The sequence below is a fragment of the Malus sylvestris genome, chromosome 16 (genome assembly GCF_916048215.2).
Source record: "Malus sylvestris chromosome 16, drMalSylv7.2, whole genome shotgun sequence".
NCBI classification, from domain to species: Eukaryota; Viridiplantae; Streptophyta; class Magnoliopsida; order Rosales; family Rosaceae; genus Malus; species Malus sylvestris.
This window is the reverse complement of record NC_062275.1, coordinates 11290723-11342602: the sequence shown is the minus strand read 5'-3', so window position 1 is coordinate 11342602 and position 51880 is coordinate 11290723. Positions and strand designations below refer to the sequence as shown.

The 51880-nt window shown below is 37.9% G+C and overlaps 2 protein-coding genes and 1 pseudogene across 2 annotated transcripts; 1 reads left to right on the top strand and 2 right to left on the bottom strand.

Moving 5' to 3' along the window:
• Positions 1-4125: 4125 nt before the first annotated feature.
• On the bottom strand, positions 4126-20820 carry LOC126609101 (GDSL esterase/lipase At4g16230-like; annotated as a pseudogene).
• A 429-nt stretch (positions 20821-21249) lies between these two features.
• LOC126606605 (GDSL esterase/lipase At4g16230-like) lies at positions 21250-25195 on the bottom strand. The gene is made up of 5 exons (XM_050273994.1): positions 24927-25195; positions 24508-24638; positions 23403-23627; positions 21903-22158; positions 21250-21607 (listed from the first exon to the last, which is right to left on the bottom strand). The coding sequence occupies exons 1-5, from the start codon at positions 25156-25158 to the stop codon at positions 21384-21386; spliced, it is 1068 nt and encodes a 355-aa protein (XP_050129951.1). The 5' UTR covers positions 25159-25195; the 3' UTR covers positions 21250-21383.
• Positions 25196-49894: 24699 nt separating this feature from the next.
• LOC126606430 (GDSL esterase/lipase At4g16220-like) lies at positions 49895-50785 on the top strand. The gene is made up of 3 exons (XM_050273826.1): positions 49895-50154; positions 50244-50374; positions 50525-50785. The coding sequence occupies exons 1-3, from the start codon at positions 49932-49934 to the stop codon at positions 50621-50623; spliced, it is 453 nt and encodes a 150-aa protein (XP_050129783.1). The 5' UTR covers positions 49895-49931; the 3' UTR covers positions 50624-50785.
• Positions 50786-51880: the final 1095 nt, after the last annotated feature.

Below are 51880 nucleotides of genomic sequence, written 5' to 3'. Positions count from 1 at the left end.
TCAAGGAGGGAAACATTTTTCATACCTGGGCCAAAGTCCAATCTGGCCGAGAAGATTCTTGAAATCGCTTCGATCCGTCGGAAACCCTTGAAATGGGTGTACTTCAATTCGTCTTCTTCGGTACTCCACCATCCCCAAACATTTTTGGGGTTTGTTCTTGGGCCCAAGAGGAATTGATTGATGGTGGTGTTCTACAGTGATTCGTGTAGGAAAGGTGGATCGCCGCCGTGCACCCACAAAGCCCGTCAGCGTGTTCTAGAAGAAACTAAGGCCAAATTCCTTCAATTTCCAGGTGCAAATGGAAGAGAAAAGATTGAGGATAAGTTCTCAAGTGTTGCCCTGTTGCAATTCATCGGATAAGGCGTCGAATTGCATATTGGCAGTTGGCAGTCGGGTCGCTGGTCGAATGAGGGGTTCAGGTTCCCTCATTCTTTCTTCCCTATTTTCCCTTATTTATTCTCCTCCTGATTGGTCTGCCTTTTCTCTCATTTCCCTTATTTCTCTTCTCTTCTTTCTATCATAGCCACACACGTGGCGCCCTAGATCATTTCTTCGGCAAATCTGAAGCCTTCCCAGTAATGGTCAAATGACCATTTCGCCCTTGTCTTTACTCCTTTATATCTCATTCGTTATAGCTCCGTTTGGTGAATGGTTTTCGCCTACGCACTCGTGAGGTTGAGCTATATCCAAATATATAAATAAAAGTGACAAAACATATAGGAATTAAATACATCCTCGAAAAGTCTGTTTAATTCATTAGGGGCATTTTCATCATTTTACTTATGAAAAAAACTATACGTCGTAATTATAAATGCATCGAAACTAAGAATACGAAATACATAATTTTAAATAGTGAAATTCAGGGACTGAATTTTACGTAGACGAAGTGGGATTGTTTGAATATCAAGATTAGTTTATGGAGTGGCCAAGTACTAAGTGAAGCATGATTGCTTAAGGATTACGATTGGCTTCTGGATGAAGTTTGAATTAATCGCTTAATAAGACTAGGTTCAAAATCCTAGTTCGAGACAAAGAAGGTGAGGCTCGACAATAATAAAGTTTAGGTGGGAGAAGGATTTATGAAGATTCCAAGTGTATTAACATAATATGCCAAAGAGTTGCAATACTATAAGAACTCTACAACTTGAACATCAAGTAATTTGTTCTTTTAAATACAAGAGTATTGATAATGAGAACATGACCTTCAACTCAACAACAAACCAACGCTCTACGGGAAAACCTTTCACTCCCTTTTGTAAAAACTAATTGATTTGATAGCCATTGGCACAAGTTCTGACTAGATAGACGGGCTTGGGTTGGCAATCGACGGACGACGACCAACTGGATAGACGAAGTTTTCCATAAGTAATCAGTGAAGGCGACTGAATGTATCAACATAGTCGAAGTTGTAGAGTCAATTTTCCTTAGGAGTCTCGACCGATTGGATACATGGAGATTCTCTCTAAGTCTGTGGCTGGCCATTTATCCTAAGTCTCAGCCGGCAAAGAGTCTTTGATTCTTCCGCCGAAAAAGGTCACCTCATCAACCTTCTCAGTGAAGTGAGATGATTTATGATTGGTTACTTAGAGTTCGGTGCACATATAGCAGAACCTTTTTCACAATTAATGCATTCATTTTCTTTAAGTATCTTTGTCTATATAGTTTGATACTGATTCGGTGGACCTATATTTTCACCAATATAAACGAGGATGTCGAACCTAGTGCACAAGATCTAGAACTTGGCAGTGATTTGCATAGCCTTGTCTTAAGGTGTAGAAATTGAACCAGATAGAAACAGAGCATTCAACATGTAGATAGATTGATGGAATCGATTGATTTTTATTCATTATTGTAGACAGATTTATAATACATTATCAACAAGAGTCATATGGCAAGTGGCCTTTTATAACGGCATGGGTTCAAACCTCATCGATGACTAATCTAACATCTAATCTAACAAAATCTACCATTTAACCAAAAAAAAAAAAAGTCCTATGTATAGTAAATTATATTAGAGAATATTCTATGAGTATAACATTCAAACATTAACAAAGAGGAGGAAGAAGGACCAGAGGTCAACATAGCAGAAGGTGAGGATCGGTTATGAAGCAGTGAAGCTAGAAAATGATGATACCATGTAGAAATTAAAGAACCCGATAGTGAATGAGAGTTCAACGGGTAGAGAGATTGGTGGAATCGATTGATTTTCACTCATTGTCGTATACAAATTTATAATATGTTACCAACAAGAGTCATACGTATAGTAAATTACATTGGAGAATATTCTATCAGTATAACATTCAAACATTAACAAACTGACATTTCATTTGATCAAGGACTCTTGCTTAACATCAAGTTTTAGAACTCAAGGCTAAAAGTGAACCTTTCTTGGCCAAAGTCGTTCGATTTAGAAGTTATCAACGCATTTCACTATATCACCATATCCCCATATTCAAGTTATCCCCCTGACCGAGCTCGGCGGCAAATTGGCATATGTCCACATTAGTATTTAAGCTACCAAAAAATCAATTGACAATGAGAAGTAGTAGAACTACTTATAAGCACATGTAAGGTCTAATTTTCAAGTCTTAACACATGAACAACAAAAAATGAGTGATGTGAAGCATGTGTAGTTGTTGGGCTTCACACATGAGACAATATGCTCTAACACTAAAAAAAAATAAAATAAAAAAATGAAGATCCACCATGAAATCAATTGGTAATATGAGGCAAAGTTCTTTTTCCCCTGAAGTAGGATTGATAGTCTAAAAATATTAGTTTGCTTTTTTTTTTTTTATGGAAGATATATTGTTTAATTTGCCTTCATAATCCATATACTAGCAGTTGCATGTTGTATTAATTACTTAATATATTGGTGCTTAATTAAAGTCACGTCCCCACAATGATGATGTGAAATTTTCTCATGTCTACAAGACAAATATGCGGAGGAGTTTTTGAGAGGCTAAAAAGGTACGTGAAAATCGCTTGTCATGAAGAAGAGCAAGTGATGTTTTTAAGATCAATTGTTCATCGGTCAATGCATAGGGGCTTCACGTACAAGACAAATATGCGAAAAAAGTTTTTGAGAGGATAAAGAGGTAAGTGAAATTCAATACCAAAAGCTAAATCCCAAATACGTACTCTTAAATATAACCATGTCAAATAATCATGTAACATGAGTGTCTACAAGATAGATATGCGAAGGATTTTTAAGAGGCTAAAAAGGTACGTGAAAATCGCTTCTCATGAAGAAGAGCAAGTGATGTTTTTAATATCAATTGTTCATCAGTCAATGCATTGGGGCTTCACGTACTCTAGCTAAGCTTTATTAGGAATTGGTTAGGTTGCCACTTAATTGCCGGCAATTGGGTTTGTAGCTGTGCGACCTGGAAACAACAATTCTAAGTAACAAATGTGGCCGGCCTAGAAGGGTTTAAGTGCTAGACCTCAACATTTTGATAGCATATGTGCATCAGATTCTATCTCAACTCTATCAAAGTTTCGAAACCAGCAGCCCCTTGACTGATTGATAGGACTCCTTAGCTTTCATTACTCAGTAAAGTACCGCTCCCTACAATGATGTGTCACTCATGGCGTTATCTATATCCCATCGCGGAAAGTATGATCTCACAAATTGATCAGCCACTACATATAATTATTCTAGGTGTACGTGATGTTTTTTTTTTCTTTTTTCAGGTATACACGTCGAAAAAATTAACAAAACATTATTTTGAACAGTGTAAATGAATAAGATGGTCGGTCGTGTAAAAAAGCGCACATGGAACCAGCTTCAGATAGTTTTTAAGGTTAAATTGTCCTCAATGGTAATTAACATGAATCGCAAGTTTTTGTTGCTTATACATCCGTTCACAATGTTCTTTTTGGAACTACCTAAACTTTTCTGCTCTATTGGTTCTGCTAGGCCTTCTTGTGTGTCCAAAAATATATACTCTGTTCGGATTAAAATATTAGCCATCATCAAGTCTACTAGCAAAGTAGCTATAGATGGATTGATTTCCATTATTTATTCATCAAAGATACAAAGTTGATTCGCATCTTCAGCAAACTACGTGGCTATTCAGTACATCAATATTTCACCTCTATAGGTTCAGCTGGGTCGCTAGCTCAAGACTGCACAAGTGATCTAACATTCATCGGGAACATATATGTCTAGTTTCCTTCCGTCATATACTTTGCTGTGACCAGGTTAGCAGCATCTGTTAAGTGGAATGAATCCCAGAATACATACTTTGATCTGTCCGGACAAACATTTTGGAAAATGGATTGCATCCGATAAGACCACCTTGGCGCCCGAAAAAAGAGCAGCATGCAGAAGTTGCGTCCTCATCAAAACCTAGGAATTAAACAAAGCAAATGAAGGCAATTAAATTAAGCCGTTAAATAAAGACAACGCGAACAATTATAAAAAAATACAACACATGCACGCGTGCACACACCATATGACACATATTTTTGGATGATATCTTCCGTTGTTTTGTACGTATCTACGTAAACAGATTTTGCTGCATCCAGATCTTTGTTAAGCTCCACGATCAGGCTCTTCAACTTATTGTTATACATCTGGGCCAATTGGTTGAATGGATCATAACACTTGCCTTTGGCAACAAAAAATATATCTAACAAATGGACAACGGCCAATGAGTCCAATACTGTTGACCATAATCTTTCTAGCAGTCAAGTTGTAGGATGTCTGTAAAAAAAAAATATTATGCAGATAAAGATTTGGTTAGTCCAACACAGCAAGTTAAACACTAAAGATTTTGTTGAGTACTAAGATTAACAGATTATCAATGTACGTAGTGTTGCAACTTTAGAGAAAGCACTACATATGTGTTAGTAATTGTAGTGTAAATAAGTTTTTACCTGAAGTTGTGACCTAAATCTTGAGATCACGTGATCCAAAAATTCGTCTTGCGTTAGATTGGATGTGTGTGAATCCTTAGACAGTATATCACCAGCGCCTAGTGCAACCGCATATAGTGATTTTCTCAACAATTTCTAAGTTGCAGCAACCACTACAAAAAATATAAGCACTGCACACAATAAATTATCTGTGTCCTTTGAGGTCAAAGAGCACCAACATATGTGCCCATAGACCAATAGCAACAATGCAGCTACTATCTTAGTGTTTGTCCCCTCTATGGGCGTCACCATTTCTAAAATGGCACAATAATGTATGCTGTGCTGAAAAGTGTAAGCACAAATAAAGGTCCCTTTGTGCCCAGTTCTGACAAAATTGTTAGATGGCTGATGCCACCCATGTTAGCACATTTATTGTTATTGTGCCCAATATGTCAACTATTTAAAAAAAAAATTAAAAACCGAAATCACCTACAAATTGAGATTGAGGCTAAACAAAAAATTATTTTTTCATAAAATTAAAACAGCCCACAACCACAAGCATCTATAATATTACAATTTACAAAGATATTCACAACCATTATATATAAAAACAACTAGAATTTTACATGTTCTATCCCCAACTAAAATTATAAAGGTTTTAAGTGAATATCGGTTCTCTCAGGAATAAGAACATCAAATATTAAGGTTTTAAGTGAACCTGCACAATTTTTTTCTCATGTTCGAGTCGGCAAGCTGGTCAGGGGTGGCTTTGGTGGTTGATGGGTTTTGATGTGGCCATCGCGTATAGAGAGGGAAAAAAATGATTGCCTGCTTCTGAACAACTAGGTCATTTTGAATGGCCCCGCCAAGTACCCCAAGCATCCATTTTTCTTGTACCTACATCACCATGATCAAGCTCTATTATAACCGCAGCAACTCCCCCATTCAAATCTGACCCTAAATCATAAAAAAAAAAAAAAATTCAACATAAAAAGAAAAGGTCAGTACGTATGATTCTAGTTCACGCTGCTCAGGGTCATCGACGCTGTTAAGTTTATTCATCATTGCTCGATCACTCTTGTTCATTTTCTTTCGACTTTTCTTTAGCAGCGTAGGCACACAAAACCAATCAAATTCATTCACCTACGTAAGCCACAAAAGTATGAATATTTTGTTTCAAATTTCAATCCCAAAAAACAGAACCAATCAAAGTCATTCACCAATTGATGCAGCACACAACTTTGTAACTCAATCCCTATTATTCCACACAAATTCTTGACTCTTAACACAAAGCCCACCTCCAATTCCACATAGCAAAAGCTAGGCAATTAATAATTTCAATCCTAACTAAAACTTTAACACAATTATAATCGAAACAACTCTAATCACTTTACCAAAAAAAAAAACAAGTGGATGTACCTGTAATACGAAATTGGTTGAAGTGAAGAACACAAAGATTTGTGCTTTGCTGCTCAAATTTGTAAGGTGAGAGAAAGTACCCAGAACCAAAATCATAATAGGGTTGAGAAATTGGAATTTATTAGAATTAGGGATTCATTAATACAACTATGCCTCAGCCCAATTCTATTTTTTTTCATTTGGCCTAAAATAGAAAAAACCAAAAACTTCAAGTTAAAAAATTAGAGAAATAAATGTGAAATTTTAGAGAGACAAAGTGAGGAGAGAGAAATAGGCGGAGGACCTTGGGCGAGGAGTCCATTGACAGCTTCGTTGGGGAGGACCTGAGCGCAGTTTTTCACAATCTCCTTTAAGCTTTGCACCAAAAATTAAAAGCAACATATCATGATTTAAGAACACAACAGCTGAAGAGGACTGCCACAATTCCATCAAGTAACACGACTAGTACAACAAAGCAAGAGGGAAATATGGAGTCCTTACCTTAGGCTCGTGTGAAGAAGCAGAGTTGGAGGACGCCATCGCAGTTCGAGGTGGAGCTGGACGAGTTCAACTGCTCTCAGACTCTCGTGTCTTGTTAACTACAGCAAGTTGAGGTAGGTGGAAAAAGGATAAGAATGGCGACGGAGCGAGATGAGGATAGGACGGAGGTGAGACCATTTGTGTCGTGGGTCACCGAGAGAACCGATCGGCTTCATCACCAGCTTGGGCCTCATCACCCATCGATGCCACTGCTACTTCTCTCTTCGTCGTCCTGTACGCCGCTCTCATACCTGCAAAACACACAAACCCGAACAAAATCATATGTTTCTTAGATTTGAAATTTGGCTATGAATTTGTAGAAACTAACTTGAGGATCGGAAAGATGATGGGAAGAGGATTATGAAGCTATAATTTGACAATCTGTGGTGACAAGTGGAAGGCGGCGCTGTTGCCTGAAATATAAGAAAGAGATGAGGGATACGGGAAGGAGAGTGAAGGGGAAGGAAGAGACAGGATGAAGGGAAGAGAGAGAAGACTAATAACCTTTTTTCATCTTCAAATTTTTCATATTTTTTTATTGTTATTTTGCACAAAAGGCACAATTATTTTTATACGTGCCGTTTGAAATCTAAAAAGTATATAGTGCAAATCATTCAAAATGTACATTTGATTTAAATATATACCAAATATTAGGGCATAAAATTTAATACTAAACGTTTGGGCCAAAAAAATAACTTTTATTTAGATATATTTAATCATAAAATACAAAACTACGTACGTTACCATGAGGTTAGAGTTGTGAGGCCCATGATTTTTGGCACGTGTGTAGCTCTTGGCGGACTGTCCTCACTTAAAATCACTTTTTAAAATTTGGAGTGGAAGATTCATGTGTCCTCAGTTAAAATCACTTTTGAAACTTGGGGTGAGTGATTCTTGGTGCTTTTCAATTGAACCAACATTTGACTTTGGGTTTCTTGGCTTGTCATTGAACAATTGATTAGAGAAAATATTTTGGGCCTCATTAATTCTAGAAAAAATTGCAGAGGAAAGTTTGGAGATAGAAGAGAGGTTTGTAACAATGTTAACCCTTGAGAAACATGCATGTTATTGGTAGCCTTTGTAAAGGCACAAAGGTCATTTTATCACACATAATATATTTAAATAATAAAAGTTTCATTATTATAAATATGGACACATGCAATTGTGCTTATAAATCCTATTTATAGCACAAAAAGTCTTTCGTGCCTGTTCATGTGCCCAATGATGTGTTTGTGTCCATCTTCTTTTGCATTGGGCACAATATATGGTGCCCTTTATTGAATGTGCACTTTTCCACCTTATTCTTGTTCAAACACACACAAACTTCTCATTTGTGTCCTTAATTTTGTACCAAAATCCCGTTTTTCTTGTAGTGAACGCCAATTCTTGACATTATGGCAAGCGTAATTCTCCCATGATATGAGTTGTGTGTCCAAGCTGATTGTTTCACCCTATAATATAGATAATATATATGTTTTTATTTACATCCATGATATTCCATGCTTTTAAATTCAAGTTCATCATATATATATAATTCTTTAATTATTAAAATTTGATACAGTGTTCTTATATACAACTCCTGCTGAACAAGGATGTCCATGGATGAATAATTGAAGGGAATATCATTGTTAGGGGCTCCCTGCAATGAGGTTCAATATCAAAACTTTCTAGTTTGTAGTTCCCATTCACGGTAACCGCAGGTTTTCCAGCCAATTTATGGCCAAGCCTGCCGAACTTGAACCTTGACCCACGAGTTAAAGATGATACTCTCCTCGTGGGCTGTCCTCCAGTGTAGGTTCTTTTCCAAAACAAAAACATTCAGTTTTTTGTTCGATTGTAGATTTCAAATGTTAAATCCATTTTCTGTATGCATGTCGAAGATTGGGGACGAGGAAGGTGAATCAAGGTTGTTTGCGACCTGGGCTGAGAAGAATGGAAGGTTGTGGGTGAAATTAAGGTGAAATCCGAGAAAAGTATTTCGGTTTTAAGCTTTGGGTTTGACTGCACCTCGTAATCAGGTTAGTTATCAGCTTATGTCATGTGATCTAGTATTTAAAAATATGGATGTTGTTTGTCACATAAGAAGTTTGGGTCTACTTAGTAGTTGTACAGCTACTTATGTATGAAGTGACTTTCTTAGTTGCTCAGTGTGATACTCTGGTGCTTGTAAGTAAGATATATAGTTTTTATATATATGTTTTACATTCAGTCTAATCCTGCAAGTGTAATTACTGTAAGCTTCATTTCTGCTACTACTACTGCATCCGTGACTGGTTTTAATAAGTTATTTTTGTCGGTCTTAGTTGAGAGTCTTGAGATTGTGAATAGTTTGAAGCTTTGGTAATACATCTGGTAAATTGCCTATTCTCAAAACTAAGCTTGGCAGGGTGCTGAACCAAATGACAGAAAAATTGGGAAACTTGTGAATATGCTTTGAAGAACCCACTACGAATTCCCTAGGTAATGCTTTTGGTGAGCTTGATGTAGAGTTTAAAGTTCAAAGTCGATTCCACAATATTTTCTAATTCATACTTTATTTTTCCATTAACCAATGTTTAATTTTATTTTCTAGCGCTAGTAATATTTAAGATTTAATCTTGTCCAGATGTTAATTTTGGTTCGTAAATAAAATGGTACTATAACCTCTCATATGAAGACAACAATTCGTTGGTTTTCAAATTCTAACAATGACATATGTTAATTTTGTTTTGTGAACTGTTTGAAATATCATTAAGCTCAAATATGAAGACAATATGTCTGTTTAAAATTTTGTTGTAATAGGAAAAATCATGTTCATGTCCAATTCTATACGTTTGCTTTAAGTGCATATTTATAAAAGAAATTCTCTATATATATTCCATCTCATGTATTTCCATTTTTCTACCCACTAGCAAAGATGTTACAAGGATTAGCAAAACGAGCACTTTGGATCAATGTGCTATGCATTTATAGAAAGCTGTTATCTTCGTGTAAGGAGCAAATGTAAGTCTTAAGTAGGTTAATCTTGTAACAGAATTGCGATTTCAGCAAGGGAAGATTTTGTCCTTTAGCCCTTCGTTGACTCTAACTTTTCAGTGTATTCGTTACCATTCATATGGGTTTCCATATGGTCCATTTTTCTGTGAAGCAATTCAGTAATTATATTTGATGCTTATAGATCACAGAGAAGTTGATAGCAGATATGTTCTTAGTTGAAGTTGCAGAAGGGTTGCAGTGAATTATGACTGCAAACCCCTTGAAAATCTACTTTCCCCAGGTCTTTATATGATCATATCTCAGTGTTGTCCTCAACTCTAATCACTTTAATAGTTGGACTTGAGTTAACGTTATTCTTACAAAATTTGTGGGTTTGATTTTGGGTGCAGGCTGCAGCTGATGATCAGATTCAAGTTATTGAGATGATTAAGCTCTTCGAAACAAAGGGTTCGAAGACTTTTTAAAGTTTGGTTCCAATATTTGTACAAAATTGTATAAAATATCAGTTATGCAAATTTATAGTTGTATTCTTATATTTTAATGATATTACAATTTTTTTTCTCACCAAAAACAGAAAAAGAAATATGATACCCCAATTTGAGGGCCCACACGGGGCATCATTTCTCTATAGTGTCAAGGAGATACCTATCCACCTCATGTGTAAGCGCAATATCCTCGATGTCTTCTAGTTCCTTCTCCCAATCATCCATGATTTGACTAAACATCATTGGATTTTCTGTTGGCACACTAGAAGATGATTGTTTTACCCTTGAAGAAAAAGTGTCAAGAACTAAATCTTCTCTACCCTTTTGTTGTGTTTGTGAACCGAAAGCTTGGTAAGCATATTCATCACACATGTCTTCACTTGATTACTTTTCTGTTGAATCTCTTCTTCAGGAAGTTGTAATTGCCTTCTACACGAGTGCATGTAGTGCCTCAATTTAAACCTTGGGTCTAAGATAAGGGCAACTACAAATATTTGATTAAGGGAATCAATTGAACCAAAATACTTTCGATATTTGGCTCTCATGTTGAATGTCATATCATGTAGCACCAACTTTACAGTTTTTCCAGTTTGCATATATTCAGGCAAAAAAAGTTTTTCAATCTCGTTTTCCACAGCAATGACATCATGAATAGCTGTATTAGATGTGAGATACTTACTTGTACTAACTTTCAAAGTTATAAGATAAAAGACCTTCAAAATTTTCACAAACACTTTTGCACCATCCCAATCTTCCTCCTTAGGTGGTCCAACCCTCCCTTTACTCACCACTTCTTCTCTTTCATCATTAAGCACCTTTTCACTGAAATAGGTGGAGTATATATTGGCTTCATCATCTTCGGACATCCTTTCAAATACTTTTTAAAACTTCAAGCAAGATTCTAGCATCATATATGTGCTATTCCACCTAGTAGGCACATCCATAACAACTAGACCCCTACTATCCAACTTCTCATTCTCCACACATTTCTTGAAATTTGGGGACTTGATCTCACAAACCGCACGGCATTTCTAAGAGCATCAACACTTGTATCCAATCTTTTCAACCCATGTTTCACTACCAAGTTGATAATATGAGCTAAACACCTCACATGCATAAACTTGACATTCATAATCATTTTACTATTAGGCCATTTCTACATTTTACGAACAACATACTCAATTGCCACTTTATTAGCCGATGCATTGTCAACTGAGATACACATCACCTTTTCAATCTCCCACTCAACCAAACATTGCTCAATCAACTTCCCTATTTATTTGCCTTCATGACTTGAAATCAAACAAAAGTTTAGAATCATTTTGTGCATATTCCATTCATTATCCACAAAATGAGCAGTTAGCACCATGTAGTTCAAAATTTGCACACTTGTCCATGTATTAGGAGTCAAGCTCACTCTATGCTTGTGTGTCTTTTTTTTTAACTGATCTTTCACGGTATCATACATACTGATTAAATTCCTCACAATAGTTCTCCGAGATGGAACATGCAATTTAGGCTGAACTTTGCACATCATCCGCCTAAACCCCTCACTCTCCACACAACTAAAAGCTACCTTGTCGACCACAATATACTCAACAATACCTTCCACTGCCTATTCTTGGCTCCACCCTTTAGCAACAAGCATGTTTTTAACATCCCCATAAGGTCCAGAACTGCCCATAACCTTTTGCAACTCATCAGTTGGTTTATATGACTTGCAATGTTTATTGATATGTTTAATGTAAGTACTAATTCCACCCCCACTAGTATCACATGCAAAAAAGGAGTAACAATGGTTACACTTAGCTTTCAATACTTGTACCTCCGCCATCTGTTTCTTTCCTTCCTTTTCTACTTCTTGTATTTCCAAGACGGTAACCTTAGTGACATGATCCCAAACCCAAGATCTTCCAGAAGAAGATCTTTCTAGTAAAGCTAATATAGTTGGTTGTTTTGTCTTTGGAATAGGTGGTGCTTTTCTTTTTCTGAAGGATGAGGGTTTTGGGGGAGGCATTGATGATTTTGACTATGTGGGTTGTGGAGGACATGGTGATGTAGCTGTAGATGATGCTACATTAGTACTAGGGGTACTTTGACTTTGAGATTGAGACATTATGTAAAAATTAAATAATAGAAGTATATTCATTAATGAAATAAAGATATTTCGAAATATGCACACCAATTTCATGAAATTACCAAAAAATATTAATCATCTGAAGAACCCATTAACTTATTCTTTCAAATTCAGGAATGTGTTGTATACATATAGAAGGATAGGAGAAAGTTTATTAATTATACCTGTTGCAGTTGTTAGAGAATAGAGATGCTGAACTTGTAAGGGAGGTTAGCTCCACTGCTGGAATCTGGCGCCACTCTTTTCCAAACAGCTGCAAAAGAGAAACAATAAAAATGTATGAGTTACTCTAGAGTCTAGACCATCTAGGAAATTTACAATAAAACAGTATGATAAATGATATTTAGGAAATATAGGTATTATTAACAGAAATGCTAGTAGCAGCTTCACAAAGTAAACAAAATATTCCGGTCTGCTTCTGATCCAGGAATGACAAGATGGTAGGACTACCAAATTAACAGATTGGAAATTTAGAAAACCAAAAGTATTCCTCGGATACCAATAGATAAACATCCAAAAGCTGGAAGAAGCAAAAATGTATTACCACAGATTGTTGGGTACAAAGCAGGAGCTCTTTTTTTGTCACCCACTTAGGTATGGATGGAGCTAATACTTCTTCATTGTATAATAGATCAAGATTCCCCATGATTTCCATTTGATTATTTCTTCTTGTCAAATTCAGTCCAGGAAGTTGGTTTTTCCTCCCTAATGGAACCCGGATTTATAACAAACTAATGGAGTTCATAAGGAATCAATACAGAGACCGAGGCTATAAAGAGGACATTTAATGTTCTATTTTTACATCATTCTATTAATCTTGAATAATTTTCACCTAATTTGCTTTTCTTTGGTAGGTTATAACTTATATCACCAAACATGTACAATATGCAGCTTTGGGAAACATCTGGTCATGCTGCAAATTACAAAGAGAATATGTTTGTTTTTGGGGTGAGTTTTGACATGATACTTTAGGGTTCAGCTATATCACCTTTATGTTTAAACTTAAAAGCAACCAAACTTAGGAAGACATTTATATTTTTCGGGATTCGCATGAATAGTGAATATCAAATGTTGGCTATGTATATATTAATCTGTTGATACTGATGGCTAATCTTGTGCCACCTAAGCGTGTCTAATTCTTTTTGGGAACTTTGTTTACCTGATAGACAATTGATGATTGAATTGATAATTTTGTAATTATTAATTCAATCATCAATCTACTGCAAAATTAACTCTAGTTCGAAAACCCTAAAATCCCAAATTTCAATTTTAAAACCCTAAAATTCCTACACCCAAAATTCAAAATTTCAAATTAATAACAAAACCCGAATTCAAAATTACCTAAATTTTAGAGGGATGATGGCTGGAAGGTACCAGTGTCCTCGACGACGGTGATGGGGTTGCTGTCAAAGAGGAGAGAATCGACTGCAGGGGTGATGACCTGGCCCCTGGGTTCTCTGGGATGTTGTCAAGGAGGATGATGGATGGTGGTGCCGTTGTGTTCGTCGAGGAGAATTGACGGTTGGTGAGGGGGAGGACAATTGGAGTCGAGGGAAGGGAACTGTCGAGGGAACTTTCGAGGAGGGATTGACAGAGAGTCTGAGACTGAGACTGAGACTGAGAGTCGAGATGAGATGAGAGAGAGATAGAGAACTCAACTTAGGGTAAAACTAAAACTAACAGTTCAGATTACATATGGTAGCTTATTCATCAATCTGGTCCGTCCATTTTAATTACAAACGGGCCGGTCCGGGTACCCACGGTTCCTATACTCCAAGAACCGGCCCGAACTGAAAATCACAAAGGCCCACCCCGACCCACCCCGTTTCTCTTTTTTAAAAGTAGGAACCGGCCCATACCCGACCCAAACTGCCATTACCCGCCCCGACCCGCAGTTCCTGTACCCGTTTGCCCACCCCTAATCTCTATTGGTGTCAATCAATATATAATCTCTTCTCTCTCATTCGAATGTTAATGACAAAAACAACAATCTATAGTTCAAGTATGGATCATGCTTCCTGTTAGCATTTTGAATTCAAATATGAGTTCTAACTTAATATATCGATCATTAACGAACATAATTAATATATATATCTGACATATAAGTTCCTCAGTACTTATTTTATGTACATTGAAGCCGCATGCATTGAAAGCAAAAGAAAAGGTACAACTTGATAAGAGGATGTTATTGGCACCGGAAAAAAAACATTGTCACTCATTATAAGTGTAATATAAAACGTTTGGCGTGCTAATAACAACACTCATTCAATATACTTAAAAACTCATTAATTTTGTTGGACTAAGTAGCTTCCTTCAAATTTAACAAAACCATAAACCCCTAGTTGATTTTATTTGCTAGAGAACCTACATATTGTGATCCAGTGGAATTAAAAATTCCAGAGGTAGATGCAGCATATTTGACACCATGTCGATTCACGTCTCCAACGGAGGTGGAGCTAAGTAAGCAGGAGAGACATTTTTGAAACCCACTTGTTGTTCTGTTCCAATAAACCAAGGAATTAATGATTAGGGTTTAGAAACAGAAAGAATTGAAGATTATAGTTCCAAAGGATGACGGTTTTAAAAAAGCTAGCCAGATTTATGAGTATCACAAATACGTATTATCTACACTAAAGGGGAAGGGGGTAAGCTTAGTCTCACAATGGCATAGAATTCGTTTTTGGCGAAAATCGAATCTAAGACCTCTCACTTACAAGTGAAGAGGAATACCACTAGATCATAATACTAAGCGGCCTGAGATTTAATTGCCATCAATTGGCTTTATACTTGTCCAGCCTGTCCCTCTGGTCGAATTATTGTGGAGGCAAAGCAACAAATGAAAGTGGCTAGAGATTTGGCACACATTTAGCCCATGTCTGGTGCAGCCCTCTTAAAAGAAAAGAGAAATGCCATGGATTTAGAATTGTTTGCTCGTTTGATTACTTGCTTGGTTTGTTTGCTCACTTGTCTTGTCCGCCAAACAAAGTTTTTTCTTTTTGCTCACTTAACGGAGCTTGCATTGCATCTAGTGGCGGATCCAGAATTTCATGTGAATAAGGCCTCACAACATGAAAAATTGGAGTAAATTGCACAACTAAAAGACCCATCAAATTCAATACTAAGAACTGAAAAAACATTGTGGAAGCTCAAACACTTGATTAAGGTACTTGAATGTGATAGTTATAAGGCTTAAATGTTAAAATGGTCCATGTGTTTTAGTCATTGAGTCAATTTAGTCTCTGTGTTTTCAATTTGGCCAATTTGGTCCTTGTGTTTATCTTTGTTAGCCAATTAAAGACATTTCCATCTAATTTTTGTAAAAAAAATTACAAATTATTATAAACTTATTTATAAAATTATTTATTTGATTTAAAATAATCTAAAAATGAAATAAAATTAAAAATTAAAAGAAAATTTGTTCTCCTCCCTAACATTAGCCCCTCTCTTTTCTATGTCACAACATTAATCATTTTTCAGATTGGAAGCTTTATCTCTTATATGTGTTATTTCTTATTGATTTGCATTTTTTAGTAAAGAGAAAGAATAATTATATATCATATAATTTTTCTTATGAATTTTTTATAAGAGATTAAATTAAATGTCCTTAATTGACTAACAGTGACAAACATAAGGACTAAATTAGCCATATGGCTATAACACATGGACCATTTTGACATTTAAGCCTAATTATAGTGAATGTGTAGTTGAGATTTGATTATTCATGGTGCAATAGGTGATCGGTATGTGCACGATGAGTCGCATTAATTTGAACAAATGAATCGTTAGTATTGAATTGACAAAGTACTAGTAAAGTGCGAAATAGAAGTAAAAGCAAAAATAAGTAAATTAACAACAAATAAAGGTAAGTAGTAGATAAACCGGAGTGAAACATAGTGAAGAATTGAAAGCGACGAACACTAATGATTCTACACATACATACATATATATATATATATATATATATATATATATATATATATATATATATTTGTCCAAATTTTATTAAATTAAATATTAAATTAACTATCCGACGAAATTCAAACTTACGTTATCGTTTTGATGGTACTATTTTATACTTTATACTAGTTGAAGATTTTCCTCATCATCAATTAGCGTCCCTTTTGGTTCTCCCAATCGCCCAGTTAATTCGATGTATGACCTTTTGGTTCTAAGCGTTCAATTCCCTTTTTTGACATGTGTTGTGGGCATGATTAATGGTGTTATTTAACTTGATGATTCGGTTGAAAGCCTCTTAGTTGACATTCAAAGTTTGCAAAAGTAATCAGTAAATTTTTTTTGCTTCACGTGTTTGTAATAAGACAACATATTTAGTGGCTTCTTGTTTCGAGGTTTGAGCCATAGTGGTTTTTATACTTTGGTTTTGCCACTCAATACTACAGTCTAGTGATATTTCTCTTCATTTGTTAATAAGATGTCTTAGATTTGATTCTCACTAAAAGCGAATTTGAACTATATTATTACTAACTCATTATGAGGTATACCCCACTCCCATAATGTATATAATATCGTTTGTTAAAAAGAATACTTTAGCCTATGAGGCAAACTTTTCTATTTGAATCTATTGAAATTTTTGTCATTTAAAATAAAAGGAGTAATTAGGTTTTCATCCTTATTTTTACTACTCTATTGATTAAAACCTTATTACTTTTCAATTTTTGATCAAGGTCATTTGTATTAATAATATCATTAATTATTTCAATAATAAAATATTTTTTATTTCTAAATATATTCATTTAATATTAAAAATGTTACAATTAGTATATTTATATTTATGGCTAAATTTTTTATCATATATTTTTATTTTTAGTTTGTACCCATTTTTAATTTGCAACCCTTTTTTAATTTGTACCAATTTTCCTTTCAGTTTTAATTTGTACCCATATATTAATTTCTTTTTGTGCCCATATTTTTTAAAGTTTTATTTGTATTGTACCCATATTTTTTTATTTATTCGTACCCATTTTTATTTTTGCTAAATGTACCTATTTTGAAGAATGTACCCATGTTTTGATACAATAATTTTTTGGTTATTTTTTATGAATGTACCCATGTTTACACACACACACACACACAATAGTATATTTATATTTTAATATTTTTAATCCCACAAATTATGGTTTTTTATTTAAAATCTCATTACTATAAACAACTATAAATTTTAATTTTTAATTTAAAAAATATAGTAACGTACATAGAAATAAGGGAACTTTAACGAAAAGCACCCGGTACTGTTCACTTTAACGAAAAACCACATTTTTACACTAAAAAGTCAATCCTGGTACTATTCACTTTACCCTTTATTTTGTCCTTATCATTAAAACTCAAAGTTTTCAAGCCCTTTTCATTAGTTTTCCTTAGAAATAAATTATCAATTAATTTCAGGGACTTGGATCAAAAATTGAAAACTAACAAGGTTTCAGTCAAAGACTGTTCATAACTAGGGACCGCATCCAAAGTCTCCCAAAATAAAATCATGAGTAATTTCTTGAGAACTTTAATGAAAAGCTCTCGGTACTGTTTACTTGAACGAAAAATCACATTTTTACACTAAAAAGTCAATAATGGTACTATTCATTTTACCATTTATTTTATTCTTATCGTTAAAACTCAAGGTTTTCAAGCATTTTTCATTAGTTTTTCTTAATTTCTTTGCTTGATGAGTTTAAATGATTGACCAATAACGAGAAATTTCAATGCGGCAAAAACACAATTTGGTAGACCAAATATTATATTACAAGTAGTTGGATACTTAAAAAAAAAATTCAACTACTTATATTATTAAACTTAGTGTACCGAGTAGTATTCCCACACCACAGAAAATCTCTCACCAACAGAGAAGAACTTCACAGATCGAGGCCGAAAGCATTAAATCCGCACTACTTAGTGAATCCAAAACGGATGCATTAGCTACATAGTGAAATCTAACATAGATGCATTACTCATCAAAATTTGTCACTATGCATTTCCTTGTGAATCTGACACGGATGCACACAGCATTGACTGCGGTCTCAGCACATAATCGTTCACGTGAGAATTTCTAAAATTAGGTTTCAAAAATAGAGCCTTTTTTTTCTTACGAGCAGTATTACTACTTTAATTTGCACTAATTTGAAACCAGGATCGGGGTGGGTTGAAGAAAAATGCATTAATTACCATGAAAAATCCTTGTGGTCCAAACAGAGTTAAAATGAATTGTAGAGTTAAAATTAATAGCAACAGGATTAACTATGCCCACTATCAGCCCTAAAGAGTTAATTAGGCTTAAATGTGATTTCAATAACATTGTCTTCAGGTTTTAGAAGTCAAGGCCAAAAGTGTTCATTCCTCAACCTAATTCGTTCGATTTAGAAGTTAGCATCGCATTTCATCACATCACCACATTCAAGTTATTCGCCCTGCAGAGCTCAGCCACGGATTGGAACGACTGCATCGGCATTTAAGCTACCGTAGGACGTAGTTAGCTCCTAGTTACTTCGGCATGCGCACAACGTAGGCCTTGTAATTTTCAGGGTCAATATTTTGGCACGTTCGAGCACTGTTTGATACTTTGACTTTGAATAAACTTGAGGTTCCACTACAATTTGACACTTTGATTTTGAATAAGATTGAGGTTCCAATATAAAAGCAATTGGCAATGAGGAGTAATACAACTATTTATAAGCACATGTCAAGTCCAGTTTTCAAGTCTTAACTCGTCGACAACGCAAATGGGTGATGTAGAGCATGTACTTATTTGTTGGTTTCACACGTGAGACAACCTGCTCTAATACTATAAAAAAATGAGGCTCCACTATAAAGCAATTGGTAATATGAGGTAAGTCATTTCTTTCTCTGACATGGAATTGATAGTCTCAACAATTTTGTTTGCTTATTTTATGGAAAATTTGTTGTTGTTTAATTTGCCTCCATAATCCATATATTAACAGTTGTAAGTTGTGTTACTTAATAGATTGGTGCTTAATTAAAGTTACGTCCCCACAAATGCTGATGTGAAATTGAGGTTTCACCATAAAGCAATTGGTAATATGAGGTAAGTCATTTCTTTCTCTGACATGGAATTGATAGTCTCAACAAATTTGTTTGCTTATTTTATGGAAGATTTGTTGTTGTTTAATTTGCCTCCATAATCCATATATTAACAGTTGTAAGTTGTGTTACTTAATAGATTGGTGCTTAATTAAAGTTACGTCCCCACAAATGCTGCTGTGAAATTGTGTCACGTGCCTACAACTACAAGATAAGTATGCAAAAGGGTATTTGAGAAATTAAAAGAGGTACGTGAAAATTCACATGCCATGATCAAAAACAGCCATGTGATGTTTTTAACATCAATTGTCGTCATCCCATTGGGGCTTCACGTACTCTAGCTGAGCTTTATACAAATTGGTTAGGTTGCCATTAACTGCCGGCAATTGGGTTTGCAGCTGTGCGGCCTGGAAACAGTGACCGGCGTAGAAAGTTTGGCACAAATTCATTTGAGTGGGAGCTGAAACAGCAAAAATGAGCCTACTTCCATGCTTATTTGAAAGGAAGTGAACAAGATGAGCTATAAAACTGATCAGGTGGCCATAATTGAGGGTATATTTTGTGAAAAGGAGCTGGAAATAAATTTACATAAATCAAAGATATCAAAGAAACAATAACAATACAATAACCTTTTGTAATCCCTCATTAGAATTTCATGTGAGGCCTTGTTTATATTCCTGTAGTGGTGGTATATGTGTTATTATTGTTAAAGTTTCAAAAAGACGGATTGCAATCCATCACTAATCACATTGATATTGTCCCCATTTAATTATCCACGCCATCAATAGGTGTGAGATTTTTATATAAAAGGCATGAGTACAATTAGGAAGAAAACAACTTTGATATAAGTTGTTATTTGTTTTGTATCGTCCTGTGGACTGTTTAAATTATTGAACAATTACTAACTGGCCAGAAGTTCTAACTTCTTCACTAAGACGTTACAATGTGATTTAAATAGTTTGAATTTACCACACTTCAGATGATATTCACTACTCAATATCGAGCTCTATCAAACAGTGAAGTTAAACATATCAGGATTTAGGATGAAAAAAAGATTCAATATCATAGGAGGAAACAGAAACAAAAATAAATATATTTTATCTAGAGCATAGAAGGAATTCCTGTGGACATCAAAAGAGTGCGAAACATGGTCTGCAACAGCATGTGGAACTTCGTTGTAGCTTTCTGGGAGCGAAGTTAAAGACCACGCTCAAGTCCTTAAGCTGATACATAAATGTGGAATGTCATGGACGATGCCTTCAACATAAGCATTAATAATCTTGCTATACCTCTACAGTTTGATAGCATATGTGCATCAGATTCTATCTCAACCAGCAGCCCCTTTACTAATTGATAGGACTCCTTAGCTTTCATTACTCAGTAAAGTACCTCCCTACAATGATGAGTTACTCATGGCGTTATCTATATCCCATCACGGAAAGAATGATGTGAAATTGGTCACTTATTACATATAATTATTCTAGGTGTATGTGACGATTTTTTGTTTCTTCAGGTATATACGCTAAAAAAGTTACCGAACATTATTCTGAACCGTGTAAATGAATAAGATGAAGGTACAACCGTGTAAAAAAATGCACATGGAACCAGGTTTAGATTATTTTTAAGGTTAAACTGTCCTCAATGGTATTTAACATGAATTGCAAGTGTTTGTTGCTTGTACATTCGTAAAACCTAAACTTTTCTGCTCTATTGATTCTGCTAGCTAGCTAGGCCTTGTTGTGTGTCCAAATATATACTCTGTTCTGATTAAAATATTAGTCATCATCAAGTTTACTAGCAAAGTAGCAATAGATGGATTGATTTCCATAGATAATTTATTCATCGTAGATACAAATTTGATTTGCATCTTCTGCAAACTACATGGGTGTTCAGTACATCAATATTTCACCTCTATAGGTTCAGCTGGGTCAGCTAGCTCAAGACTGCACAAGTTGTCGAACATTCATCGGGAACATATATGTCAAGTTTCCTTCCATCATATACTTTGCTGTGACTAGGTTAGCAGCATCTGTTAAGTGGAATGAATCCCAAAATACATACTTTGATCTGTCAGGGCAAACTTTTGAAAATAGACTGCAGCCGAAAAGTCCTCCATGGCGCCCGAAAAAAGAGCAGCATGCAGAAGTTGCGTCCTCAAAACCTAGGAATTAAACACCGCAAATGAAGGTAATTAAATTAAGCCGCTAAACAAAGAGAATTCGGATAATAATTATAAAAAAATTAAAAAATTAAAAAATTAAAAAATTAAAAACTAATGAAAATGGCTTGAAAACTTTAAATTTTAACGATAAGAACAAAATATAAGGTAAATTGAATAATACTATGATTGACTTTGTAGTGTAAAAATATAATTTTTCGTTAAATTGAGCAGTACAGAGAATTTTTCGTTAAAATTTCCTTATAAAAAAGTACAACACATGCACGAGCACACGCACCATATGACACAAATTTTTGGATGATATCTTTCGTTGTTTTGTACGTATCCACGTAAACAAATTTTGCACCATCCAAATCTTTGTTAAGCTCCACGATCAGACTCTTCAACTTCTTGTTATACATCTGGGCCAATTGGTTGAATGGATCATAACACTTGCCTTCGGCAACAAAAAATATATCTTTAACAAACGGAGAACAGCCAATGAGTCCAACACTGTTGACCATAATCTTTCTAGCAGCCAAGTTGTAGAGTGTCTGGAAAAAAAAATGTTATACAGATATTGAGTACTAGAGATTTTGGATAGTCCAACGTAATAAGTTCTTTTTTTCTTTTTTTTTTTATGATGAAAAGTTGCTTTATTTTAACACAATAATTACACAAGAAAAAGCCCAGATATATACACATAAACAAAAAGAAGGACCTCATAAGCAACTAAAGAGCCCAAAACAAAGAAAACACCAAAACAAACTGTAGCAGCTTCAACCCACCGTCGCCGGAAAGCAGCTTACCAAACAACAGAAACAAACGTTCCCTACACACACCTGAAAACAAGCTGAACAGAGTCCCAAAACTAGAAGAAAATTGAGTGAAAACAGAACCCCATAACAAATCCCCAAACACCGTTGAGCACCACACCAGTAGCTGCCACATATCGGAAGAAGCTAGCGGGAAGAAGCAACTTGTTAGCAACAGGGCCAACAAAGTGAAACCCAAAATGAAGGAAGCTAGTGCGAAAGAGCAACCCACTAGCAACAATGCCATCAAAGGCAATCCCATGGAAGGATGTGGTGTGAACACCTGAACTAAAACTCTACACACTTTCCGTGTAAAACGCAAAAAATCACGGTACAAAGATGTAGAAGCCGAACCAGGATGTGAAGTCAAAGAAGGGTGGGGCTGATTGGGTTGAAGATGGAGTGAAGTGCTGAGGAAAATGTAGGAAAAATGAGAAATAGATGGAAAGAAGATGCAAGGAAAGGAAAAAGGAAGAAACGGAAAAAAGGGGAAAAAAAGTGGAAGGAAGGAAGAAGGAAAGTGGAAGGGAGGAGAGAAGGGAGAAAAGTGGAAAGGAAGTGGAAGGGAGGAAGGAAGCCAGGGAAAATGGGGTTATAGACAGAGAAATTAGGGGCACAAGAAGTTGGAAGAAAGTGGTAATCAGGCCCCTGGAGAGGGGAAAACAGAAGCTCAGGGAGAAGGAAAGGAAAAGAAAAATGGAAAAGGAGAAGAAGATGACTGCCACCGACCCTGGCCATAGCAAGGGTCGGCGGCTGCGGGAGGGACGAAATGGGGAACACTCAAACACTGATGAGAAAGGCTCTCACAACTGGAGAGAAGATCTTTTTTGGAGAAGAATACATAGTAAGTTAAATACTAAAGATTTTGGTGAGTACTCGAGATTAACATATTATCAATGTAGTGTTGCAAATTTAGAGAAAAATATCCTTTCTAGAAGTATTACATATGTATTAGCAATTGTACAGTGTAAATAAGTTTTTACCTGAAGTTGTGACCTGAATCTTGAGATCACGAAATCCAAAAACTCGTCTTGCGTTAGCTTGGATGTGTACGAATCCTTAGACAGTATATCGTTAGCGCCTAGTGCAATTGCATAGATTGATTTCCTCAACAATTTCTGAGTTGCAGCAACACCAATTCTTGACATTATGGCAAGCGTAATTCTCCCATGATATTTGAGTTGTGTGTCGAAACTGACTGTTTCACCCTATAATATAGATATATATGTTTTTATTTACATCCATGATATTCCATGCTTTTAAATTCCAGTTCATCATATATAAAATTCTTTAATTATTAAAAATTTAATATAAAATTCTTTAATGATATATGTATACAACTCCTTCTGAACAAGGATGTCTTTGGATGAATAATTGAAAGGAATATCATTGTTAGGGGCTCCCTTCAATGAGATTCAATAATCATGACTTTCTAGTTTTTGGTTCCCCTTCAAGAATCATCATCCCTACAAAAAACTAGTGAAACCTAAAATTGTGTGAACATTTGATTATCATCATGCGCATTTTGTTTGATCTTTTAGAAAAATCAAGGTTTTGTCTATTGTTTGATGAATAAATGATTATGAATTTTTGTAGGGATGATCTTTGAATGAGTTCTTAAAAATTGAACGGTCAGCATGATCAAATTGCAGTTATGGTTGAATCACTTGCGATCTCTATTGGTGAATAGTAAGGATTCCTTCCCTATATCAATCAATATATAATCTCTTCTCTCTCATTTTGAATTCAATTTGAATGAATTCTAACTTAATATATTGATCATTAACGAACATAATTAATATATACACCAGACATATAAGTTCCTCGGTACTTATTTTATGTACATTGAAGCCGCATGCATTGAAAGCAAAAGAACAGGTACAACTCGATAAGCAGATATTATTGGCAGCCAAAAAAAACATTGTTCACTCATTGTAAGTGTAATATAATACGTTTGGTGTGCCAATAAAAACACTCATTCGATATACTTTTTACTTTTTTTTTCTTTTTTTTGTTAAACTAAGTAGCTTCCTTCAAATTTAACAAAGCCAAAAACCCCTAGTTGATTTAATTTGGTAGAGAACTTACATATTGTGATCCAGTGGAATTAAAAATTCCAGAGGCAGATGCAGCATAATTGACACCTTGTAGAATCACGTCTCCAACGGTAGTTGGAGCTAAGTAAGCAGGAGAGAAATTTTTGAAACCCACTTGCTGTTCTGTTCCAATAAATCAAAGAAATAGTGATTAGGGTGTAGAAACAGAAAGAATTGAAGATTATAATTCCAAGGGATGAGGGTTTAAAAAAAATGAAAACTAATGAAAAAAGTTTAAAAACTTTGAGTTTTAACGATAAGGACAAAATAAAGGGTAAAGTGAATAGTACCAGGTTTGACTTTTTAGTGTAAAAATGTGGTTTTTTGTTAAAGTGAACGGTACTGCAGACTTTTCATTAAAACTCTTAAAAAAAAAAGCTAGCCAGTTTTATGAGTATCACAAATACGTACGAAGAATGTCAAAAACAGTTCTGCCATTTGTAAATCGTCCTGTTGGATTCCCAAAATCGATTCCATTGGGAATGGTATTCGCCTTTGCTGCGGTTGCAACGTAGTTGTTATTTCCCACATCTGCCGCAGAATCGCCAAAGATGAAAAAAGCAGGAACACTTTGGGCAGATGAGCAAGTCATCACAAACAAGTAGACTACGCAAATATGGAACGTAATATTAATATTCCCCATGGTCAATACCAATCTAGCAGGAAATTGGATTTTAAGTTGCACAATTAGTAAGAGTATATATATAACATTTTGAATCCCTTTTCTTTGAGAAGCAGCGCACAAAACCCGTGTTAAATTTGTGCCAAACTCGATCTCTAGGCTGGCTGAGCACACTTGGATACTTTGATTTGTTGGTTTGCCACATAATCTATGTCTGAACACTTGCATGTGTTATTAACTACTTGTTAGGTTCACACTCAGAGGCGGAGCCACTGATGGACTAGAATGGTCCAGGGCCATCTTGCCTTTCTTGATGCTACTTGAATGCCATTAAAATTTAAGTGTGTCCCTTCTCTTGATGCTACTTATCAGTCGAATATCATTAAAATTCAAGTGTGCTCTCAATCCAAACTCTCTTTTCCTTTACAGGTCTCATTTTTTCACTCCATTTCTCTTATTTCCATGCAAACTTCGCTTCCTCTCCTTTTGCTATCAACTTTTCTTTTTTACTTCCTTTAGTCCTTTTGTTATATTTTTAAAGTTTTCTTGCGTAACTCTTTACCTTGTGTTCAAGTGTTTGAGTTTCTACAATGTTTTTTTAGCTCTTTGTATTGAATTTGAACGTCTTTCAATGTTTGTGCAATTTACTCTAATTTTTCATGTTGTGAGACCCCTCCTCACATGAAATTCTGGATCTGCCACTGTTGGTGCTTAATTAAAATCGTCTCACCATAAGCAGAAATCAGGCTTTAACATCAAGTTGAGCCAGTGGCGTCGGTTACTGGCGCCACTCATCCTTAATTAGGGGCTTCACATCCGCTAGCTTTAGATTTAATTGCCATCAATTGTCTTTATAGCTGTCCAGCCTGGCTCTCTGGTCCAAGTTTTGTGGAGGCAAAGCAACAAATCAAAGTGGCTATAGAGAGTTTGGCACACATTTAGCCCATGTTTGGTGCAGCCCTCTTAAAAGAAAAGAGAAATGCTGTGGATTTAGAATTGTTTGCTCGCTTGATATATCGCCTGGTTTGCTCACTCGCTTGTCTTGTCCGCCTAAGAGAGTGTTTTTTTTTTTTGGCTCGCTTAATGGAGCTTGTATTGCATCTGCATCCATTTGTTGGAAAACTCATGTCGTGCATCGTGAATAAATTTATGTTTCAACATAAAATTAATTGGCAGTATGGAGAGTAGCCTAACTTACTTATAAACCCAAGCACGGTCCCTCATCTCATCAATGTGAGATTCATTCTCAACATACCACCATCAGTTTGATAGGGTGTTGAAAAAAAATTAGTTATTTAGTTTATTATTGTTTTCTAGTTTTCTTGTGTACATGTTGTTCGATTTTGAAACTAAAATCATGACTTGACTCTAGCCAAGAGATTTAATCATGTAAAGAATTTATCGTTGGGCAATTAGATTTCTTCCAATTCGATTGTGAATGGAGAAAGAAAATGTCTCCGTCGAGGGTTCTCTATGTCGATAGATTTTTCCAAGTATTAGGTATTTAAGCGATACCTTATATGTAGTAATACAAGTGAAGAAAATCATATATTTTCTATAATCCACTTATTTTATTACACGTGAACTACCTGCTATACCGGCACTTTGAAAAATTTCTCCTCCATATCTTATGTACAAGGTTTTCATATAAGTGTTTTTAATCTTCAAACTATGGGAATTGTGGCACGATGTGTGAATTTGAATGTCCTAGTGATGGAAGAGACATCACTAAGACTGAGGTACTTGCATGTGATAGTTATGATGAATGTGTAGTTGAGATTTGATTATTCATGGTGCAATAGGTGATGTGTATGTGCTGTAAGTTCTATATGAGAGCAAACACTTGGTGATTTGATTAAAGACATTTGGAATGGTAAGGAGATTAGGATTGACATTTGTGATAGACTTATCAGGAATTGTATTTCTTTAGAGTTTCAAGTCAGATACATTCTCAGTTAAACTAGAACTCTTCTAGCTGATATAATGCATAAGTGTTTCACGATGATAAGGCTGCTCTTTGATAAGGATCACTTAATGGGAGGGATTCTTATTGAATTCCATCGTATGAAGTATAAAATTGAGGTCCCTGCTCTCTCACTAAATACGCAAGTTTACGAAAAACTCAAGCCCCATTGAGCGAGCCTTGCTTTCAGTTGTGTAGAGTTGCAAAAGAACTTCAGTTTTTCAATCCTAGTTCTCTGAAACGATTTCTTCCACAGGTAAGTGGTTAAGTTGATAACTGTGAATAAGTTTTTGCGTTGCACTATTTACTTACATTTGGTATCAGAGCCCTTCATATATCATTTTACCCTATGTTAAAGGCATCAAGAAATTTTTCTTTGTCCTACAGGTTACAAAACTGGTAGTATATCATTAGGGAAATATATATGAACACGATCAAGTGATAGCTAAAGCTATCTTTGATCATAAAGACATAAATTTTCATTTAGATATCAAGACATGATCACTAGTCGTCTAAAGAAGATCATTCTTTCATGCTTAGAATTTAAGTAGTATATCACTTTATATACGAATGTTTGAATCGAATTACTACTGTCAAACCACAAAGGTTTATAATTTTGATTACAAAAATTCGAATGTTGGTTATAAAGGTGATATGATTAAAGAAAGTCTTCACAAGTTCATCAATCCAAGGATGTTGAAAAGGTGATTTATAGTCTCGGGATTTAAAGATTAATAGTTGAACTATGTGTTTTGACAGTTATGAATCCTAGCTCTATGCACCTTAATACAATTGAACCACTCACTGGTGTCAACTATAAGAAATGGAAGCAAGATCTTGAGATCGTGCTAGGTGTCATGGATTGGGACTTAGCACTTAGAACTGAAGAGCCCCCTACACCAACAGATGGAAGCACCTCAAGTCAAAAGTCTAAATATGAAAAGTGGCACAAATCAAATAGAATTTCCTTGTTGATTATCAAAAGAAGCATGACTAATGTGGTTTGAGGATCCTTCACAGATGCTACCAATGTAAAGGATTTTCTCAAGTCCATTGAGCAGAAGTACCAAGAGTCACCAAAAACTGAGACAGATGCTACCAATGCAAACGATATCCTTAAGTCCATTGAAGAAAAAGAGTCACCAAAAACTGAGACAGATGCTACCAATGCAAACGATATCCTTAAGTCCATTGAAGAAAAGTACCAGGAGTCACCAAAAATTGAAACAGGTAATCTCATGAATTCACTTACAACCATGAGACACGATGGCATAGAAAGTGTGTGTAATACATTTTAAAAATGGTGGACATCGCTGGAAAACTCAACGCTCTCGAGGTACTAATCCCTGAAACTTTCTTGGTACATGTGATATTGAATTCCCTGCCTGATAGTTATACACATCTCAAATTGTCCTACAATGCATGGCGTGAAAAGTGGGATGTGAATGAGTTAATTTCAATATGTGCGAGTGAAGAGGAAACGATGAAAAAGTCCGAAAATTAGAAGATTGAGTCTTTGAACTATGTACGAAGTACCACCGAGGCACATACACCCCTAACGACCGATGCTACTAGAAAGAATTCTATCAAAAGGGTTCCCTCTCCTAAAAGAAACACAACCTAACAAGCCATCGATTCTCAAACATTATTTTTGTATAAGGCTTGGCTTGCCACATGAAGAAAGGTTAAAAAAAAAACAAAAATTTACTTGTTTTGAGTCTAATTTAATTGATATACCTAGCACTAAATGGTGGCTTGACTCTAGCTTTTCTATTCATGTTACGAATTCATTGCAGAACTTCATAACAAGGAAAACACCAAATAAGAATGAAGTGAAAGTTTCAGTTTGCAATGGAAGAAGAGTTGAAGTTAAGGCTTTAGGAAGTGTTAGGCTAAAGTTAGGATTTGGATTTTGTTTAGAATTAGAAAACATTGTCTATGTGCCTTCCATGAGAAGGAAGTTGATTCCGTTTCAAAATTAGTTTTGATGAGTTTTTATTTTACTATAAATAATATTGGCTTCAACATATTTTACGAATCTTCTCAAATTGGTACTGATTTTTTGAATGATGGCATGTTTCGAATAAAACTCAACAAAGTCGAATTTATTTTAACATTCAAAATGAACATACTAAGACTCAACAATCATCAAACTTATAGCAAAAGAGGCTAGCTCATATGTCAAAACAAAGGATGAAGTTACTTGTCAAAAATGATATTTTGCCTCCAGTAATTTTTTTAATGATTTTGAGTTCTGTGTGGATTATGCTATTGGAAAAAAAGACAAGTAGTAGAAAGAAAGGTTCAACAAGAAGCAAAGAAACTTTAGAAATCGTCCACACGGACATTTGTGGTATTTTTTCCCACGCAAACTATAGAGGGACATAAATATTTCATAAACTACTTTTTCTCGATTTAGTTTCATCTATCTAATTTCAGAAAATCAAATGCACTTGAAACTTTAAGATTTCAAAAGTGACATTGAAAACCAATTGGAAAGAAAAATTACGGAGGTTAGGTCTGATAGGAGAGGTGAATACAATGGTAGATACACTCAACCTAGCAGACATCTTAGTCCATTTGCCTTTTTTCTACAAGAAAATAGAATTGTAGCTACAATAACTACACTGGAAACCCCGAGCAAAACGAAGTGGCTGAGAAAAGAAGTAGAACCCTAATGGACATAGTAAGGAGTATGATTTGTAAGACTAATCTACCAAGTTGTTTATGGAGTTAAAGATGGACGATCATGAAAGTACAAGAACCGAAAATTTCATTTGAAGAAGATGGTCAAATGGAGATTAATACTGAAATGGCCAAATGGGGATTAATATTGAGCCAACACCGACTGTAGCAATAGTGGTTGAACTTCCAAGTCAAGTGGAAGAAAATGAGGGCAATGATAATTACAATTTTCAGCATGGCAAAAATGATGTGTTGTTGCATGGTGAGCAGCAAATTCGTCATCATACAAGGCACGTGGAGGAATGAGTTTCAAGTGGCAATGACCACCGACTGAAGCATGACATAGAAATTGAGGTGTTGTTAGACGGTGAACCGCATGCAGGAAATCAGCAAGGACGCGTGGATGACGCAGTTGTGAATGGCAGTAACCACCGACTTCAGTCAACAATTTTGGCAGTCGGTAATGTTCCACCATTTTGAGGAAATCAAATAGGGTAAGAAAGTGAAGATTCTCATCATATTTTGTGTATTTGGTAGAGACAGATTTTAATTTATCAGAGTTTAGTGATCCTAGGATTTTCTCGAGTCCAAAAATAGACAATTGGATTACAGCAGACATCAAGACAATGGTACCAAAAAAATTCATCGAGTTGTAAAAGAGAATGTTTCACATAGAACCCATCAGACAAATTGATTTTATTTGAGATTCGGTGGGAGCAATTTTATCATTCTAGTTCTTTATGTGGATGATATATTGCTCACCACAAATAGTCATAGTTTGTTGGATGAAACCAAAGTTTTCTTGCAAAGACACTTCGAGATGAAAAACCTGGGAGATGACACTTATGTCCTAGGTGATAGAATTTAAACTATGTTTGTAGAGACTGATTTCATAGACTCTACTCAATTGAATTCAATCCTTACTGCTCAACAACAGCAGCATGTTCTTTATACAAGATTTACATACACGCATGCAATAATAAAAGCCACGCATGCAATAAACAACTACCAGAAAGTGTTTGTCTAGCTGTGTGAGTTTACTACAATATTCTTCTGTCCATCTTCATCAGCTTTATACAATATTCTTCTGTCCATCTTCATCAGCATCTTCGACAAGGTTTTATGGCTTCCATTTAGAATAATCATTTCAAGTCAGCAGCACATGGCTCAGGTAGTTCGAACTGCATGGATTGCTGACATGGAGTGGTGTGCTGTCCTGGAGTGGTGTGCTGTCCTGGAGGAAATGTAGGTTTATCACACCCCCGCAAGCAAAGCGGGCGTGGACGCACGGGAAGCTTGGAGAGAAGATAGCGGAAACGAGGAGAGGACAGACCTTTGGTGAGAAAGTCTGCAATTTGATCAGCAGTGGCAACATAGCCAACTTGTAGTTCTTTGCGGACGACCTTTTCGCGAACGTAGTGGTAGTCAACTTCAACGTGTCGCATTCGCGCCTGATATACAGGATTAGAGGCAACAGCAAGGGCACTGATATTGTCGCACCACAACCGTGGTGGAGAAAGAGAAAGGTGCAGGTCACGAAAGATATGGCGGAACCAAGATAAAGTGGCTGCCGTATAAGCCAGCTGTCTGTACTCGGCCTCAGTGCTGGATCGAGACACCCCGCGCTGTTTCTTGGAGCTCCAGGAGACGAGATTATCACCCAAAAAAATGCAATAGCCCCCAGTTGAGCGCCGATCGTCAGGATCCCCGGCATAATCGGCATCAGCAAAGGCAGTGAGGGTGAGAGAGCTAGGTTTATAAACAATGCCGTGATCAGAAGTGGCTTTCAAGTATCGAAGTATGCGTTTTACAGCAGCCCAGTGAGTAGTGGTGGGAGAATGCATATATTGACAGACCTAATTGACGGCGAAAGCAATATCCGGTCTCGTGAAGAGAAGGTATTGGAGAGCGCCAACGATACTCCGAAACAGTGTGCCATCAGATAAAGGTTCACCTTCATAGAGACTTAACTTGCGTCCAGTGGTAGCGGGAGTGGTGAAAGGTTTTGCATCACACATATTTGTCTTTTTGAGAAGGTCCAGGATGTACTTGGATTGAGTAAGATACATGGCAGTGGGTGTCTGCTGAATTTCCATGCCCAGAAAATAATGCAAATGACCTATGTCCTTCATGGAGAATTTGTGACCAAGTTGTTGAATAAGCTGAGAGATATGAGAAGGGTTATTTCCTGTAACAAGGATGTCATCAACGTAGATCAATAAGTAAATGACAGTGGACCCATGAAAATATGTGAACAACGACGAATCTGCGAGGGATGCCTGAAACCCTAGATCTTCAAGATGGTGGGAGAAACATTGAAACCAGGCACGGGGTGCCTGTTTGAGACCATATAGTGATTTGTGCAAGCGACAGACATGATTTGGAAACTGAGAGTCCACAAATCCTACAGGCTGCCGCATATAAACAACCTCTGCTAAAGAACCATGTAAGAAAGCATTCTGAACATCAAGTTGTCTGAGAGGCCAGTTGAAGTGAAGAGCAACTGAGAGGACGAGGCGAATGGTTGCATGAGTAACGACCGGACTGAACGTCTCGTCATAATCAATACCATCTTGTTGGTGATAGCCATTGGCGACTAATCGAGCTTTATACCGCTGTATTGAACCATCAGAATGTCGTTTGATCCGATATACCCATTTATTGGGAAGCACATTCATGGAGGGAACAAAGGGAACCAATGACCATGTTCCAGTGCGTAGGAGGGCATTAAACTCTTCTGCCATGGCCTGGCGCCATTCTGGAGATTTGTTAGCCTGGGTAAAACAAGTAGGCTCAAGCACAGGATTAGTGACAGTAGAAGTAAAAGCATATTTGGGATTAGGTTTGTGAATCCCATCCTTGGCACGTGTGGTCATAGAATGAGTAGGTGGAAGGATCCTCTGAGAAGAAGAGGATGTAGAAGGAATGTGACTTGCATTCGTGGGTCCTAGAGGAGTGGATATAGGAGGAGTAGGGAGAGGTAATATTAAGGGAGGGGTAGGCGTGGGATGGACGGTTGAGGGTAAAGGTGGTGGAGTAGGGTTATGAGGGATGGGAGGTGACTGTGGGCGGTATGGGAGGGATGGACCTATGTCTAGTGTCATAGTGTCGGTGGAAATGGTTGGTGATGGAGACACGGGAGTAATGGATTCTTTATATGGGAAACAAGTTTCATCAAATACAACATGACGAGACACAAAAATTTTTCCTGTAGACATGTCAAGACATCTATAACCTTGGTGATTTAAAGAGTAGCCAAGAAAAACACAACGTTTGGAACGAAACTGAAGTTTATTACTATTATATGGTCGAAAATTTGGAAAACATGCACACCCAAAAACTTTTAGGAAATCATATTGAGGAGATTTGTGAAAGAGTTTTTGAAAGGGAGAGTCATTATGTAAAACCTTAGTGGGTAAACGATTTATCAAATAATTGGCGGTATGAAAGGCATTATCCCAAAAGGATGTGGGCAATGTGGAATGGGCAAGAAGAGTGAGGCCAGTTTCAACAAGATGGCGATGTTTACGCTCTGAAATTCCATTTTGTTCGGGATGATGTGGGCAAGATAAGCGATGATGAATACCATGATGAGTCAAGAAAGCTTTGAAATTGTGACTAAGATACTCACCTCCCCCGTCAGTTTGAAAAGATTTAATGGTGGTATTAAACATATTTTCAACTAATTTCTTGAAAGCAACAAATGTAGAAAAGACGTCAGATTTGAATTTTAATGGATAGAACCAAGAATATCGAGAGAAATCATCGATGAAAACCACATAGTATTTAAATCCATTAATTGAAACAGTAGGAGAAGTCCATACATCTGAATGGACCAATTGCAAAGGAAATGACGATTTTGAAGTAGATAAACTAAAAGGTAACTTGTGACTTTTGCCCAGAGGGCAGGACTGACAAAATGCGCTTGTTACAACGCCATTGATAGGCAACTTATTGCTAGAAATTAAACTTTTCAAAACATGAGAAGATGGATGACCTAATCTAGAGTGCCAAATGGAATTGGACACCCTAGCACCTATGAATGCAGAGACTCCTTTAGTGCATGATGAAACTGTTGAGAAGGGGTAGAATCCATTGTTACTCCGGCCGTGGAAAAGCATCTTCCCTGTGTGAAGGTCCTGAACACGATAGGCGTGTGGGAATAAAGTTAGAGAACAATTATTATCAGTGGTGAAGCGATGAATGGAAATGATATTAGTGGATGCATTAGGGCAAAGTAATGTGTTTGGGAGATGAAAGAGGGCTTGGGGTGTACGAATGCAAGTGTTACCAACATGAGAGATTTTCAAACCTGTTCCTCCAACGACGCCATTCACTTGATCAGTACCATGATATGGTCGAGCATTCGTCACCTGAGCAGGATCATTGGTTATGTGGGCATTGGCTCCAGAATCGAAAAGCCAATTCTAGATGGTGGGAGCAGTGGCAGCATAAGCCTGAAGCTTTGGTGCTGGAACGCGCCCTTCATAGGACATGTTAAGACGGTTGTAGCAGTCAATTGCGGAATGGCCATAGCGAGTACAAATTTGGCATTGAAGCCTGCCATTAGGAAATGAGGTCTGAGAGGGAGCAGAACCAAGAAGGCCATCAGGTTGGCGAGATAGAGAGCCATGGGATGATCCGTGACGGGAAAATGAGCTACGACCGCCATTGCCACGACCTCGAAACCCGGAGGAGGAGCCACGACCTCTAAAGGGAGGAGATGGACGACCACCATTACGGGTGGCTGCAAATGCAGTAGGGCCGGTATCTGCAGTGAAAGCAGAATGCATTTTCTGGCGGCGTTCAGCACCAAGAAGGAGTGTTTCCAAAGCACTGTAGGTAATCGCCTCGTCACGGGCTTGGGCTGAGGCAACCGTGCTTTCATAAGCAGGACCAACATTATTAAGAATGATGGCAACGATGTCCGAATCTGAAACGGGACCACCAGAGAGAGAGAGAGTATCGGCAAGACAATTAATCTTATCCAAGAAGTCAGAAATAGAAGAGTCACCTCGATGAGTATTCATCAGCTCACTTCGAAGCTGAAGGAGACGACCGGTGGACTGCGAAGCATAGCGGTCACGTAAGGTCGTCCAGGCAGAATGGGAGCTAGTTTTCCCAATTAAGGCAGCAAGAATAGTGGGGTGAACGGAGGAGTTAATCCACGACAGGACTGTGGCATCTTGTTGAACCCAAATGTCAAACGTAGGATTGACTGCGTCAGTGAGGTTACCATCCGCATCTTTCAAGAATGCAGAAGGACAGGGACTGGTTCCATCGATAAAGGAAACAAGGTTTCGGCTACGAAGAAGTGGAAGCATTTGAGCTTGCCAAACGTGGTAGTTGGTACGATCAAGTTTGATGGTGAGAAGATAGGAGGCATTTGGGATGGACAGAGAAGTAGATTGAGAAGCCATGGGGAAAAAAAAAATGGTTGTGTCGTGAGACTTTCAGCTCTTTGATACCATGATAGAATTTAAACTATGTTTGTAGAGACTGATTTCATAGACTCTACTCAATTGAATTCAATCCTTACTGCTCAACAACAGCAGCATGTTCTTTATACAAGATTTACATACACGCATGCAATAATAAAAGCCACGCATGCAATAAACAACAACTACCAGAAAGTGTTTGTCTAGCTGTGTGAGTTTACTACAATATTCTTCTGTCCATCTTCATCAGCTTTATACAATATTCTTCTATCCATCTTCATCAGCATCTTCGACAAGGTTTTATGGCTTCCATTTAGAATAATCATTTCAAGTCAGCAGCACATGGCTTAGCAGCACATGGCTCAGGTAGTTCGAACTGCATGGATTGCTGACATGGAGTGGTGTGCTGTCCTGGAGTGGTGTGCTGTCCTGGAGGAAATGTAGGTTTATCACTAGGGATTGAGATCAAAAGAGAGAGAATAAGAGGGTTGCTGGGTTTTGCCACAAAGAGCATACATAGAAAAGATTTAATATGTCTTCATGTGAGACTACAGAAATGCCCATATCAAAGGGTGATATATTGAGCGAACTATAGTGTCCCAAAACAGACTTGGAGAGAAAGATGCTGGAAGATAAGCAATATGCATCCTGAGTTGGGAGTTTGATGTATGCACAAGTACGTGCACAAGGCATGACTTAGCCTTCACCATTTCGGTGCTTGGTAGGTTCCAATTCAGTGTTGGAGAGGCTTACTATAATGCAGCAAAAAAAGTGTTGAGATATCTTTAGAGAACTCAAGATCATACGTTAGTCTACAGAATGACATAGGACCAAAGATCATACTTTAGTCTACAGAATGACATAAAACATCATTTTAGAAGGTTACGATGACTTAGATTTTGCAGGTTGTCCAGATGATATGAAATCAACATGGGGCTGTGTGATCTTAATGGCATGTGGAGCAGTATCTTGGAAGAGTGTAAAATAACAAACTGTGGTTGCTTCAAACTATGTTTGCAGAATATTTGTCTTATTGTGAAACTGTGAATCTAGCCATTTGATTGAAGAATTTCATAACATGACTACAAGAGGTGGACTCAATCTTGAGACTTATACAGATTTATTTAACAACAGAGTAGCTATATTTTTCACTTTGTTGATGCACAAAATCAGCGAGAACTTTGGTACAACAGAAAGTGTTAAGTTTGTGACCTTCGCTAGATTGCTCTGGTCACTAGTGTGGATAAGTAAGTAAATGGATAGGGACAAGGAAGCAAACACAAGATGTACGTGGTTCACCCAGATTGGCTACGTCCACGGAGTAGAGGAGTTCTCATTAATTGTGAAGGGTTTACACAAGTACATAGGTTCAAGCTCTTCTTTAGTGAGTACTAGTGAATGATTTAGTACAAAAGACATTAAGAAATATTATGAGAGAATGATCTCTATTTATAGAAGAGAGTTTCTAGTTTCATTCTGACATTGACACGTGTCGTGTTGTGATTGGCTTCTGATGTTGACACGTGTCGCACTATGATTAGCTTCTAATATCGACACATGTCGCGCTGTGATTGGCCTTCTAGTTGGAGGGAAACTCTTCTGGGTCATTGACGGTATAACGTTGACCGATGCTCAGTAATTTCAGGATTAGTCAAGTATGGTACAAACACACTTAAAATAATAAAAGGTAAAATGCAACAAGGAACTTGGATATGAAGTATCTCATTTCTCAAGAAAAGGTGGTAGCTAGTTTGGTCAAGATTGATTAATTGGAGACTAATTCAATGATTGTTCATCCATTGAATAAGGCTGTTCTCATGGCAGTTTTCAAGAAGCATGTCAGCAAAGCATGGGGGTATTGGGTGATTTTGATGCAGGAAACTCATGCAGGAAACCAGTGGGAGCAAACTGATGCAGGAAATCAGTGGGAGCTGCATATCAGGTTCGTTTTAAATGTTAGTTTTCTTCAGTTGCAGTTTATGTTATGGACGTTGTATTCAAGTATTAATAATAAAGGCTTCTTAGCTAATGAAGAAAATGTTGTAAGGTTGTTAAAGTTCCCAAAAAGTATACAACATATAGTTATGATAATGCATGATGATTAATGATCTTGAATTATTATGGAAAAACAACCTAAGGGCTTCATTCAGAAGCATTGGGATTGCTTTCAATCCTGAAGGGGACCAAATGTTTGACATATTACAAATACACATCCAGTCATGTCTTACATTGTTTTTATATCTTGTTGGAGTCTCATGTGGTGGTTAGTTTCATTGTAAGTTATTATGGGGACAGTACTCCTTGAAAGTTGAGTGTGTTGCCCTATAGTTCTTATGAATACTTGTTAATGACAGAGACTGGTAAATCAAAAAATGTCAAATACTAATTGTTCGTGGCGGGAATTTCCGTGGGGAATGCTTTCTGGTCGACGAGCACACAGCTCCCCGAGAGGTTGGCGTCGGTTGATGCTTTCTATAGGGCTTCTGCTTTACTGGCGGGCTTGTCGAGCAAAGATTGTCGGGCGAGGCTTGTTGGGCAAGGCTGAAAGAGAAGGACAAAGTTAACTTTGAAAGGTACCTTTGTGAGGCCTTAGGTGTAGGCCTTGAGGCTCACGATCAAGAATAACTTTGAATTGCTCAGGCGTGCCACTACCATCTTCAGCATGGCAGATGTGGAACGGATGTTTGAGTTTTAATTATATATATTTGAGAGGCTATGTTAGTCATTGACAGGTGCCTTTGTGGGGCCTTAGGTGTAGGCCTTGAGGCTTCCCATAAATAACTAACTTAGTACTCAAACACATAAGGTTCCTTTTGTGGATTATATGAGTCTTATAACTATCATACTTCTGATCACCTGAGCCTAAAGAGCAGAATGAATCCAAATAGGTGCCTTTGTGGGGCCTTGAATAGGCCTTGAGGCTTCCCATCAGAACCCCTTCCGTACTCAATGTTCTTGCCCCAGAAATAGGATGAATCCAAATAGGTGCCTTTGTGGGGCCTTGAATAGGCCTTGAGGCTTCCCATCAGAATTCATCCCGTACTCGAACATTATATGGTCATCATAATATAACAAAAATAAAACTAAGTGCCAAGTCGATTACTTGCGCCCCAAGTAACTTCGGACTTCTTATTTATCAAAGCTTGTCGTGGATGGGTTAAGTCCACATCAGGTTCTTTTTTATGCCTTGAGGCCAAGGACTTTTTAGGGTGATCAAATCTTATATGCCCGAGGGCTTAGAACTTAGATCTGGCTTGAACTGTGAAGACATATTCAAATCGGATTCAAGCGTTGAGGGAGTCTTTTAATAGCCATATTCAATACTATAGCAGGTGTTGAACAGGGTAGCAGAGCTATCACAAATGGTTTGTCCCGAAAGGGATGAAGGCTTGGGCTGACTACAGCTTCGTTTTAAAGGAAAATCTGGCTTTGAGTAGAGTTTGTGCTTTTGTTTGTTTGTTTGAGTGTCTTTGATTCTGACTTCTCTTTCTCCTTTTATAGCCACCTTGGTTTGGCTTCCTGTAGCAATAATCTAGCCCGAATGCAGTTTGAAGGATAGTGACTCATCAGCTATTTACTTGTACTGCCATCATAAAGTACTTTTGGGCTGATTAGTTGGCTGGTCTATACCACTTGGCCCTTGGGTAGGCGAGCAAGTGGTGCAAATGATCAGCACCTAGTCGGGAAAGGCCCTTTCTGCTTTCTAGGTTTGGGCTAAGCTTCGGGCTTTTTCTTCACTTTTTGGGCCAACTCCCTTCCAAGCCCAAAGTTTAAGTTTCAACCCAAACAGTGCCCCCTTCAATCAATATTCAGACTTGGAATTTCAGGTGCCAATATTGATTGAATAGGTCTCTATTAGTACCCACGTCTTTCATCCTCAGGATTTGCACATTTTTCAAAAGCAATCACCATATTTCTTCGGTTAATCCCATCACTTCCGAATCTCTTGCATTCTTCTTATTTCCGTAATAAAAAACTTCATAACCCTTCAGTCGTTTCTTCCTTGTCATTTCATTTCCAAACTTCATCAAATGGCTTCAGGATCCAGCCAAATCCACCTATCATACGAATCTGGCGAAGGTATCGCCACCTTGCGCCGTTTACTTAACGGTCTGCATCGTCCTCGAGCAGGTTTGTTTTCTAAGCTTTTCTTTGAAGTACATGGAGTACAATCGTTGGGTCCTGCATGGATTTCTCGGGTCCCTGCAGTGATAGAGGATAATATGCCCAATGATAACTGGTTTTCTCCAAATCCCTATTTGGCTAAGTCAGGCATTTCCTCATCTAAGTGGTCACCATATCGTCGAGGTTTTCCATTGATGAATGATCCGGCTTGGGCCCAATGGATTGATGAACTAGAGCCAACATTTAAGAAGAAATGGATGAATAATGGCATTTATGAGTTGATAATGCTCTCAAAAACCACCATTATTCCTAAGCCCGAACTGCTTGCTTCCTATCTTATTTTCTAGAATTCGGGCACAAATACTTTTGACTTTCGTATGGGTCCCATGTCTCCGACTATTCTCGATATGGCTCAAGTCTTCGGGCTAAGGCCGTCGGGTAGAATAGTAGATGTTACTCAAGACTAGGCTCTCTTCTCAATTGTTGAAAGCTCAGGTTCATCCACATCCTTCCTCTCCCTGGAATATAACTCCGCAACCTTCAAGAGTTACGGGACCTTGTTCAAGGGATTCATCCCGTTTGTAAAAGAAAACTTTGGAGCAGGTTCTTCCTGTGCTGATAGAGATCAAGATCATATGTATTTCTTTTTATACTGGCTCAACAAACATATCTTCCCCAACAAATCTAAAGGGGTAAAGGTTGAATGGATCCTCTTGGTGGAAGCTCTTCATAACTTCAATGATGTGGCAACATGTCCATTCATTCTTTCTCATCTTTACCACCTTCTCTTCGAAATGACTAAAGGCAAGCCATTTGAGACTAACTTGAATGAACCCATATGGATGATACAAACATGGCTCCAATGGTATTTTCCAGAGTTTCGGGCTGCCAACTTAGAGTTCCCGGAAGGTGTAGCCCTTGCCCGAATCTTAGCTGAAGTTGTTCCTACTGATCACTCCACCTTTGCCTGCTTTTATTTCTTCAAAGTTTGTAGGACTCGTTCAGACCTGGAATGGGGTGCATCAGTCTTGAGAAGATATCCTTGGTTCTCCGATCAGGCTTTTCAAGATGCTCCTGGGGAAGATGTCACCTCTTCTTGTAGGGAAAAATTTATTAGTTGTATCCAACCGAGAAATATGGCTTGGGGAGTCCGGGGACGATCGAGGGTTGGAGGTGTATCTCCCTAACTTTTGCAGCCGACAATTAGGTTTCAGGCAAACCATCCCCATCCCGTTTTTTGACTTTGTTCACTGTGGCACTTCTTTTCGTTTAGTATCTCCATCTGAAGCGATCTTTAAAGCTGCCCGACGCAGTCTGGAAGTCATGAATCAAGCTGCCCGAAAGTCCATCATCCTCAATTTTGAATACACTTCACTCTTCTCTTCTTGGTGGGAAGACAAATGGACCAAGAAATATGGAGGAGACTTGAGAGAGACTCATGATCGCCTGTTCGGTCAACTTTCTCTTAAATCATACCCTAGCTCGGGCGAACTTGAAAATTGGAAGGAGATTATTCAAGAGAAGAATCGGGTTCTTCTGATAGGTATCTTTTTCTTATCTTGATTCCATAATCCTTCTCTTAAACCCTTTTAACTTTTTCCTTTCTTAACCCTGCAGCCCAAGTGGATGTTGAATCAGTACCTACCGAATCCGATGATGACTCAGCTGATGCAGCAGTTCTTCGTGGAGCTGCGGTAGAGGCTGAAAGGCAAGAAGCTTGTGAAAGTGGGGACATTTCAGAAGATTCAGGAGCTGAAAAAGAAGCGCCTGAAGCCACCATCCAAGTGTCTAAGCGAAAGAAAGTAGTTATAATTGAGAACTCAGATTCTGATCCTGCATCGCCACCCAAGACTAAACGACGAATTCCTACCCCTACTAGAAAGAGTAAGAGAACCAGAACCGTCCAAACTATCAAGTCTTCAGACCCACCTGCTCCAGTTGTTGAGGCGGGCAGAAAGAAGCAAAAATCTTCAAGTGAGTCGTGTTCCTTCTTGTTAGGCTACTACCTTTCTTCTTTATCTAGTTACCTATGTTTGAACACAAGACCTCAAGCATCCAAGAAACCAACCATCGCCTCTAAGGATGAACCCTTAGGAGCTGCAATGTATAAAGAGGCTAAAGAATTGAGAAACCTAACCCTTAAAGAACTTGAGGTATAATCTACTTGTATGTCTGCATAATCTTTCTTGTTTTTCACAAAAACCCTGAGCATGGTTTACTTGAGTCAGGCTGCAAGAAACGAAAAGCTCCATCCGCCCGAGATCTCCTCACCACTTACTCAAGAGACAAACTTCTCCCCCCCCCCCCCGGGTTGATCCTTCGAAGGTATACTCTCTTTCTCAAACCTTAGGTAACTTTATGATTTCTGGGGGTAATGCTTGATCTTTTCTTTCTTCTGACTTCATCCAGGTCGGGGTATCTGCCTCCCTGCCTAGTCAAGGTTCTCCTTTGATTTCTCCTTCTGTCCTGGAGGCAACTCCATCTTCTCAATTTGATCCATCCACGGGGATAATGTTGCACTTCGTAGATGAGGAAAGTAATTTGGTGAGTAACCATCCTCACAGTGATTTCTCGTACATTTTTTTGATATTAACTTCTATTTACCTCTTCCTCGGCCCTCTTCAATACAAAATCCATCAGTGGCAATAATAACAAATGACGAACCCATAGTTCCTGAGATTCCTGTGACGTCAGAAGCAACTACTTTGCAGGTGTTTGCCTGCCTGACAATTACTCTTGATGAACTTCCTTCATCTCCTCAGGGTCGAACTTTGGTAAGGAGATATTTCCTTCCTGTTCTACTCTTACCATCTGCTTACTAACCATTGATGCCCTTCCTGGACACTTCCAGGGTATTGGTGAAGGTTCAGGCGCTGTTTCTTCTTCCCCCGTCAGTGGTAAGGAGTCTCCTCTTCAATCAAGAATTGGTACTCTTCCTTGTGAGACTCCAAGGCTTAGTCAGGTATATTTCTTCCTCCCCAAACTTCCCTTCATTTTAAACTGTATATTTAACAATCTGATCTTCTTTTGATCTTTACAACAAGTTCTTAAAGAAACTTCTCCTCCTCGCTTGGTTCGTAAACCAAAGCTCCCCCGACCTCATTTAACTATTGGAAGAGCCGGGATTGTTCATCCTGGAATGGAGAAGGCTGGAGAGCTAAAAACTGCCCCCTCAGTAGGTGCTACTTCATTAGAGGAAAGTGGAGTACGAAGTCCCCCTCCTGCTTCTCTAGCTTCAAAAACTGCTAAGTTGCCCGAACTGTTTGAAAAATTCGAGCAGCTCGAGACAAGGCTGAAATCTTCGAAGCATTCTTCACCTTCAGGTTTTCCAGAGCAGAAGCGAGTTTTCCAAGAATGGGCAAGGAAGGATTTCTCCGCTTCATTTAGCCTTAAGGCCCTTTATGATCTGGAAAAGGTTACGAGTCAGCTTTTTAAAGTCGGCCAACTGTTAAAAACCCAACATGATTCCTTCCTCTCTTTCTTTGAAAATCTGAGGGCTCTTCGAGACCAACATAAGAGAGCAGAAAGACAAGCCAATTGTGTAAGATGTTTCCAGGAGAAGGAATCAAGTACATCTGCTCAGGTAGACAAGTTGATGAATGATGGTTTATTAACAAAAGAAAGAATTGGAGTGGTGACCGCTGAAATCCAAAACCTAGAGGAACAACTGGTTGTTCTCAAGGCTGAGCAAGCAACTCTTCTTAACACCTTTGAAAATCAAATCGAAGAAGTGAAGAAGACAAACTCGGAATTGGAGCATTCTAGATCTCAGCTTGCAAACAGCCACACTGTCCTGGCCGAACCTAGTAGGATTTTTACAATCATGCAGACATATCACTCCCGAATAATCACCCTGAGTGAAGATGTAAAATTATTATACTAGGATCACCTGTAACCCCTCTCTTAGTAGAATGAACATGTACTTGTCTTTTGCTTGCTTTGCTTCTGGTCCTTGCCTAAACTTTTTTTTTTCTTCGGGCAACTCTTTGCCCCATTTTCTACCTTCTCCCTTATTTGAGCGAGGGTGTGGTGACGACCTGAGATCCATCTTTCCCTTTTTTCGTACCAACTGATGACACTGGCTCCTCCATCTAAACCAGACGAATCGCGTTGATAGGAGCTTCCGGGAAAGGATTGGTATCAACCATCATACTATCTTGTGGCTTGTCAAGTAACAACTTGCAATACTTCTTTCCCCTCAGTTCTTCTGGTTTGGGCATCTTTTTCGTACTATCGGGCACAATCACCCTTGCCCGCACCAGTTCTTCATAAATCTCAGGTGCTTTCGCCAGATCGAACGAATAGCTCTGGTATTTAGGAGGCTTCATCGGAACAAAGCCTCCATCGTTCATCACAATCTTCTGGTCCTTGATGGGCTGAACTAATCCTTTTACAGTCAATGGTTTGAAGGGTGTAGTCATCTCAGCAGCACACACCTCGATTTCCTCTCTATCATGATCGTCCTCCTGCTCTGGCCCAATTTTTCCTACCTCCACATGATGAATTGTAGCTTTGTTTTTGTAGAATGGATGAGTTTTGGACGTATGCTTCACTTGTTGTTCTTCTAGCAATAGCTTCTCATATCTTGTGGCAGCAATGACTACTTCCTGTAGCTCATTAAATTGTGTATCATAAAATCTTTTCCTCAAAGGTAATTTCAGAGCCCTTTGAGTAATTGATATGAGCTGAGCTTGGTTAACAGGGAATTGGCACCTCATCCTTGTCTTCCTGAACCTCATCATGAAATCTTCTGTGGACTCATGCTCGTATTGTTTGACTTCAACCATATCATTAATAGTCATTTCTGGTTCTATTCTGTAAAATTGTTCATGGAAAGCCATCTCCATTTTCCCCTAGTTGGCAATAGAGTTAGGGGGTAATAGAGAATACCACTGGGATGCAAGCCCTACCAACGAATTTCCAAACAACCTTAACTTGTAGTTTGGGTTGTCCTCATATGCCACACAATGATTAGAGAACTTGAAAATGTGATCTCTGGAAGACACACTGCTGTCCTCACCTGTGAATGTTGGGAATGCGGGCATCTTGAAGTTGAGAGGAAATGGATTCTGTTCATCAATGTATTCAGGATAAGGCTTTTGATAAGTAATCCTGAATATTGGGCGAGCTCGTGGTTGAGCATTTTGAACCACTGCCCTTCTCAATTCGGCCAACTCATTCCTTAGTTGTTGAGTAGCTGTATTATTCTGGAAGAGAAGGGCGGACTCGTCATTCGGGCTTCGGTCATTGCCTATGATTGCTTCTTTCTTTGATTCAGGTTTCCTCCAGTTGGTTCCCCCTCCCTTATGGGCCAATGGGGGTGGCCTATAAGGAAGAGGTTTGTCTGGGGCCGCGAAGCTTTCTTTTTGGTTGGACTCTCCCATTGTTATGGGCATCCCATACTTTGTCCTTTCCTGCTCGTTTTGCTTCCTGTTATTAAATGTTAATAACAGGAAGCTAGGAAATTCTTTCCCTAGGACCGGCTCTATCACGGGTTGACTTCCTTAAGGAACTGCTTTCTTATTTCCCCTATCCACTTCTTCTTCTAATAATGGAAATAGGGGAATGACTAGCTCACTTCTGATGGTAACCTGGTTCATCCCACTCCCTTGAGCGCCTTTTGGAGTGGAAAACCCCAGATCCAGCCTTCTTTGTAAATTTCCTGTTAAGGTACACAGTCTACTAACTTCCCCTTTGGTCTCCAAAGAGATTTTTTCCATACTTCTCAGTACTTGTATCATAGTAGCCTATAATTCCTCATTCGTTCCTTTTCCTTCCGACTTCCTAGATGAAGATGGGCTTTCTAGGACCACCTATCCTAATGGGGAAGAAGGATTTCCTGATTGCTCTGTCATTCGTAGCAAATGTTAAGAAGAACCGTTCTTCGTACTCTTTTTGCAAATCTTATGGCCTTTTCTTTTCTTAGACATACAAGATCCACACAAATGCAATCCCACCGGGCGTGCCAAAACTATGTTCTTGGCTGGAATTTCCATGGGGAATGCTTCCTGGCCGACGAGCACACAGCTCCCCGAGAGGTTGGCGCCGGTTGATGCTTTCTATCGGGCTTCTGCTTTACTGGCGGGCTTGTCAGGCAAAGCCTGTCGAGCGAGGCTTGTCTGGCAAGGCTGAAAGAGAATGACAGAGTTAACTTTGAAAGGTTCATTTGTGAGGCCTTAGGTGTAGGCCTTGAGGCTCACGATCAAGATTAACTTTGAATTGCTCAAGCGTGCCACTACCATCTTCAGCATGGCAGATGTAGAATGGATGTTTGAGTTTTAATTATATATATTTGAGAGGCTATGTTAGTCATTGACATGTGCCTTTGTGGGGCCTTAGGTGTAGGCCTTGAGGCTTCCCATAAATAACTAACTTAGTACTCAAACACATAAGGTTCCTTTTGTGGATTATATGAGTCTTATAACTATCATACTTCTGATCACCTGAGCCCAAAGAGCAGAATGAATCCAAATAGGTGCCTTTGTGGGGCCTTGAATAGGCCTTGAGGCTTCCCATCAGAACCCCTTCCGTACTCAATGTTCTTGCCCCAGAAATAGGATGAATCCAAATAGGTGCCTTTGTGGGGCCTTGAATAGGCCTTAAGGCTTCCCATCAGAATTCATCCCGTACTTGAACGTTATATGGTCATCATAATATAACAGAAATGAAACTAAGTGGCAGGTCGATTACTTGCGCCCCAAGTAACTTCGGACTTCTTGTTTATCAAAGCTTGTCGTGGATGGGTTAAGTCCACATCAGGTTCTTTTTTATGCCTTGAGGCCAAGGACTTTTTAGGGTGATCAAATCTTATATGCCCGAGGGCTTAGAACTTAGATCTGGCTTGAACTGTGAAGACATATTCAAATCGGATTCAAGCGTTGAGGGAGTCTTTTAATAGCCATATTACTAGAAATAACTTGGATACAACTTGAAATATACAACATATTGCTAGGCTAATGAATGAAAAGACAAAAGCAAAGAAGGTCGGGCAAGGTTTAACCTTGTCGGGCAAGGCTGATCGTCTTGCAACTTCCTATCTTTGTGGGTTAACAGAAGGTTTGAAACTTAGAAAAGGGGTTGGAGGGTGAGTTTGCAGGAAGAAAATCAATACTATAGCAGGTGTTGAACAGGGTAGCAGAGCTATCACAAATGGTTTGTCCCGAAAGGGATGAAGGCTTGGGCTGACTACAGCTTCGTTTTAAAGGAAAATCTGGCTTTGAGTAGAGTTTGTGCTTTTGTTTGTTTGTTTGAGTGTCTTTGATTCTGACTTCTCTTTCTCCTTTTATAGCCACCTTGGCTTGGCCTCCTGTAATAATAATCTAGCCCGAATGCAGTTTGAAGGATAGTGACTCATCAGCTATTTACTTGTACTGCCATCATAAAGTACTTTTGGGCTGATTAGCTGGCTGGTCTATACCACTTGGCCCTTGGGTAGATGAGCAAGTGGTGCAAATGATCAGCACCTAGTCGGGAAAGGCCCTTTCTGCTTTCTAGGTTTAGGCTGAGTTTCGGGCTTTTTCTTCTCTTTTTGGGCCAACTCCCTTCCAAGCCCAAAGTTTAAGTTTCAACCCAAACACTAATCTCATGGCCAATTCAGATTCATTCCATATTAAGTATAAACTATACAAGTTGACAAAGTACTTGCTCTAGTGGGAGAATGTAAGTTCTATATGAGAGCAAACACTTGGTGATTTGATTAAAGACATTTGGAATGATAAGGAGATTAGGATTGACACTTGTGGTAGACTTATCAGGAATTGTATTTCTTTAGAGTTTCAAGTCAGATACATTCTTGGTAAAACTAGAACTCTTCTAGTTGATATAATGCATAAGTGTTTCATGGTGATAAGGCTGCTCCTTGATAAGGATCACTTAATGGGAGGGATCCTTATTGAATTCTATCATATGAAGTATAAAACTGAGGTCCCTGCTCTCTCACTAAATATGCAAATTTATAAAAAACTCAAGCCCCATTGAGCAAGCCTTGCTTTCAGTTGTGTAGAGTTGCAGAAGAACTTCAGTTTTTTAATCCTAGTTCTCTTAGACAATGTCTTCCACATGTAAGTGGTTAAGTTGATAACTGTGAATAAGTTTTTCCGTTGCACTATTTACTTACATGTGCACGATGAGTCGCATCAATTTGAACTAGGGCTGGAAAAAATTCCCGAAATTCCCAAACCAAACCGAAAAAATCTCGAACCCAAACCAAAAAATCCCAAACCAAAATCATCCCGAAGTTCGGTATTCCCATCCCGAAAAATACCGAAGTATTCGGTATGGGATTGGTTTTCAAATCCCATACGTTCGGTATTCCCGAAATCCCGAAACGTTTTGTTTCTTTAGCTTTCAATTCACACTTCCCATAACAGAAGTCGATTCACACTTTCCAACTCAAAAGCAGGTTGGCTCCCATTAACAGAAGCACACAAATAATATTAAAAATAAGGGAAGGCACACAAATAATATTAAAAATAAGTGAAGGTAGAAAAATAATATTAAAAAAGAAAAGGCACAAAATTGACTTTTGGCTTTCGGTTCTCCCACTTCCCAACTCAAAAGCAGAGGCTTTTGGCTCCCACTAACAGAAGCCGTAAAGAGCAGCTCTTTTGGGGTTGAGAAGCAGAGAAGGGAAGAGAAAGGAAGAAGCTAGTAGCTGCTGCCGAAAGCTCTTGAGTTTGGTTTTGACTCCTGAGACAGAGAGCAGCTCTTCGTGTTGAGAAGCAGAGAGAGGAAGGAGCTGCTGCCGAAAGCTCTCTCAAATCTTCGAAGCTCGACCCATCTTCTCTATCCTCTCTGAAGCTTTTTCTGAATTAGGGTTTGAATTAGGATTTATAAATTAGGGATTTACTATTTAGAGCTTTTAATTGTTTGGATTTGGATTTGGATTTCTTGATTAATTTTATGGGGATTTCTGGATTAATTTTATGTGGATTTGGTAGATTTGGATTTCTGGATTTCCATGGTCGATTTCTGCTTTGCATGTTCGATTTCTTTTCTGCTTTGCATGCTCGATCTGCAGGTTTGAAATGAATTTATCAGCTTCTTCTATTAACAAGAAGCCAAATTTCTATTGAATTGGAATCCCGAAACCATACCGAAATCCCGAAAATATTTCGGGAATCCCGAAATTCGGGAATACCGAAATTTTGGTTTGGGATCGGGATTTGGATTTCCATCCCAAAAAGGATCGGTTTGGAATTCGGGATCCTATTTTCGGATCGGGATCCCATACCGATCCAGCCCTAATTTGAACGAATGAATCATGAGTATTGAATTGACAAAGAACTAGATTCAAAATTAAAAGTACTAGTAAAGTGCGAAATAGAAGTAAAAGCAAAGATAAGTAATTAAACAAAGGTAAGTAGTAGATAAACTGGAACGAAACCTAGTGAAGAATTGAAAGCGACGAACAATAATGATTTTACATATATGAATAGCAAGAACAGCAGAATGCAATAGTTTTGATGGTACTATTTTATACTTTAGACTAGTTGAAGATTTTTCACATCATCAATTAGCGTCCCTTTTGGTACCCTAGCCTTCCTTATCGCCAAGTTAATTCGATGTATGACCTTTTGATCCTAAGCGTTCATTTCCCTTTTTCGATATGTGTTGTGGGCATGATCAACGGTGTTGCTTAACCTGATGCTTCGCTTGAAAGCCTATTGTTTGACATTCAAAGTTTGCAAAACCAATTGCGGTCAGTAAAATTTCTTTTTGCTCCACGTGTTTGTAATAAGGCAGCATATTTAGTGACTTATTTTGTTTTGAGGTTTGAGTCAGAATTGTTGTTTAATACTTTGGTCTCTGATGTAAACGTTTCCGTTCAAATATAATGAAATTTTTGTCGTTAAAAAAAATAATAATTATTTGCTTTTTGATGACTTCAAATGATTGACCAATAAGGAGAAATTTTTTAGTGTGTCACTAAGTGTCATATTAGAAGTGGTTGGATATTTGAAAAAAGAATTTCCAACTACTTATATTATTTCACTTAGTGTACTAAACCGTATTTTCGAGATCCTGCAATATCTCTCACCAACAAGAAGAACTTCATAGGTCGAGGCCGAATGCATTAAATCCGCACTACGTAGTCAATCCAAAACGGATGCATTATCTAGTTTGTGAAATCTAACATAGATGCATTACTCGTCAAAATTTGGCATAATGCATTTCTTGGATAATCTGACACGGATGCACTCAGCACTTAATGGTTCACGTGAGAACTTCTAAAACTAGGTTCAAAAATAGAGTTTTTTAAATACAAACGACATTACAACTTTAATTTACATTAAAAAAAAAAAGAGAATGGTTTGAACTCGAAATACAGTAGGATGAGGAAGAAGCCTTAACCACCATGAAAAGTCCATGGGGTCCAAACAGAGTTATATGGATTGTAGAGTTAAAATAGCAACAGGATTAACTATGCCCACTGCCCGCCCTAGAGAGTTAATTAGGCTTAAATTTTGCGGATGTTTGGTACACTGTTAGGTCTAAGTTTCCCAAACACTTAACCAGTTTTTATATAACCAGCCCTCTTAATCGAAAAGAAGTGTCTTATATTATCTGCAGATTATTTCATCATGAGGAGTTTATTCCAAAATTTGATAGGCTACTTGTTTTTGGTTAGCTGCTCATCAGCCAAAGATGTTCCAGCTTTTTTTACTTTCGGTGATTCCATGGTTGAGGTGGGAAACAACTACTATCTTCAAACCTTAGCAAAGGCGAATGTTTCTCACTTTGGAATTGATTTTGGAAAGCCAACTGGACGATTTACAAATGGGAGAACAATTTTCGACATTCTTCGTATAAGAATTTTCTGTGCTGTTTGCAATAATTTTAGAGAGATATGGACGTACAGTTGATTTACTTTTTTCTTACTTTGTTTTTGACAGAACAGGTTTTGGGTTTTAAAAATTTCACCCCTCCTTACTTGGCACCAACTACAGTTGGAGACATGCTTCTACAGGGTGTCAATTATGCTTCTTCTGCTGCTGGAATTTTCAACATTACTGGATTTTACTTTGTAAGTTTTCTGCTAAACTTACTGGACTTTGTGGATTAATTGAATCCAAACTCAACGATTTTTTATATGCACGATTGCTCCACATTATTTTCTAATTTTTCTTTACATAATATATATATGCGTAAGGGGTGATCGAATCAGCTTCTACAGGCAAATAAGTTACCATGGGAGAACTACGGCAGCTATCAAGTAAAGGATTGGTATTCCTGCGGCTCAGAAACTGTTGAGAAAAGCAATCTAAGCGGTTAACATTGGTATTAACGATGTACAGATAATGGAGGCAGCAGCCTTTGCTCTGTCACAAGATACGTATTTGGATCGCTTGATTTCAACGCTCAGATTAGAACTTGAGGTAAAATTTGTTCCTCAAGAATTCTGACTGAAAAATGTTAATACCATGTTAACCAACCATGTACATCATGTCAAAGTTTCAAAGACCTTTCATTCACATTAATTTATAATCTAATTAACAATAATAGTACCTGGTCTGTTGTGTTTAATAGGGTTTGAGAATGCAAATTCTGGATGCTGCTCAATGGATGGGCTTGGAGGGGGAATAATCCCATGTCAGGGATGGTTTAAATTTTGTCCAGAGAGATCAAAGTATTGCTGAAATGTAATCTTGTCTTGGCCTAAGACAATTGATCCGGCCCATACACAAAGAAAGATCCATGCACAAGCTAGAGAATTCTAGCAAAGTTCAAGTTGGTGGAAGAGTCTAGAAGAATGGTGAGGATTCCACCAACATACAAGATTAGTGTAGATAATTCTAGCACAGGAAGGTAGTGGAATTATCTAGATATCTCTAGCATGATGCTTCCATGCTTCTCCAAGGTTCCATCCATGCCTATAAAAGGAGAAGGCATCCACACCATTTGAAACAACCAAGAGAGCAAAGTAATGAGAAGTGAGAAGAAGCAACAAAGCTTCTAAGAGTGTTTGAGTGTTTGAGTATTTCCTCTTGTACTAGTTTGTGAGTGAATAAAAAATTTTGTGTAAAAACTTTGAGTGTTCTTTCTTTCTCTTATCTATGAATTCCGCTGCGTTACATTCTTTTTTGTGAGATAAACATCTCCAAAGTAGTGAAGTCTTTTTAAGCCAAGTGGTACCAGAGCTATGGCTAGCAACGCTATGGCAGCCTTCCAAGTTCCAGTGCTCGACAACAACAACTTCGATAATTGGAGTATCAAAATGAAGGCCCTTTTGGGAGCACATGATGTATGGGAAGTCGTGGAGAAAGGCTACACTGAGCCAGAAGATGAAGCTACTATGTCCCAACCCTAGAATGAGAGTTTGAAAGATTCAAGAAAGAGAGACAAGAAGGCTCTCTACCTTATCTACCAAGCATTAGATGACAATGGTTTTGAGAAGGTCTTGAGTGCAACCTCTGCCAAGCAAGCATGGGAGAAGCTTCAAACCTCTTACAAAGGAGCCGAACAAGTGAAAAAGGTTCATCTTCAAGTATTAAGAGGTGAGTTCGAATCTCTACAAATGAAAAGGTCTGAA

Bases quoted from the DNA above. Each gene is read 5' to 3' on its own strand.
- LOC126606605 (XM_050273994.1), bottom strand. From the start codon at position 25,158: ATGGGGAATATTAATATTACGTTCCATATTTGCGTAGTCTACTTGTTT. The intron at 24,639-24,926 runs GTACGTATTTGT...TTATTGGAACAG, and splicing joins AACTGTTTTTGACATTCTTC to AACAGCAAGTGGGTTTCAAA. The intron at 23,628-24,507 runs GTAAGTTCTCTA...TCTATATTATAG, and splicing joins ATTCCACTGGATCACAATAT to GGTGAAACAGTCAGTTTCGA.
- LOC126606430 (XM_050273826.1), top strand. From the start codon at position 49,932: ATGAGGAGTTTATTCCAAAATTTGATAGGCTACTTGTTTTTGGTTAGC. The intron at 50,155-50,243 runs GTATAAGAATTT...TGTTTTTGACAG, and splicing joins AACAATTTTCGACATTCTTC to AACAGGTTTTGGGTTTTAAA. The intron at 50,375-50,524 runs GTAAGTTTTCTG...CAGCTTCTACAG, and splicing joins ACATTACTGGATTTTACTTT to GCAAATAAGTTACCATGGGA.